General features: G+C 44.0%; 4 protein-coding genes across 9 annotated transcripts; 2 read left to right on the top strand and 2 right to left on the bottom strand.

Moving 5' to 3' along the window:
* Positions 1–7788: 7788 nt before the first annotated feature.
* Positions 7789–20324, top strand: mylk5 (myosin, light chain kinase 5). 2 transcript variants are annotated; one of them, XM_053443457.1, is made up of 17 exons: positions 7789–8270; positions 10685–10834; positions 11140–11292; positions 11422–11604; positions 13049–13084; positions 14470–14597; positions 14728–14881; positions 14967–15278; positions 15369–15471; positions 15866–16069; positions 16643–16860; positions 16959–17082; positions 17499–17651; positions 17742–17871; positions 17955–18045; positions 18158–18298; positions 19772–20324. In XM_053443457.1, the coding sequence occupies exons 1-17, from the start codon at positions 8117–8119 to the stop codon at positions 19975–19977; spliced, it is 2640 nt and encodes an 879-aa protein (XP_053299432.1). In that variant the 5' UTR covers positions 7789–8116; the 3' UTR covers positions 19978–20324. The 2 variants fall into 2 exon arrangements, with proteins under 2 accessions (XP_053299432.1, XP_053299433.1); XM_053443458.1 differs by lacking the exon at positions 7789–8270 and having other exon boundaries at positions 10699–10835; positions 11137–11292.
* Positions 20325–21143: 819 nt separating this feature from the next.
* Positions 21144–24212, bottom strand: si:ch73-141c7.1 (coenzyme Q-binding protein COQ10 homolog, mitochondrial). The gene is made up of 5 exons (XM_053443459.1): positions 23998–24212; positions 23241–23393; positions 22796–22988; positions 22544–22645; positions 21144–21955 (listed from the first exon to the last, which is right to left on the bottom strand). Exons 1-5 carry the CDS (start codon positions 24099–24101, stop codon positions 21803–21805), a joined length of 705 nt encoding a protein of 234 aa, XP_053299434.1. The 5' UTR covers positions 24102–24212; the 3' UTR covers positions 21144–21802.
* Positions 24213–25585: 1373 nt separating this feature from the next.
* On the bottom strand, positions 25586–30233 carry hsd17b1 (hydroxysteroid (17-beta) dehydrogenase 1). Of its 5 annotated transcripts, none has more exons than XM_053443271.1 (7): positions 29322–30233; positions 28183–28343; positions 27281–27442; positions 27020–27199; positions 26773–26866; positions 26487–26670; positions 25586–26015 (listed from the first exon to the last, which is right to left on the bottom strand). In XM_053443271.1, the coding sequence occupies exons 2-7, from the start codon at positions 28277–28279 to the stop codon at positions 25860–25862; spliced, it is 873 nt and encodes a 290-aa protein (XP_053299246.1). In that variant the 5' UTR covers positions 28280–28343; positions 29322–30233; the 3' UTR covers positions 25586–25859. The 5 variants fall into 5 exon arrangements, with proteins under 5 accessions (XP_053299246.1, XP_053299245.1, XP_053299247.1 ...); XM_053443270.1 differs by having other exon boundaries at positions 28183–28322; XM_053443272.1 differs by having other exon boundaries at positions 28183–28306.
* A 21339-nt stretch (positions 30234–51572) lies between these two features.
* stk17al (serine/threonine kinase 17a like) lies at positions 51573–64145 on the top strand. The gene is made up of 7 exons (XM_053443519.1): positions 51573–51952; positions 55528–55740; positions 60035–60179; positions 60929–61055; positions 61148–61196; positions 61507–61686; positions 62363–64145. The coding sequence occupies exons 1-7, from the start codon at positions 51840–51842 to the stop codon at positions 62652–62654; spliced, it is 1119 nt and encodes a 372-aa protein (XP_053299494.1). The 5' UTR covers positions 51573–51839; the 3' UTR covers positions 62655–64145.
* The last annotated feature ends 6457 nt before the right edge of the window (positions 64146–70602 follow it).

The raw sequence follows: 70602 nt of genomic DNA, 5'->3' as shown, positions 1-70602 counted from the left end.
ACAAACCTACTGTATAAAGCTGTGGATATTAATCCCACAAGAGGGGGGGCAGCTTTCTTGAGTAGATTACGTTCACTTTAATGTCGATGCCCAGTTTGTCAGTGGCAGCCGTCTCCCATGTTGCTAATCTCAGATCTTAAATCTTGCATGCAGCCGTTTCCTGCTTGCTTCGGGGCAAGAAGGGACAAGCCAAGGATCGGGGGGGTAAGACAGCAAGAATGCTTTTCGACTTGATATGATGGTGTCGCTCTCGTTGCAAGAGGGCCTCGCATGTCGGAGGAGGATCATGTTTTTAGTGAGAAGCTCCAGTGTTCTCACTGTTACTGTGCGGCCATTGTTCAAGTACATGTATGTGCCAATGTACCGTGAATATATATATATATATTTTTTTAACCATGTAAGTATCAGGCCCCATGAAGGAAAAGAGAAAATGTGAGGAAAGAAAAGAAAAGGAAAAAAAAAACACCCAGACATATAGTAAGTCTGTCTCTAATCAAATCTTGGCACAAAGTCAGGAGGAGCTCATTCTCTCCGAGGGCTAACACTAGATTAGTTGCAGTCGTCCATTATCCTAACCATAGGAGAGCTGCCGAGATTTTCCAGAGAGCACATTGTATGTAGATCTGTCTTGCTGTCCGTTTGAAATCTTTTTAAGTGCAATATGTCCCCTCTGCTCCTATCCTTGCGGTTGGAGGTGTCCACTCTGAGCGGGACGGAAACTGTAAGATTGATTCAGGGCCTCCAGCCATAAATACTGGGCCTGACAGTCTGCATCAGGAGGTGTCCGGCTTTTCTCCATTTATCATGTTAACTCGACGTCTGCCTCACTCTTCCAGAGGTCTGTTGTTCACTGAAAAATACATGACTGCATGTTAAGATGGTTGGCTGCTGTTTAGGTCACAAATCCTGCCTTCTCCATGTTAACGGACGGGACACCGACCAAACTAAAAAGTACACCTCAAATAAATCTGACGTGTCATTAAAGATGTTAAATGTACCTATATCCAAGTGTTTGGTTTAAATTCATTGTTTGATGCTATAAAAACAAAGAGAAACATCCTTATTGACAGCTGAGACAGACTCATAAAAGACCTTGCTGCCGCGGCTGCATTCCCAGATCGCGAGTGTGCAAGATGGCGGCATTCCTATCCAGGCTATTTCAGCTTCATTATACCGAATGGTGGGAGGAGGTGGAGACGAGTCGTCCATCTTTATAAACAGTAAATAAAAAGTACAGTTGTCTTTAGCTGACCAAGAACTACAAGGCAAAACTAACATTAGTGGTTCAAAACTAAAAAGAGGGATTTCATTTGTTTTTAATACGACTATAGTAATTCTTACTTCTGGTTTCTTTTTAGCTGAGGCGATGCCATTAAAGACAAAACCACTAAGCTATAAATGTTCACATCATATTCCTTAAATACCGTTGGCTAATCTAATACAGCAGGAAGTGTGGACAGAACTTTAGGCCTAACTCAACATTCTTGGTGGCTCATTCTCATGCCTCATGCACACCATTTGTCCGGGGATTTTATTGCTCATGAGTGCAGCGACCACTCGGGGAGGGGGGTTTTGACAAGGGAACAAACACAACAGACGGGAAAAAGGCTGAACCACCGATGTTAGGGGAGGTGATTTCGCCTCCCCCGGCCTCTCTGGTGTATATCTTATCAGGGTAGAAAGTGAGCAAGTTCCTCCGAGCCGCTCCAGCTGCTGAGCAGAGAGGTGCCGGCAGCTGCGTGACAGATATTTTGGGAGCCTGCAGCACGCCTTGGGATAATAATGGGCTTGACAGGGAGGGGTGTGTGTGTGTGTGTGTGTGTGTGTGTATGGGAGGGAATAGTTAATGTGCATCCAGACACCACAGTGTATAAACAAGCAGGCCACGCTCATAAACTCTCTGGTGGATGGTGCGAGAAGCAAATGATAACACAGGGAGGGAGGAAGTGTCCGGTGTTATAGGCTGAGACGTTTGTTCCGTTAAGTGGAATTGAGAGGCGAGGCTGAGACTGGTGGATCTGCAGACAGACCGATCTTCCACCTTCCTGCACAGCGTTGTTCTTCTTCGCTGAAATGAGCTGTTGGATGCCGATTTGACCTGGGAACCGAACAGTGGAAGCATGAGTTGGAGTTTCAAACGACAATGGACGCAAAGGAAATGCAGCAGGGGCTAAGAAGTGAAACTAGAAAGTCATAGAATCCCACTGCTGTGGAGTCACACATGAGTTTTTTTTAAATGACCACTCAATTAATCCCCTGTGGATAAATAACAAGGCAGTAAAATTATTCTTACTGCCCCTTAAATGCAACGTTGCACGCCTCCCAGCGCCTGGACCTGCAGGTAAACTATTAAACAGAATGAGGCCGCACTGCGCTAATCCTCTCTCTTACTCTCCCGTGGGCCCCATGTATGGCCTCAGGCTTTGATGATGACTTATGGAGTTGGCTCCTCTCTGGCGAGCGCCGGCTCCCCTCCCTCGTTTAATGGAGGCCCCTCTTAGCAGCTCTTTTTGAGGAATTTACAGCCCAGGTCCCCGTCCCCCCCCCCCCCCCCCCCCCTCTCCAGTCCAGGAGAGGGAGCAAGGCGGGGAGGCGAGCACACTGCGGCCTTGTCCCGACAGAGCCAGCAGTGGAAATGTACAGCTTCAGGCGGGGTGGCAGCGGAGGGCTCCCGTATGAGTGTGTGTGTTCACCTTTATATCTGCGTGTGTGTGTGTGTCCACTCGGCTGTATACGTGCCGCCGAGCTTGTGTTCATGTGTGTAAATCTCAGTGAATGAGTGAGTGGAAGTAGGACGGCTCCACTTCCGCAGGTTCTCTCTGTAATTTCACTCTCTGCACGACATAATCGCTTCCATGTGGGCCCTCGCGATGACAGAGTGGTGGAGGGGCCTCACTGCATAGGTGGAAGTGGAACACAGACACGTACAGGCTCACGAATGCCCGCCTCCGTCTCTCATGGTCGGCCAAGCCTTTTCACGAGACTACCAGACTGCAAGTTTTTCTTCTTTTTTACAATTGGTGAAATTGCAACAGCATCAGACGCTCAGTTTCTCTGGCCACAATATTTTAAAAGCAGAAAAAACTCAACTGTGGGCGTATAAAGCACAAGTGTGCAACGTCCCACTCATGCCTGTAACCCAGATTAGATTGTGATTGAAATCTCTCAGCTTGCGAGATATCCACATTAGTAGTTTCCTCTGGAAATACACAGAAATACCGTGAGTTCCCCTTTTGTGTGAAGTGTTTTTTCAGTTCTGTGTTTTCTTGGTAGTGCTCCCACTGCACATGTTGAGCTGTCGGCTGGAATGCCCCCGAGTCACTGCTGGGCCAGACAGTCACGGTCAATGTGTGAAATCAACCGAGCGTAAAACAACAGGACTTTTTCCACAACAAGGTCAGAGTTTAAAGACGACCTTTGACTCGGGCTCATTTGCTCGTTCAGCCGCACGGGAGGGAAATGATCAGGTGCAAGACATCGACACGTTCTTTTTTCAGAATAAGCATTTGGATTTTTTTAATTTAGGTATTTAATAGATCTGATTAGAACATGCTATGAAATGAGTGAGAAAAAGTAGTTATTTCGTGTTTGTCGTAAATGCGTGTATAAATGGTGGATGAGATTTGGTTTGACAGTCCATTGTCTCTCAGAAGAAGACCCTCTGCAGAAGCACAGGAAGTTGTGTTGTGAGAACAGTGGGTGGTGGTACACTCTGCAGGTCACAGACCGTGAGCAACGTGTGACCATTTGTCCTGCGAGCCTGAGAGCTGCTGTGGGAGAAGTCAGGGGTGACCCGGTCAACTTGAAGTGTTACATTTTTCAAAGCGCCTTGGAAGTGCCGCAAATAGTCCCGCTGAAGAGCTGCATTAAAGTTTTGTTCTCGGATTTATGAAGTGAGCACACAGAGGGAAATGTCAGCTCTCCTGCACCGTGTAAAAACTCACACGTTATTCAAGGAGCAACTTGGGTCAAAGGAATGTACTGTATGGATCACCAGTCCTGTAGATGCCTGAGGAGGCCAATGTTTTAAATTCCAGTGGCAGAGCACTGAGTGAGTTCAAGCTATACCACAAGGGGGTGATATAGTTCTATTTAAGGGCCCCCTCTTGGTGTTCGTCTTGCTTTAGTTGGGAATGCTAGGTCCATAATGTAACAGGCAATGTTTCTCTTGTATTTCAGAGAATAAATAACCCAAGTTATAGATAAGATCACATGAATGGAAAAACCCTCTTAATCTTTATCTAACTCATACTTTGGGTATTGAGTGTATAAAGTGGAGAGAGTGAAATCTTAACACACAGCAAGTAGATGTTTAGCAGAATACACACTTGTATTTTATTTTTATATCTGGTTATCTTACTTATTTTTCTATGCCACCATGTACTGATTTCTGTAGGTAATATGAACAAATTCAAGATTAAAGTTGACTCATAATATGTTTGCACTGCAGAGAAAACTACTGCATTATGTTTTACAGTGTTTTACACAGATCTTATGGTATGTCCATAGATGGCCTCTAGATGGAGCCATTCTCCTTTGAAAACTGCCAACAGCTACACTGAAGAGGTGTAATTAGTATATCATGCAATTTTAGATCATTATTGTCTAGTGCACATTAAGACTCCTGGTTAAACCCTCTGTTTTTCTCATGGTTCAACGTCACCAGCCACTCCCACAGATGTAAATGCATGTTGTTTGTGATTTATGTGCTTTATTCAAATAATACATGAGACTCAATTTTCTCTGACGGGGAAACATTTAATAGTATAATAAAAATATGACATAATTGTCAAATCCTTGTCCATTGACTTATTTCTGTGCCTCCTGTGAGCTTTATAATTGGTTCTTGAAATGACATGTGTTGCAAAAAAACAGACGTAAGCATAAATGAATAGTTCATTTAAAGAAAAAACATTTTGTGAAAGCTGCTTTTACATATTATAAATGACATTGCAGCAGCTTCCTCAGATGGTGCCAACTACAGATTATATGATGTCTTGCTAACTATATCGTATTTGTGATGTTCACGTGTTGAATGTGACAGTTTCCTGTAGTAGCCAAAATGTTAATGCATGGGAAATGTAATCATATTTTTTGACCTGATGCTTTTATTTAGAAAAACACATGAAGTGTTCCTCATGCCCACTCACACTGCCTCCACCTCCAAGTCTGAAGCCCTGCAAAGGTTCCTCGTCAATCTGCCGTGACCATCTTCAGTCTCCATCTGTTCCCACACGCTCAGATCCAGGCGGTGAATCGTTCTGGAAAGACGGGGAAGTTTTAGTTTAATCACTTCAGTCATTCAAGGCCAGACAGCAGACATAACTACCTGCATGCACACCATCGGCTGGTTAACGCTGAAGCATGCACAGGGAGGGAGGTCAGTCAGCATGTCTCCCTCCTCTGCTGGACTCTATTGTGTAGTAAGTGGCCCTGTGCCCAAATTACATTAATTATGCTCCTGCAGACCAAGGCTATGTGGGAAAAAACACATTGTTTCCCCAGAATAATCAGTTCTGCAGCTCCTATCAACGTCCTGTGTGTTTCATATTTTTCTGTCTTATCCAATGTCACTCGTACTTTATCAGATTCTGTTTCTATCCAACATATGAAATGTAGCATTTCACTCTTACGCTCTGCCTGATTTAGACTCCAATACAATAAAAGCTTCATCCAGCATGTGCCGTTTCAGATCTGTTTTACAAGAGATTATCTTGTAGTTTCATCAGACGAAGCTGCCTCTGCAAGTTGGAGCCTGTGGTTCTGTAAAAACCCCAGACAAGACATGGAGGATTTTTTTTTAAATAAAAGGGGGGGGGGGGGGGGGGGGGGAGCTGTAGTAGGCTGTGGAACCTTCAGTTTTATATGATTTTTGGAAATTGCTGTTTGAATTTGGATTGTTTAAATAGTTTAATAGTCTTCCATATGAATTCTAGTGGTTTCTCACCATCTCTCATTCTTCATTTATTTCCTCAGATTTATGATGTGGGTAGAAAAAAGAGGGGGGGGGGGGGGTGTTTTAGTTAGCAGAAATGGCGCTGTAAATGACAGTTCTGCTATTTCAGATCAAGAATAAGCTTCACAGTCGCATATAGATTTATGCAACTCTGTAAAAATCTAAAAAGGAAAATAATTCCTTTCATTAATGTTTTTTTGGTAAATGTTCAAAAAGCTCACAGAGACTAAAAGTAGGGCCTCTCAGTCCTATTCCATTGGAATTCGGGATGTGAGCAGCGGTAACAACATGATATGATCACCTCATTAGGCTTCTGTTGTGTTCACAGACATTCAGGCACCTTTCATGCAGTTTTCTTACCTTTATAGCACTAAACTCAACCACAAAACATTGTGTACAGTCAGGTTACATTGCATTTAGCTAACGCTTTTATCCAAAGCAACCTACAATAAGTGCATTCAACCATTAGGGTACAAACCCAGAACAACGAGAACCAAGTAAGAACATTTTGCTTCAAAAAAGTCAAACTACAAAGTCCTACATGTAAGTGCCATGAGTGCTCCTAAATTTAAACTGAATTATTTTCTTTCATCCAAGGTGTAGGAAGAGATGTGTCTTTAGTCTGCGGTAGAAGATGTATAGACTTTCTGCTGTCCTGATGTTAACAGGGAGCTTGTTCCAACATTGAGGAGCCTGGACAGCAAACAGTCGTGATTTTGTTGAGCTTTTAGTGTCAGGGAGCAACGAGCCGATTGGCAGATGCAGAGCGGAGTGGAGTGGAAGGGCAGGGGTGTAAGGTTTGACCATGTCCAGGATGTAGACTGGACCCAATCCGTTTGCAGGACGGTACGTAAGTACTAGTGTTTTGAAAGGAATGCGGGCAGCCACTGGTAACCAGTGAAGGGAGCGGAGGAGCGGAGTAGTGTGAGTGAACTTAGTTTGGCTGAAAACCAGTCGAGCTGCTGCATTCTGGATGAGCTCCAGCGGTCGGATGGCACTAGCAGGTAGACTTGCCAGGAGGGAGTTGCCGTAGTCTAGGTGTGAGATGACCAGAGCCAAGGGAGAGGTGACTGTTGAGTGTCACACCCAGGTTCCTCAGAGTCTGGGTGGGGGCTAACTCGGAATTTTCAAAGGTAACAGTCAGGTCGTAGTTGGAAGAGCATTTTACCGGGAGGGAATTCATGCTGCTACCTGTGTGTCAGATGATTGTGGTAGTCTGTCCTTTCGTTTTTGTGTTATCTTGCTGACAAACAAACACACAAACACAAACCAACCAACCAACAAATGTATAGGTATGAAAAGGCTATTTTTTTATATACAATAAAATCTGCAGACTGTGTGATACTGTACAGTATGGCCGTGTCTCCTCTACACGTGTTCATCATGAAAACAAGAGCAGGCTCCTCTTGAGACACCCTCATGTCACTATAGCAGTAGGTGGATCTGAAACAGCCTCTCTCTGTGTGTGTGTGTGTTTGGATCTAGTGCACTGTATAGAATTTATGAGCCTATTCTTCAAAGTCACATGTTTACAGTCCACAGGCAAGAATAAGACAAAAGCTGTGCATCGTCAGCGTCACTGGCATCACCAAGTTCTGCTGCAGCATTGATAAGTGAGAAGGCAAACAGGGATTTTGATAAACGGCGGTGCATTCGACAAACACACAATACGACCTTTGGCTGGGAGGGGAGATAAGTCCCACACACCCCTGCCTCCCCGGCTTTCTCTTTCCTTGTACATGTGTGTTGTCTGTTAGCCATGGTAATACAAAAAAGAAGGGTTTGAGTATAGTGGGTGGGTGGGGGGGCAATCTGGCACTGGGCTGACTTTGGAGAGATAAGGAGAGACCTGCCCCTGCAGCCTGCAATGGCCAAAGCAAAAGAGAAAATGATTCTCCTGTAGGTGGAGTTAGTGCAGATCCGTGGAAGGCTGTGGAAAGAATTCACGGACGAGTTCAGAGACGTGTGAGGAGCGAGAGCAGAGCAGCACCGGCTGTGGTGAGAAGGGACGGACAGAGGCGTGTTGGTTTTTGCAGAGCGAGCTGCTGTGGCCCACAGAGCAGTGACACCAAGAGGAAGTGTGATTACCCGCTGGGAAATGACTTTGTAAACAGTTATTGCTGCTGCTCGCCTCAGAGACCGGGCTGATCTCGGACAGACATGAACGGCGATGGCAGCAAACAGCGCTTTGTGTCAACCTTCAGGATGCAGATCAAGCCAACACGTGCATCATCCTCATCATCATCATCTTCTGCAGCAGGGAGTGGGCCAGGAACCGATGACACCAGGATCTCGGACCAATGCACTGATAGAGGTGAGGGCTGCTTGAGAGAGACAGAGAGAGAGAGAAGGAGTGGAGATGAATAATGTGGGTTTGACATTTTCAGTGTTATTAAACAAGCTGCTTGAATAGACACGTCTGAACATGGTGATGCTTCTTTGTAATCCTGTTGGTGCTTCCAAGAACAGAGCACTTTCCTTTTTTCCTTGTGTAAAACCAGTTGATTTGTGTGACTTTACACTCTCCATGTTTGTTTCTTTTTAAATGTTAATATCCGCTGTTGTGTTTTCCCTGGGATTAACTGATTGTTTACTGTATTGGGGACCTTTCATCTCCATGTCAGCTGACACTGAACATCACATTCCTAAATTTAATTCAATTTCTCAGCTTTTTGATTCTCAATTTCATTGGATTTGTGGCTTTTGCTATGAGAAAATGTCTGTGTTGCACTAAGCTCCAGAAATATGATTTGTCTTTAGTTGTGACTTGGAAGAAGCCACAGACGTGCACTGATGCAGGTTAGAAACAAGCTATACTGACAATGGTGTGAATGGTCTGTATTTATATATACAACATGTATTTTCTACTTTTCCACTCAAAGTGCTTTACAGTACAGTTTTGCCATTCACCCATTCATAGAGTGCATCTATGTGCAGCATGTTATGTCACACACAGCCTTCAGAGGGGGTTGGGGTTCAGTATGTTTCTTCAAGGACTCGCAGGATGGGGGAGACATGGGATTAGTGGAGAAACTGCTCCATCAGCCCTAGCAGTATGGTGACATACATAAAAGTGATTAAGATTCTTCTTCTTCTTATTAAAAAGTTAGTTTCACCTGGGATATATACCGACAGAAATGTGGAAAAACCTGCATTGGTGCCTGAGGGTGATTGAAAACCCAGATTGTCTCCCCGTTTCTCTTGGTAACAGGGTGGCTCGTTGTTTACATAGAGCAGGTGAGGTCAATAGTTACTCACACATGTGGTGGTTGTGTTGATAGAGTGAGATAACCGATCTTACTGAGCATCTATTACCATCCCAGTTGTATGGGCCAAAAGTAAAAAGGTGAAAGGGGGTCATGATGTGAGTGACATGTGAAAAGCTGTGATTTTGTGTGCAGAGGAGCAAAGTGTTGACTCACCTGAAGAGCATTCAGTGTCCGTCCTCCAACATCAGGCTGCACAGTAAATAGTTTAGTGTTGTAAAGACTGAAGGTTGAAGGTCGATGGTTAAACACCCGTCTCGTTAAAGCATAACCAGTATACTGTCCATGACGTAACATTACAACACACAATCACACGTAGTCCATTTACAACCACTGTTTGGTTGTTAATGGTTCAGAACAACACCTGATAGGCGTCTGATCTGCTTCTGATTTATGAAACTTTAGATCCAAGCTTCAAGTTTTCAGCAACAGTCATGTGAAAATGAATTACAAAATTTCATATAATGCAAGATACAGTCCTGGAGGGAAAAACATGCACACAAATAATGAAAAACACTGGCACTGTGTCGGGTCTCCTTAAGAAGCCACATTTAAATTCACTACATTCACTAGGATCTGCAAACAACCATCAAACCCCTAAATTTGCTTAATTTTTTTCTATCCAGATCTACAAATTATTCTCAGGTAAATCAAAGAGAGACACCCTATTGATCTCACAAGAAGGTGAAAAAATAATCTGACAACTGATGCATGATTTACATTTTGGATTTAAGCCAAAATGTAAATAAACTTCCTTCTACCAAGTTTCGTGTCTCGTCTTGTAGATTGTGCGTAATCCTTCTGAAAAACAGAAACAAAGCCACAAATGAAAATCGACTTCTTAAATGTAACATCAATTCTCTGGTGCCTCGGTAGCTCACCTGGTTGAGGGGGCACTGTCCTGACCACACTCACCTGGATTTGAATCCAGTCACGCCCCCTTTGCTGCATGTCAGCCCCGATCTGAAGCAAAAAAGAAGAAATGCAGAGAAGGGAACAATCGTCATGGTTGTATATGTATTAGTATTTATTTTTACTAAGGTTCTGCGCTGTCAGTGTTGTTTTTCTCTGGGAAGTTGTGACCTGAAATCATGTGACATATTAAACAAGAGGGAAGAGGAAGAATAAAAAAACAGATGAATTGTGGTTTGAACATTTCATAGATGAGCGGTCGGAACATCACACTTAGAAAATGCTTATTCTCACTTCACCTCAGACTCAGTCTGACAACATAGATCACTGTGTGAATTAAAGTCAACAACACATCAAAACCACAATAATAATATAACTATAATAAAAGGTTGACATTTAAAAGGCCTCTACTGATAACTACGGAACCCTATGGTAAAATTAGGGTTTAATAACAAGACTTATTAAATGCAGTTAAGTGAAGTGAACACTTCTGCTTGGGTCGCTGTGTGACTCTGAAGCTGACTCCTCACCTCCTCTCCTTCACGTTCAGGTTCTCTCCACCTCTCCTCTGCCAAACATCTGGATCCACCCATCTTCATAGAGCCTCTGCAGGACTGCTATGTGGACGAGGGAAGTGACATCACACTGCGCGGGGTTCTCACAGGAAGTCAGCCTCTCAAAGTGTCATGGTTGCACAATGGTGAGTAGAGACAGCATGGGTTGCACACGGCTGCAGCTCGATGAACCCCGAGGCCCAGATACACTCACAGAAAGTAAATACAGCAGAGTAGACACATTCCCATTAAGTGTGTTTGTTGAAGAACAGGATTTTTCACGTACATATTAACAGGATGTAAATAGCATCTTCTGCCTCTTTTTCTGCACATTTCATTTAGTTGCATGAGGGGGGGGAGTGTTAACTGTGTATCCTTTCTCAAATACTTTTTGCATGTTACACTAGTGGGGGAGAGTGTTTCTAGTTTGTTTGTTTGCTCCTATGGGCAGGTGAAGTGGCCCTATTTGGGAAACCCTCTTTCAACGGCAGGCAGGTGAGTTTCGTGGTGACGGAGTGTCTGCCGGAGGATGCCGGAGTCTACACCTGCATGGCTGTAAACGGAGCAGGGAGGACGTCCTGCTGCGCTGCCGTGGGCGTCAGAGGTGAGGGAGAAGTTGAACCATAAGGAAATTCATGCACACTTTTGTCTTTCTCGCTGAATACAAATAAGAACCAACAAGTTTCAGTTCTGACGTGACTTCTCCTTTTCCTCTCTCTAACAACCAATCCAGACTTCGAAACTATCTGTGGTGTGCAGAAATGTGTTTCAAAGATCCCCAGCTCTGCACCCAAGAGCATTAAGCAGAATGGAATGTCATCGTCTTCTCCGATAGATGAGCTGCAGGGGCTCAGAGGATCTATTCGTACCTCTCCTCCAGGGTCTGACAAGCAGAGCACGGTCTCATCTCCGAGAGGTAATCAAATAATGACAAATTTCACAGAGGCCCAAAGTATTTGTGCATTTTTAGGCTGCTGCCTAGTTATACAGTCATGTTTTGAGGGCCGAAATACACAACTGCTCCAAGAAATTAAGGGAACACTTAAATCCCACATCACATCTTGAAGAACAAATTATTCCAGTTGAAAATATTTACTGATGTACATTTTATAATTTGTTGAAAACAAAATTATGTAACAATCGCAATGTAAACCAAAATCATTAACCCATTGAGGGCTGGATTCAAATTTCATGCCGAAAAACTATGAAAGAAACAGAAAATACAGGACGATCCGACTTATAATGGGATAAAACGGGAATAACTCATAATGTTACTCAGTACTGTGTATGGCCCCCACGTTCACTACAGCTTCTCCAGATTCTTTCACGCATGTCACATGTGCCCTATGTGAACCAGCTGTCATCTGTGAAGAGAACCGGGCGCCAATGGCCGACCTGACAATTCTGGTGTTCTCTGGAAAATGCCAATCGAGCAGCACGTGCTGGGCTGTGAACACAGGTTCCACTAGAGGCCGTCAGAAACATACACACCTGTAGCCTGCTGGAGGTCATTTTGTAGGGCTCGGGCAGTGCTCCTTTTGTTTTCGCACAAAGGAGCAGAAACCGGTCCTGCAGCTCGGTTGATGCCCTTCTACCGCCCTGTCCAGTTCGCCTCGTCTAACTGCCAGTCTCCTGATATCTCCTCCATGCTCTTGAGACTGAGCTGGGACAGAGCAAACCTTCTTGTAACCGCATGTATAGATGTGCCCCCCTGGAGGATCTGGACTGCCTGTGCAACCTGATCGGGCTGCAGATACCGCCTCATGCTACCAGTAGGGACAAGGACACTAGCAGAACAAAAAACTGAAGAAGAATCAGTCAGGGAGGATAAAGAGAGAGCAGCGGTCTGTGGCCAGCACATGCAAAACCACTCCCTTTTTTCTAGAATGCCTTAACTTTGCTTCTCCAATGCCCCAGTAGTCACTTTAATATGCACCAAAGCAGGTGAAACTGAATTATAATCACATGTGCTTCCTAAATGGATAGATTGATATCCCCGAAATCGAACTGACTTGCTGTTATACTGTGGCAATTAAGTGTTCCCTTCATTTTTTTTGCAGTTTATATATATATATATACATCTTGAACTCTTTACCATTGTTCTCGCTTCTTCCGGATATCCATATATAAAATGAGGGGAAACGCATCATTCCCAGTCCTTGTGTGATTGGCTGTCAGACGACATGTACACTTAACAGGAAAAGAGCAGGATTTCCACTTCTGATACAGCCACAAAACACAAGTGAGATCCATGTAGGGAAGTGGACAGTAACGCAGTGTCTGGAAACTGATAGCCTTAGACAGAACGGTGCCACACCTCTAAAAGTCTGCAATAAAACCCACCTGCTCCGTTTCTGCAGAAGTTATACCAAAGAAGAGAGCCGACTCCGGGAAAGGTGAGAAACCCACACACTCATGCTTTTTCACCATTTCTTCCACAAACACATTGTTATTTCTACTCCTCTTTTTACACCGTGTGATCCGGCCTCTTCATTGTTTGTTTGTATCCTGTGGTTTTGCCTGGCAGCTACTTCTTTCTTGGCCTTTGGTCTTGTTATATAGTACAAGGGAACTTTACCTTAGTATTTATGCTGCAACAAAACAAACAAATAATAAGTGTCTGTCCTTTTCGTGTCAGTAATTTCCTGTCCTATCAGTGGGTTGCGTCTGTTGAAATGTGTCTATTAGCGATGTTTGTACTGGAATGGCTGTGAAAACTAATTTACCCCAGTGGATAATACAGTGGAAAGTCAGTCTGTTATTGATGCGGAGGATGTGCCATACTCTTGCAGCATGTTTAAGACATTGTTTTTGAATTAAATGAAAACGATGGCTCCACAATTGGCTGCGTGAATTGAATCTTCTAAAGCTGCATCAGATAGTCCAGTCAAATTGACCATCCTGACGCGATTATATTTGAATACTGGCAGCGCGAGACATGATATAGCTTCAGCTCATATATGGACTTCTTTGGTTGAATTCAAAAAGCAGGATGGCGTTACACAGCTACAGCGTAGACTGCCGCGCACGGCTTGAATATACCTGTTCCGTTTGCTTTTCTTATGCATATTTGTTTAAGTAATTAGGTCCAAGTTTGTAAAACATATTAAGGAGATGTCATAAAGGTTGCCTCAGAGAACAGGTGACCTGGTGTAGCAGTGTTAAACACATGACTGCACAGGGACTGGTTGAGCTTGTTGTGTAGGTCAACTGTGTTTTGTCTTTTGTTTCCACTTGGTCCCTGTGTGAGCTACAATAATAGCGGTCTCAGGAGAAGCGAAACACTTTTACAGTAAAGAGAGGAGCGTGGGATGGGGGTGGGGGGGAGGGGGGCACTTTATTCCACCTTTCAAACAATTCTTCTAGTATTGAAATTATGTATAAAGCTCATACTGTGCATCACATAAATAGTAAAGTAGGAAACCTTAGGTGCAAACCTCCACCATCATCATACACATGCTCTAATCTGCAACCAAAGTTCTAAATTAAGCAGAAGGCAGAAGGCACTGGGCCTCGCTGGGTGGTCAATCAATCATGGTGCTCCCACAAAACAGTCGTTGCTGTTGCATGACAAAATTATTTCTAGGGGGGCCCCTCTCAGCCAGGGCCCCAGGTAATGCCTTCTTTGCCAACCCTCTTGCTGCGCCCCTGTCTTTATCTTACCCTCTACACATCACGCTGGATAGTTGCCTTCCTCCAGTGTCATGTTTTAGGAATGAAGACACTGCAACCAAACAGGCAGACTTTCAATCAGAGCACTCACTATGTTTTGGCTTTGCAGGTGCCACACTGCGTTTTGAAAACCCCCCACTGCACCTCAAGGTGAACGCGGGACAGACCGCCCGTCTGTTGTGTCTGTTCACGGGCAGCCCCCCTCTGGTGTCCTGTTGGATCCGGAACAAAGAGCAGGTGTTTTTCCGTTTTTAGAGCTACTTCACAAAATATCCACTGTTTGTCATTCCAACTTTCTCTCCCCTGTTTTTCAGAATTTAACTCTTCCCCCCCCCCCCCTCTTTCCTCATACATTGCCTCCCTGCAGATTGTGGATGGTCCCGAGCTGTGCACAGAAAATACTGATCAGAGCAGCACACTGGTGATAGCAGAGACTAAACCACAGCACACAGGTTGCTACACAATTGTAGTGAGGGACCGAAAGAGCTCGGCGGAGCACACAATCACGCTTTCTGTGATAGGTAAGATGACGCACGCTGCACTTTGAACGCCCGAGATAAGTAGTAAAAAATACCTTTATATTCATCACCCCTCCCTCCCCACCAGAGACGCCACAGCCACCGGCCTCCTCCCCCCTGATCTCCCGTGTCTCTGCCACCAGCCTGGTGCTGTCCTGGTCGGGCCCCTGCTACGACGGTGGAAGCGCCGTCCTGGGTTATGTGGTTGAGGTAAAGAAAAGTGGACGTGCTGAGGCCGGGGACTGGCGCGAACTCACTGCCCAGTGTAGGAGTACTTCATACAGAGTGTGTACTGGGCTGCACCCTGAAGAACAATACTGCTTCAGAGTGAGAGCCTACAACGCAGCGGGAGTCAGCGAGCCTGGACCAGTGTCACTTGTGGTTAAGATGGAGCAGAGAGGTGAGTCATTAGCTAAATGTCAGATAGGAAACTGTTGTCAATCGTACTAAGACATGCATTAAAGCTATTGTGTCTGGGTGCATGATTCAGTCAAACTGCGAGAAGAGGAGGCCCTTCCAGTGTACACCTGTGTCACTATTGACTCTTCCCACAAAGTCACAGACCATTACACCTTGCAGGAGAAACTGGGAATGTGAGTATCTGTCAAGTCAAGCTCCAATTTTCGTGCCAAATTCCACTCTGAAAAAACAAAAGCCTCAAGTTTTATTTTTTATAGTTATCTGGAATATGTTAACTCCGGCCAAGTGAGGCATGGGAAGATTTAAAACAAATACATGTAGGGACAGGGTTCTGGTGAGCAAACAAAAGGTATCAATGGTTGCAGTTAAAGTTAATACCATGAAATCACACTTGATTGGCTGACAAAGACAGGCGAGAGTTACAGATCTCAGATAAATGATTGTTTTCTTGCTTTGTTAATAAACCCTGATCTGTACTTCAGTAAATAGTCCCTGTGGTGGGCTGACTTCATTGCATGACCACATTATTCAAGAATTTGGATGACGCAACATTAATGTCTTCATCAGGGGAAAGTTTGGCTTGGTGTTCAAGGTAACCCACAAAGAGACGGGACGAGTGTGCGCCGGGAAGTTCTACAAAGGCCGGCGCGCCAAGGAGAGGGAGGCCGCTCGCAAAGAGATCGAGTTGATGAACTATCTCCACCACCCCAAACTGGTTCAGTGTCTGGCCGCCTACGACCACAAGCCTGAGATGGTCATGGTCATGGAGCTGTGAGTATCAAGACGAAATCATGTCACAGCTTAAATGTGTAGGATATATCTATAGGCTGAATTGGAAAATAATATTCTCACATTTGTTTTCATTTGCCTGTAACATTGTGTTTTTGTTGGATTAGAACAAGCCTTTTGGATGCTCGTCCATGTTAACATCATGTTGCACTGCCACGTTTCTACTGTAGCCCAAACCAAGACACTGGCTCTACATGGAGCCTTATGTGGTTTTACTTCATGGTTTCTCGTTCAGGCCTAGAAAGAGAGGGGGGACTTCTTTACTCTAGAATGGGCCCTCTATATTTAAATAATATATATAAGGAACGGGTCATGTCTACAGAGACCACCATGTTTCTTTACACTCGTCAAAACAGGACAAACTAAACACCTTATGGGTTTTTATGACAACTGAAGGCTGCCACAGGTTCACTTTAATGTGTGAAAGGGGGGAGGTTAGGCGTATTCAGCTCTAACAAGCCACCTCACCACTAAACTCTACACACTTAACCTTTAAGCACGTACAGCAACTGCAAAAATAACAGTTTGCTGTCACCGTGTTCTGTTTGTGTGCAGGATCGCAGGCGGGGAACTGTTTGAACGTATTGTGGACGACAGCTTTGAACACACGGAGCCAGCCAGTGTACACTACGTGCAGCAGATCCTGGAGGGGATTGCGTATATGCACGAGCAAAACATCATCCACCTGGACCTGAAACCAGAGAACATTGTGTGCGTTGACACCTTCGGAACCAACATAAAGATTATTGACTTCGGATTGGCCGGCAGGCTTGGTATGTGAAATGAAATGAAATTTATGAAAGTAAAGTGTCACAATGTTTGTCTAAGTACATTGTGGTATGTTTCAATATCAAATCATAATGTTTAACAGATCCAAACACGCCTCTGAAGGTATTGCATGGGACTGCAGAGTTCGTGGCACCGGAAGTGATTAACTACGAGCCTGTGTGTTTAGCCACGGATATGTGGAGCATCGGGGTGATCTGCTACATATTGTAAGTCACTCTAATGGTCCTATCTACGTTCAAGTAATAGTTTGACATTGCGGGAGTCATGCTTTGTGGTGGGAGTGAGATGGTAAGATCATGTCTGTGCAAGAAATATAACACCGCAGGGAGGTGCCTGTTATCTTAGCACAAAGAAAAAAATTAAGTGATCAAGCTTTCCAAAGCTCACCAATTTACCAAGTACAAATTTGTGTCATGCACATCCAGTATATTTTCATATATGAACTTGTGAGAACAGAACTCCCAAAAATGACTTAAAAAGATTAGATTTTTAGACTGTTTTGTTGCAAATAGGCATGATGGATTTACATTTTTGAATTTTACACTTGTACTGTCACCTAGTGGATATAGGTTGTAACAGCCATAGTGACGCTGCAGCCTCAATGCCTCTCTCTGGTTTTCAGACTGAGTGGTGAGTCTCCGTTCCAAGGAGCCAGCGATACAGAGACCCTGGCCTTGGTCACAGCTGCCCAGTGGGAATTCGATGAGGAGAGCTTTGAGGAAATAACGGAAGAGGCCCAAAATTTCATCAGTTCCCTGCTCAACAAGGACACCAGGTAAATTTATAAACCTACAGCTAATGAACAGCTGCCACTTACCCAGATAAAATCTTCACTTTACCAGCGATAACCCTCTGTGCTTCTCAGGCGGAGGATGTCCTGTGCAGAGGCCCTGGCCCACCCTTGGATGGCCGCATTCAACTCTGGAGATTGTGCCAACACCAAGAGTCTGTCCAAGGAGAAGATGAAGAGGTTTCTGGCCAGGCAGAAGTGGAAGGTAACCCCTCTCATTACTTTACTTACATGGGAGTGTTTTGAGTTTTACGTCTTGGCTTTGCTTTCACAATCGTTGTCTCATAGAAAGCAGGTAAGGCCATGCTGGCCCTGAAGAGAATGGCTTTACTATCCAAAGGCGAAAGCAACCCTGGATCTCCAACCAGCGCTGGGGAAAGTAAGAGACACATTTTATTACCTCACCGTTTACAGTACTATTTCTGTGTCTTGTTCTAACCTGGATAAGTGGTCCAAGTGTCTCAACCCCTCTTCTACCCTCTTCGTCCAAGACTCCCCCCTGAGCCCAGAAGCAGAACATGCCCTGGTGTCTCTGGAGCAGAAGATGCAGGGGCCGCCACACTTCACCCAGTGCCTGAAGGACCAGACAGTGGCTCCGGGATCGAGTGCCTGTCTGTCATGTCACCTCACAGGTAGACACTTACCCTCAAGAGCTCCAAAAGTACCCCGTGTTCTTCATGACATGTAACAGGGATGGGCACACAACCGTGGGAAGCTTTTTAAGAGATAAGAAAAGTCGTAGCATCTAAGACAGAAAGTGACATCTGCATCTAATAAATTTGAATTTGATTACATATGACGATTGTTGGCAACGTTTTGCTACTAAATTTCTTAATTAGCCTCTTCAATGTCAGACCCTTTGTAGTGTTTCAGTGATATGCGACTTGACATCAGTCGTGTGGAAATAGCAATTTGTTAAAAGCAGTTTCAAACCAGTTTGCTTTGTAAAAGTGAGACGAGCATTGGTGCCTCTGTCTAACTTTCCACCACTATATCATGAGGTACTTTGTTCACCACGCAGGGACTTTGCCTGACTCCCATAAGACTTTGAAAGTTTGGTGGGGCCATAAACAGAATGAGGTGCGAACAACCACCTGTGCAATTGCACCCCAGGGGCTACTGTCTCAAGGTCCTTTGGACACAGATAAAATCCACAAAACAGGCAGAGAAACGTTTTGTCAGCTACAAAGATTTTATTCAATCCAAAACTGTAAACGGGCTGGCTTATTTTATTACATTACAAAAAACTACAATCCTTAAAAATGAGAATCGCCCAACTTAAACCAAATATCAGTGGCATGTGAGCTGAGGTCAGGCAGACTGAGGAGAGCCCAGGAGTTTGACCAGTCACTCACATCAGGTGCAGCACAGCAAACCACAGCAATAACAATGCACACATCATTAATGTCCTCGTGGTCTCACATGCATACAATGTGGGGACCTAACCAGGAGTGCCTCTCCTCTCAGCAATGTGGCACTGAAAACAAAAATACTTAAATTACCAAAAAATATAACCCAAACTAAAGATAAGCCAAGTTTGTCAAATTAAACAATGAGGCAAGACTCACCAATAATAACATAACAGCAGCAGAGGATTCCAATACTAGAAAAACCTCAGGATTATCCAGGCTGATCGTGCTGTGTTGAAACACATTGATAATGTGACAGAAACTGACTCAAACAGGGTCAATGTGTCACTTTAGCTACATATAACCGTGTCACCAACACCATCAGCTACAACCAAGGCAGGACAAGGAAGGAAGAAGGAAGGAAGAAGAACTAGCCATGTAGCCTGATTGAGGGCTTGGCTGGAGGAGTCAAGGCTTGGGGCTGCATTCAAAACTCCCACTAGACACCCTGTTCACCCACAATGAGGAAACTTCCTCCCCACAAATTTATTGAATGAGTAAAATAATGTGATTTTTTAAATCTGTCACACTCCTTGCATAAACCATTATTAGGCATTGCATTTTGAAAGCGTAGAAATCAACATTCAAATCTTGCACTTAACTTACAATTAGCTTTTTACAACCTTTTGACTGGGATGTGAATTTTGGCCCTCTGTCTCTGGCCCCTGTCCTCACTCATCCAATCTATGTTGGCAGGATACCCCGACCCGGAGGTGGTGTGGCTGTGTGGAGAGGAGCCCATGGAGGAGTCCCCCGCAGTGCAGATAGAGTATGACGAAGACGGCCGCTGTAACCTGGTCCTTGCCAAAGTTGAGGCCACGGATGCCAATGTTTACACCTGCAGAGCCACCAATGAGCACGGGGAGACATGCTGCTCAGCCAACCTCATTGTTAGAGAGTAGATTCATTTCATCAGTGTCGACTTACTGTACAAGACAGAGATATAAAGATGATACTGATGTTCTTGAGTGCCTCGAACACTTGTATTGTACATTCTTGCTTTAATACAAACTGGGACCACTCTGTTAATCCTCTACTTTATCTGGGAATATATAATCCATGTATTGGTTAGTGTATGAACAGATGAATATTGTTACAGAGCCACACATATATAAAATGTTATTTTACATTTGAGCATTACACTTCAATAATATGTTGTTTCAGCTGTGAATCATTTTGAGATTGCCTTTCAAAACTACCACCTGACCTGAATATGAATAAACTGGGATTCTTCACTATCAAAAAGAAAGCAGGCCTGAAATTATGATGTTTGAACCGAGCAGGGAAGATCCTACTTTTGATTTCTAATATGATTTGTACCTTTTGGGGGATAAAAAAGGAAACAAATTGCTATAGTCTGCAAGACAAGCGTGCTCTATTTGAGAGCTCTTACAGCAATACACATAAAGTACATCAATACTCAATATCTTCATCTGCTTAGATAATATTTTCCTTTATCTAAAGCTATCTTGATAATTATTCTCTATAGTCATTAAAATACAATTTGCATTTTCTGGGCATTACTCTGAACGATGTCTGTGCTCTGTGAAAGTGCACTTGTTTATATATGTAGAAGTAATTGAAGCCATTAAGATTGAATTTGCAGACCTTCCACATGAAAAATAAGAAACCACTTTGACTGTTGGTGACTCAGCCTCAAATAATCCATTTACTGTTTCAACACCAACAGAACTGATTCCTGTCCATCTCGTTTATTCAGATTCCAGGTTTGAGGAATGCTTCTGCTCCTCACCTCATTTTTACCTGCGTGTTGGCAAAACCGCTCAAAAATGGGAATTGTTTTCATCCATAAGAAAAAGCTCAGCAACATATGGACACAATACTTAGGAGGCCATTGTTAAAAAAAGTTATCTCACATATAGGAGTATAGACACAACTTAAACTTATTTAGATTAAAAAATAATGACATAATATAGAGTAGTAATTATAACTTTTTAGCAACAGATGAGATATAGATGCAATCTAATAAGTATGAAACAGTATATAAAAAGTTAAAGTTGGACAAATTCATCTTGAGATTTGAAATAATGAAATTCTCAGACTGGAGTTGCTTTTGATTCTTTATAATAATAAGCTCGGCTGCTCAAAATGGAGCAACTGGCCGCAAGTGAATAAAAGAAGACATGAAAGACATGAGATCATCCTCTGTCTTATCTGCTGTGTCCGTCCGTCCGCAGTACCAGTTGGAAGAAAAGCATCACCAAATAAGGGTTCCATCCTGTCAGGTAGACAGTATCACAGCAGTGAGACACCGATTCAGGGGATTTCCACGACCTTAGACAATGGTCAGTGGAATTTTCCTCCACATACTACTGACAGAAAAATGACTGAACAAGAAAACGCTCTTAACCCCCTTAGATGTTTCAGCACTGAGCAGGAATCAGGTGTCTGTCGTTATCCCACAATTTAACAAAGAAAACATTTGTGTTGAAACAATTTGAAACAATTCATTTATTCCTAGCTGTAAAATAAATATTAAAATACATACAAGAAAGTTAATAAGTTAGCTTGTGGCTTATAAAAATATTTTTAAGTATATTTCTTGTGCATGTCAACTCAAGAGAGATATGAGTGAGTGCAAAAAGAAGATCCAGTCTCCTGTGTGGGACAAGTGTTGGAACTAGGTGAGTGCAGCCGGCTGGCAGGGGTTGGGTTAAAGGTCCATGTGGATGTGGATGGATGGAGGGGAGGTCAATGCAGGTTTTCTTATGTCGACCGCCTCCTCTGTGACGCCTCCTGCTGGTTCTTATAAAGCGATGCCGCCCGGCGCTCGAAGGCGCCGACCATCTTCTTCGCCACCTCGTCAAAGAACACGCTGGCCAGCTGAGAGTGCAGAAGGGACTTGAACTCAAATGACACCTACAGACAAAACAGGAAGCGGACAAATATTAGGCAGGATGGAAATGCATTATAGATTATAGGCCCACAACTGTCAGTTCTGTGGTTGCTTTCATAACAAAACAAAAACATATTTCAGAAACACCAAAATTTAAAAACCCAAGACTTAGCTTTTATTCAAGCATTCACTATAATTATTCCTCCTGAGTCCTGTATTTGGATATTTTAACTGTCATCTAACCACTTCCTGGCTGAGCCTGAGGTTACACGTGGCAACATTAAGGTTAAACTCCTGTCAGCAGCTTTTTAATACGGTTCCCTAACCTGACAGATAATTCAGGCCTCCGGGGACAGCAGCATGCTATTCAAGGCTAACTTTACAGCATAATGAGATGTTACACAACACTTCCCGCACAGAGGCGGAGGCTTTTAATTGGTCTCTCTTTACACACGCCATCTTATCTCTCATTCTTTTTTTTAATTAATTTTTATTATCAGCTGGTTTGTTAATTTCATGGATTCACTGTCACCTCTGGGTTATTCCCATCATTGTTGGCATTATAATATTTTATTGCATATTAAAAAATGTATTTGATCTTATACACTTACATAGAAATCCACTTTGCAGGAGTCTGGTAGGTCTTTGGGACCGGGGGCAAACCTCCATATTGTTTCAAGATGGCTGAAGAGGGACCCATCAGTGCACACAGCCTGTTTCAAAACAAACAAGCCTTTACTGTCACTGATCGCTAACATTAGATGCACTGTGTGGTCGAAGGGACTTTGCAAAAGAAACAAGCAACAGTGTTGAGACGTATGTGTAATGGTGATTATTCTGGATCTACCAAGGCAAAGACTTACTCGGACTTGGTGGTTTGGGACGACCGTGACCTCAGAGGTGTAGCGATCCACGATGGGGGGGAAACCGATTTCGAGCTCCGCCCGCACATCTCCGCTTCGTCCCTTCATGACCCGAGACTTCTTGCACCAGGGAACAAAGTACTGGTACTGATCCACTCTGGCCACCACGTTGAACATCTGCTCTGGAGTGTACCTGAGCACATGGGGACAATAAGGTGATACTGCCATTTGAAAATGTTTGTTCAGGTTTCTGTACTCTTTTTTTCACGTGACATTAATATATAACAACAATTATTTCATAGTACAGTGAAAAATACAATTTACAATTTCTGTAATCCCAAGGTGATGCCTTCCGATTTCTAAGTTCACAGTCCCAAACCTAAAATAGTCAAATTATGACTGTTTCTTTAGAGCTATATCTTATTCCAGATTTCAGGACACTCACGCTAATGTCCGGCACTCGGCGTACTCCATCCTGCTGGTGCTGATAGGAAGAGTCAGGTTGATGAAGCTGCGGCTGGGTATGCTGATGGAGGCGGCGTGGCAGAGGGGCCGGCTGGTCCTCCTCGCTGCCAGGGCCCCACAGGAGCCCAGGTTTCTGAGGGGGGGAATTATGTATGTATGTAATGAATCAAGCTCATGTTTTTGTCTGCGTTCGTCTGTCTGTCTGATATTTAGCAGCATTACGCAAAAACTTGTGATTATAACAAAACTTAGAGGAAGTTTGGAAGATGTGGTATGGATCAGGGAAGGATGTAGATTCATATCAGTGTCAGATTCAGACTTAACATTGCAAGATGTATATATATATACACACAGATACACAAATATACAGATATCTTAGTGAGGACATTTTTAGTCTAGACATTTTGGCTGGTCCTCACTTTCAATAGGACTTTTTTTTAGTTTTTTTGTTAAAATTGGGTAAGGGTTAGAGTTTGGCATTTAGATGTAATGGTTATGGTTATGGTAAGGAGCTAGGGAATGCATTATGCACATGAGTGTCCTCACCAGAGGTATAGGACTGTGCGTATGTGTGTGTGAAACATTACATAGCCAGTAATGACCCTGCACTTTTTGAATAATAAAACAACTAAATAATATTCAGATCTAAATCATACCCTGGGCTACAGTTTAATAACTAATACACTTTAATCCAGACAAGTCCCCTTCAGCTCCACCCACCTGTGGAGAAGTCTCACCTGAAGTTTGCTCTTCTCGTGTTTCCTCGCACAGCTTTGGTAGAATGGGCTTCGCACAGCTCCATTAGCGGCTTCAACAGCAGAGCACTGGTTTTGTTGGTCATGGTGAAGTTTTAAACTCAGATCTAATGGAGCTTCTCTGCTGAGACGACGGTGGTGGTGTGTGTGTCTGTGCGGCGGCAGCAGCAGCACCGCTCAGCCCGGCTTCATACACAATGACGTATCACTGCGCCCCCACCTGACAGGTCGGGACACTGAGGTTACAGGAGGCGCTGCTCTGGCCAATCAGAGGGACAGGTCGATACGTTCAAAGGCGATTGGTCTATCAGATGTGTGGTGAAATGGAAGTTTGTGATTTATAAACCGATTAAATGTCAGAAAACATTTCATTTGGAATAAACATGAGCTGTCTTACATTCTGATATTCATATGTGCATTAGGGCTGGATGACACCATCAAATATTGTATCAAGATAAACATTTTCATTATTAGTTGATATCGATAATCATCACAATAAATGTCACATTAACATTTCTTTTAGGTTTATGACAGATTTTTTTCTCTGGAGTGGAGGTTGTGGTTTTCTCGCTTTTACAAAAGATAGATTTTGTGTTATATATCATTGTTGTACTTACGGAATGGATAGTATATGGATATATACTGTTATATTTCTATTGATGCAATAATTCAATTCTTATTTCCCATCCCTAAATGGTATATATTCCTTCCTTTCATTTTTCTCCTTTATACTAATATGTCTAGTTTTTTTTTAACACTAATATATAACCTGCATCTGTGACTCTGTATGTTATATATGTTAATTTCTCTGTACATCATCCCACAATTACTTATACAACTAATTTATGTATTTTGTATTTGAATGGTGTGAATTACACTATACATGGACTAAATTAAAATGTTGAAATGACGGTATGAATTTTTTTTTTTACAACTGCCTTAACCTAACCCTCATTACACTGATTTACATAATACCAAGGGCTCTAAGAGGCTGACACCTCTAAGTGCTGCTGGACTACGTGGCAGAGCTAGTGCTGGATCCATTTCAGGATCTTCTGACTGGATTTAGGATTTTCACTGAACTTTATACAGTTAGGTGACTCAAAATGCCAACTGAGGCTGGTTACCCTCCTCTGTACAACTTACTTTTAGCACTTCAGATCAACCCATAGATTGTATGTGGCCTTGTTTGTGTGTTCATGCATACTCAATTCACACCAGGCTGATGGCATGAAGTCGTTCAACAATCAGTGTCCTTCATGACTGTGGAAAGTTTCCTTGAACCTGTTTTAATTATTTTATTCTTTGGTGTCAGGAAGTTCTCTTTGTTTTCTCAGAATAGCAAACCAAAACTGAAATAAGACTCTCGGGGTGTTTTCTCTTTCACAATGTGTCCAGAAACTCCCAAGTGAAAACACACCTAGCTGTGTGTGTGTGTGTGTGTGTGTGTGTGTGTGTGTGTGTGTGTGTGTGTGTGTGTGTGAGTGAATAAGAACACTTCCTCATGTCTGGAGGGTTGTTATATCATAACACAAAATCCTTATCAAGTATCACTTCAACAACCACAGCAGATTTTCTATGTTTGTATTTTTTTTTTGTGATAAGAAATGTGAGCGCGATAAGTTACACACGAAAATAGAAGCATGGAATCCTCCCCTTGTGTGAACTCTTTCCAGAGAATACTTAATCTACTGCCCTTTCCAGTTGAGCGACAAGAGTGAGTCAGAGAGTATCAACTTTATTCCAGGAAACCTAATGAAAACAAAATATCTTCCTCTTTATCTAAAGTAAAGGGAGGCAGAGTCTGCATATGAAGCAGAGGCCTGCATTTGCTAGAGTGGAAGTTAGTTCTCCTCGGCTGAGAAAATGATTTTGCTCATAGCACGGATGCACTGGGAGCCGTCTGGTTCGGTGATCTTCAGCTGGGTAAGAGGTGGAACGACACCGCTGGTGAAGTATCTGAAGGCAGGGCTGGGGGACTGGATGGCTTCTAGAAATACCTTGGAGAGAAAAACAAACACATCACAACAGTAAGATGTCAAGCTGCCCTCATAGTGACAAATAATCTATAAATACATCTTCTGAATTTTCTTATCCTCTCAGGCAAGTGGCAAAACAATGCAAACTGCCTTTATTAAAAAGTTTCACAGACAGTATTTGCAGAGAAATATATTTATATAATGTACATATATCATCTTATTGATTAGTACAATTTTAAAATGTATGACATAGCATGAAAAAGCAAGTATAGAGAATAAAGTTTAATTACTGCCTGAAAAAAATCTACTTTGTTGCATCATTGTACCACAGCCCTGTGAGACAGAGGCAGATGGTGTGATTTGATTCGATTTAGAAGTATTATTTGAAGTATCTCATCGGGAAAATAATAAATACCACAATAAATGATCAGTCTTTAAACTCCCTCATTAGTTAAACATGCAGTCATGATGTCATCTGAAGGTGCAACACACCTTGACAATGTCCTCTGTGTCCTGTGCTGCGTTTTGGAAAACAGAGTCGCAGTGCTGCAGGTATTTTTCATACAGGCCGAGTGTGTGGGTATCGATCAGTTGGAGAGATGCATCCCCGAGCTCTGCCTTCTGCAGGTTGACCAGGAAGTCCGTGTTGACTGGACCACACTCAATGAGACTCACGCTGCAGGACCAAGCATCCAGTCAAAAGTCTCTCCTGATCGATTGTTTGCTAATAAACTTTTCAAGGCCATTAGTCTCTAAACACAGGAAGCAAATGACTCACTGGATATTGAAGTGTTGCAGGAGAACAGCCAAACTCTCACATGCTCCCTCTATTGCAAATTTACTGGCACAGTACAGCTCATTGAAAGGGAGACCTAGAGAGATGATTAAGTTCCAAGACAGGTTATTTTGGCAATTTCATGCATGGCAGCAAGTCTTGACATGATTTGCTAACGTGACCTCCATCCAATCATTACAGAAACTGCACGTGTGGAACTTAGCTGACATTCGGTGACTCCTCAACTCACCGTGAAGCCCTCCGGTGCTCCCGGTTACCAGAATGCGGCCCTGACCTTGCGCCTTCATCTCCGGTAGGAAGGCCTGGATGGTCTGGATGGTGCCCAAGAGGTTGACCTCAAGAATCTGCCTCATCGAGTCCAAGGACTGCAGCTCCAGAGGCCCCATCAGACCCACGCCAGCATTACACACTGTAAGCAGCGAGGACAAGCCCATTGGCACACAAAAAAAGTCAACCCCGATCAGAACAGACGGTCACGAGGAGACCATACCCAGAATGTCCACCCGCTTCTCCACAACCCTGTCCCTCGCATCCAGAATGGACTGACGCTCCGTCACGTCCATTTGGAGGATGTCCAACGTGTCCTGGTGCAGGCCCTTCACGCTCTCTAACAGGCGCTCCTTCTTAGCCAGGTTCCTCATCGTGGCATAGACTAAACAGAAAGCAGCACTCAGGGACACATGAAAAGAAATGCACTCATCGGACTAAATCACCTTTACAAATAAAGGCTTTACAAATAGAATAGTAAATTGACTGTTAAAGCACCTCTACAATACAAATCACATTCCCACAGCACTTCCATACGCAGCGTTTTCCCTTTGTTTTGTTTTTGGATCACACATCATTCCCACATTGCTGACACAGCCGTCAGGATCTATTTAGGATTCAGTATCTTTGACATGGAGAAGCCGGGGATGGAACCACCGACCTTCTGGTTATCAAACAACCAGCTTTATACAAAGATATTTATTTAGTCAATTAGCACGAAAAAGCACTCAGCTATTCATGCAGTTATCCAAGCAGCCACTCATAGTGCCGCAGTTAATAAAACCGAGCAGATACAAGATGTAAGCTTCAGTTATATTTCACGTCTAACATCAGAGAGGTCACTGTGGGTTCCACTCATGTCGGATGAGAACAGAAATCTCTCTGACCCATGAATCCATTGAGCCAATATGCCTCGTGTCAGCATGACTAGGCTGTGGAGGCTGTGTTTTCTTTGCACATCACTGACCCCTTTAAACCTAACTCCTCATTTTCTGAATGCCACAGCCTGTATTAGTATTGTTGCCTCCATCCATGGCCACACTCGTCTTCTAATGGCTTCCTCCAGCTTTATAATGCACCATGTCCCAAAGCAAAAGTCGTCTCAAACCCTAAACCCGTTGTTACCTTTGAACTTTTTGTCAGGGTCAGAGGCCAGCCGAACTGCCAGGCTGAGTCCGATCCCCGAGGAGCAGCCCGTGATCAGCACCACCCTCTTGTCCATGGAGCCCGGCTCACCAACGTCCTCCTGCTTCAATGGAGAGCGGCTGAGCCAAGTGAGGACGACACTTTTGAGAGGAGTGAGTCAGCAGGATGGAGGGCATGTGAAAACTCTGATTGTCAGTGTTGTCAGGCCATCACAAGGCCAGTTACTCCTAAACATCATTCTGTTATCAGCCACCTGCAGTCCTCCCGTTTTATCTCACGTCCTTGTTCATATAGTTTGATTTTTTTAGTCAGACGTGGGAAACATTCCCTTCTTTTTCTGTGGCGGCTCTGAGATTTCACCCCCTGAGAATGGTGACAAAGCCGAGGAAGGCCAGGTACATGATGTACTCTACCTGTTTGTGCTTTGAATTGCACAACTGACATGAGCAGCAGGTAGCAGCAAAACGCCAAAAGATCACTCCTGCACTGTACGTGTCAACAGAATGAGGCTGACAACAAAAGTGTAGATTTTGAAGGAGTGAGGGGGGAAATCGTCATTTTGCTCAAACAATATTTCAGACTCTCATCTTTTTCCAATAATTGATGTTGAGTCAATTGCGGCAATTCAGTTATGGTAGTTTTAAAAAGCACCAACAGTCAGTAGGTCATCCAGCTGTGCCCCTTTCAGCTCTCGGAATGTGTGACAAAATAATCTCAATCATCAATTTTTCGGCTTCTGAAGAACATTCAACTGAAGGTCTCAGTCTTTATGGGCTGGTGAAAAGCTGATCATAATTTTTAACACATACTGTTCCTGAGGTTAAGAATGAGTAACTATGATATGTTTAAAAGTCTAAATGATCATTTTGTCATTTGTGATCACATGGTTTTAGGATTTGGACATTTCAAGCATTAGACACCGTTACAACCCTGCAAATCAAATATGGTTCATGTGAGCTAAGAGGAAACCTATATGGTCTAGAATTGTCTTTTACACAGTTCAAGTAACAATTGCAGGGGACCATCATGTGCATGTCCGTGAACCACTAGGTGGCAACACAACCTCAGGGAGAGATTACTTTGCTCCTGGTCCTTGGTGCTCTCCTACATATGCGTACCTTATTCCAAAGTTTGTAAAGTTGTAATTCTTCTTTGCTCCAGTGTTAATTTCGTTGACGAAGACGATGTCGAAATATATTCGTTAACGACCTTTTTTCCATGACGAAGACGAGACGAAGACGTAACGAAAACGAATCTTTGAAAATAAAAACTATGACGAAATCTATTTTAATTTTCGTTGACGAGACGAGACGAGACGAAAATGTTGGTGGTTGACTAAGTCACAATAATTTTTAAAACATCATCGTATCAGGCCGTCATGAAGTATCAGGAGCGGGCGAGTGAATCTGTGTGTGTGTGTGTGTGTGCCTGTGCGCTCCCAGATAGCGCTCCGGTCCGTAGCTCCGCCCCCCGCCTCGCGCACTCGCTCAGAGAGACACAGTGAAAGCAGAGCGCGTTCTCGTGGAGCAGCCTCTCAGTGACCGACTGCTTCTTAACTATGGAAACAGTGAAAACCAGAGTTTCTATGGTCTCAGCTGCTCAGAGATCAGCGCAGCAGCTTCTTCATCAGAGCAGAAGCTGCAGTTGGTTTGTACCGATGTTCAGTTTCTGTGTTCGCCTCCAGTCTGACCTGCTCTCCCTTTTTGTTTTCACATTTAAAATTAAATATATATTTTTAAGCTATAAGGCTGCAGCTATATGTTTTTATAGAAAAGGAGTTTAATGTGGCTATTAAATGTGACTAAAACTAGACTAAAATGGAATTAGTTTTCGTCGACTAAAACTAGACTAAAATGGAATTTGTTTTCGTCGACTAAAACTAGACTAAAATGGAATTTGTTTTCGTCGACTAAAACTAGACTAAAACTAAGAAGGATTAAAATGACTAAAAGGTGACTAAAACTAATATGCATTTTCGTCAAAAGACTAAGACTAAGACTAAATCAAAAATAGCTGCCAAAATTAACACTGCTTTGCTCCAAATGGGTATTTGACACTGTGCTGGGTTTGGATGACCTATGTTATTCATCTCTCGGGAATTCCCATGTAGATTGTAGAACAAGCAATATGAGATTAGATTTTTGGTGAGGGTTAGGGTTTCATTCTTGCATGAAAGTTGTTTTGCTGTTTCATTTTGTGGTTGTAAACAAACCTTGCACTGAATTTGTGTCAGGCCCATCGTTTGGGGCAGTTCTCTTGTGCTATATTGCCACCTTGTTTCTGCATTTAACTGGTTTCCAGCTCATGTGCATTACAGCCAAAAACAGGCCGTAGGGTCAAAAAAGAATGACAAAATAAATAAACGTTATACAACATTTCAGCAGCATGATTTGAAAAAAGATTGGGAGAAAACCAAGTTGGAATTTCCTGCCATTTTGTTGAATTCCTCCCCTTGAGATGGCATCAGCTTGGCCGTGGTCCCAGAGTCTGTGGGACAGATATCACCAGGAACTGAATCCCTTTCAAATATCTGCAGCTCCCGAGCATCATTAAAAAATCTTGCACTGCTTGACCTCAGATTTATGAGATTTTAAGCACTTTACTGTATTCGTCAGGGTGTTTATTTTCTTTTAATCGTATCTTGCTCAGGGTGATGTGGCTTTAATACACTGTACTTTGCAGCATGCATACATGCATATTGTGTTGTGACTGTAAAAGGTGATGAGGCACAGCCAAGTTTCTGTTGCTACTCTATGTAAATTGCGTTAACTTGTGTGAAAAAGCAGAAGCTCTCAGCTTCCTTTCCTGTCTCTCTCTCTATCTCTCTCTCTCAGGCATCACTCAGAAGTATGGGCAACACTTGCCCAAACATATATAAATTTTCTCTGAGTCTGCCCTGGCAGCATGGTGTGGTCCAGTGTAGTGCACTCAGGGGCTTCCTTCTTCACTTAACCTTCAGTCTCCTTGTAGCCCCGTAATTAGCCACAGGAAGTTGAGGGGAGGGACAGAGTTGTCTGGGGAAGCCGTCAAAACACCTCCTGGACAAGTTTGGCCCACCGTGCTGAGGGTAAACAAACCTCTGAAGACATAACAGTTGTTCAGGGAGAGAGAGAGGATGTCCTACATGCACAGATGTGTGTCTTAGCGGCATTGGGAGAAAAGTGAAGCATTTTTTTGGAGCCGGCGGAGGCAGCAGGCCGGCCTCGTGCTTATGGGTGATATGCATGAGATGGAGTATTCATGAATTCTGCACTGTGACTGCAGAGAAAGACATATCTGCTCATGCTGCAGGAGGAAAGAGCATAACAGCTCCTTGGTAGTGGGTCCATTCATGTGGATGACCACGACGAGCCAGTCACACTGTGCTATTCCAGGACTGACACTGTGTAATAAGGTCACGGTGTAGACACAGTACGAGGTTTGTGATGCAGAAGCAGATGGGCTGCACGAGCAGATGTACGCGGCAGGATGTCCCATGTGAGATTGATGAGCAGAAGTGAAACATCAGAAACCAGACGTGGTGGATGCGGTGAAGCTGAGTCTCACGCTATACCTGGCAGCACAACTGAACGCAGATACATTTCTCAGAGATGTTTGCCTGAACCTGTTTAGAAAGCTTTTGAAGCTGATTTATTAAAATTGTTGATCATCTTAAAAATGCTGCCAAGACAATTTACGTGACAGATTCCCAACCAGGGGTTACTTGAGGTTATTTCTGCAGATGAATGGGTGTGGCTGGATACTTGTTATATGTCAAAGGCTATACACTGGGTTGAAACTAAGAATGCATGACAAATAGATAGCATGCGAGCTAACAGTAATGGTTAAAATACAATGGATAGCTAAATGTATATCGCATTTTGCTTGAAGTAAAACTGAAGGAGCTTAATGCAATAGTAAAAGTTAGAAATAGCTTGATGGGAATAAGTCGAGGAATTGATGGTTCAAGCTCAAAGTAAAATATTGAAATATAGCTAATGCTAAAAGTACTGGATGGTTGAAAGAGCTTAAAACAATTAGATGAAGAAGTTTAAATACATAACAACACATGTCTTTGATTGATGGTGGAAAAGTAAAGGTTGAATGTCTGAAATAGATTTAATTAGTTAATTAGTTAATGAACTGATGGTTGACATAACTAAAAATAAAGGATGCATGGCTAAAACAGGAAACTAAAGGAACGAGTAAATCGTTGATACTTTTATCCCGAGTGGTTGAACATATTAAACTTCAGCCAAACAAACCTAGACATTGAAAGTTAAATTCGCATAATTGTAACATCCTATAGCCGACCTCATAACACTGACACATAATGGCACCTTTTTTAATGCTCTCATGTGGAGCAGGTCATGTTGGTGGACTGGTATTTGATTGACAGGGCTGTGGGGAGACGTTTGGCAAATGTTTGCGAACCACATGAGCTCTGACATTATGAAACAGGAAAGACTTTTTTCACATATCTATTAGAAGAGTGACGTTTTTGTGACAACCTGAGAGGCAGGTCAGATTATCCTTCATCATTCGGTTTAGTAAAATCACACTAAATGTTTAAGGTCGATAAAAAATGTGGCAAACAACTTTGACAACAACAACGCTTGTGACGGAGATGAGAATGAGGCAGAGTCGTCTCCTATCGTGGTTCCTTACTGCTGTTTTTGACTTGTCGCCATGCCAACCGGTTCATGTTTCAGCAGAATTCCCATCTGATTTCAATTTGATTCCTCCCCACCTGCCTGGGAGAGTTTTGTTTCACTTTATGAAGCCACCGTTTGACTGCTGCGGTCTGGACTTGATGGATTTCATGATTAGAGCCCCGCGTCTGCATGTGATGAGGTCGAGTTACCGTCTGTGACCTTTCGCTGCCTCTCCTTTCAACAAACAGCAGATGCATTGAATCCATATCTTGTTCTTCCTCCGAGGCTCCAGTAATTCATCAAAGTCTGCAGCCCCTCTCAACTCTTTCACCCAGGACGAGTTTGACCTGGAACGCTGATATTTCTCATGTGCTTCCAGAGTTTCTTCTCTTCCGTTCACATGTATGCATGAAGTGCATGTAGCCCAGTGCTGTAGAGGTTTCCAAAGTCAGCTGCCAACGATTGAGAGAGGTCTCGAGCCCTTGTGTGCTACACATGCAGGGACATGTGGCTAAATAGAAAGTATCCTCCTGTTCTGTGAAACCCATCCTGCGCACAGGACAACTGACACTGGAGTGTGAGATGGAAAAGAATTCCCTCCTCTGAGAATATCTAATCCAGGACGATAAAAAACCCAAACTAAAGGAGCTATATATCTTTAAATTCCTGCTTATGAACCACAACCGCTGAGAGACACGGCCCCAGCAAATCGCTCTGTTGTGACGACCACGGAGATTCAGCAGGTTTACTTCAATAAAGGGAGACGAGAGAGAACCTGAGAGGCGCAGAGTGTGTTTTTCTCAAGGTAATACAGAGGCAGCAGGGCCTCGCTCCTCTCTGCTAAAATCATCATGGTTGAAACGGGAGAAGACGTGTGGAAAGTATGAATGGTTCTGAACACCCAGACTGTACACAGAGGCAGAGTCAGCACATTTTCAGTTTATGATGTACAAAGTGTAGTTGCATTATGGCTGCAGGATTTATTCCTACCTAATCCATTTAGAAGCATGCAAGTTGCGCCGTTTGCAATGAAAGAGCTGCAAGTCTGTAATTCATTGTGCTCAGCAGAGGCACGACAGAGGGAACGAATACACAGACGTTAATATTTCAATTTGTTACGATTAGGATCATGATCCGGGCCCAAGGGAAGAGTTTCGCCATGCTTCCATTTGCAGAGGTCAAAGGTCGAGGGTACAAGGCTGTCATATGTGTATATTTTCCCAGCGTTTTTGATACACAGTGTGAGGTCGTGTGGGTTTATGGCGATCCGCTGGACGTCAGCTGTAACCCCGAGGGCCGCTGCCTGACGCTCGTGGAACTGGTCGCTCTGGCATTCCACAGGTCCTGCTTGTACACAGAACTTCAGAGCTCCAGGAAACGGCAGGGGATTGTGTCATGGGAAATGTCCCCTCTGTCTTGAATGGAACGCTCAAGGCATTCTTTCTCGCTGTTATATTGGGGACATCCTGTTCCTGCTCCTTTCTGGGCCTTAAGGCCACAGGACTAGACCTGACCTGTATTTTGCTCAGAGCACTGATAGCGGTTTCCATGTACGCATAGCTGCCGCAGCTGCACCACCATGGAGACCTGTGTTTGTTGGAAAGGTACAAACGTATCTGAACTCTCTATCGGAGGTTGTTCCGTTGCGAGATCCAATTCGTTAGATAACGTACAAGAGAAATCTCTGACTGTGCAGATCTCATCAGCAGAGGTTTGCTGGTGTAGCTAGGAAAATACCGGAGGAGAAAGCAGCGTCAAAACGCATTAATGCATCAGGAATAACAAGAAAATACCTCAAGTGTATTTATACAGTGTTTTATCTTTTCTGACTTGGCTCCCTGTCTCTGCGCTCCAGGTGCAGCATGCAGAGAATGCCAGGCACTCCATGCATCACTACCTCACCTGTGATGTGGGGAAATCAGGTGATGGCTGGTGTGTCGGGACAGAACAAGTGACTCAGTCGCGCTGGTATGCGCCTAAAATTGTTGTCGAGTGCGGTTCTCACGCCGAATGGCTTCGTCTTGCCCTCACAGCTGGCACTGCCTCTTTCTTCTTCTTCTCCTTCGGGGCGGTCGCACTCTATTGTTGTCTGAATCACATCTAAATAACACTGCCCCATGTGCATTCTTTCCCTTCCCACACACACCGATGGAATCAGAGGCGCACTCCACCCACCACCTGGTTACCTGGAGACACTCTGTTTACATCGGGGCCTGAAAACACTGAAACTAAGTGTAGACATCAGGGGCGGGGGGGGGGGGGGGGGGGGGGGGGGGAGTCCTCAAACCTTGTTCTCAAGTACAAATAAATGGACAAAAATGTACTCAAGTAAAAGTAAAAGTATCAAAATAAGTTTTCTACTTGAGTAAAAGTAAGTGAGTAGCTTTGAAAGTATTAAAAGTAAAAGTATACTTGTCAAGTATAGCCTATTCTGGTCTACTACGACATGAACTGTATATTTTGTGTAATACAAGGATAATACTGACTCTTATAAATAAAGAATGGTGCAGAAGATGCTACTGAAATAAAAATGAATTCATTTTTGAATATTGCTGCACCAGGAGGCGGGGTCTAATGTTACCTTTGCAATCTGATAAATGGACCAATTCCCCTCTAACTAATGACTACTTTTAAAACACACACGCAAAAAACAGTGTGAGCCGACATGACAGGTGGTGGGAAGACTTCTCTAACACATGCACACACATCTCACATCAGAAACGACAACATTCTAACATGCATTTCATATTTTCTCCCTTTGAAGCTCTTTCCTCTGTCCTCAGGTGCAGAGACGTAACGAACCCATCTCACCTTGACTCTCCGATGCAAACAATTCACTGAAATAAGATTTGCACGCCCTGCACTTACGCAACATGTCCAGTCCTTACAAAGCTGAATAGTGTTATGATGTTTGTCTTGGAGACGGCCTTGTTGCTGTTCCCTTTTGTTTCCTCCAGGTCAAGGATACCCCACCTATTTTTGCATAAGCTTGCTGATAGAGGGACGCTGCAGTGAAACCTTGGCAGACAGTCTATGACAGTGACCGCTGCCCTAGAAATCTATGGGTACGTATCCCCCCCCCCCGCCCCCGCCCAGACCACAGCTATGTAACCTCGACTTGACAAGAACACGTTGACACTGAGTCCTGCACTCGGGCGTGCGAACCTGCTAAATGCCAATCGAAAGTTTCCTCCCCGCCTTCTAACTGAAGCGTTAAGATGGATCGTATTTCCTTATCGCTCTTTGTCATCTGTTCTGTGCACAGGCCCAGTATGTCCCACAGAGCTAATCCTTGTTATTACCGTCGAGAAATAGTTCTGAATAAAGAGAAATGTCGGCCGTCTTCATTTCTGACATACCTGCTGAGGTTTTGCTTTGTTCTGACACTGTGGTGTTCTCATTGGTTGACCCTCAGAGCGTCGACCTGAGTAACTTGTTTGCTCTGATGGTTGTTGTTTTCCCCTCTGTTTCACTTCCTGCTGAGTTTCCTGTCAATGTCACTTTACAACAGGTGATGTCAGAAAACTCACAGTCAGTGCAGAGAAAACGTGAGTAGTCCAATTAGAGGTTGTTAAAACGCCTCGATATTTTTCAAGTGATCGCACGATACAATAGCTGGTTTAATGTTTGTTTGTTTTTATGCATAAATACCCTGTCAGTGATTAAAACAACAAATAGGGCTGTCAATTTCTAAACAGAAGAAATGTCACATCACAGGCTAAACTCTCACACCTCGGCCAAGGCCCCACAGTCCAAACTGCACACAGGTATAGATCAGTCCCCTAAATAAGACAGATTTTTGCCTTTTTTCACGCTCACAACAAACAAACATAAGGACTGTGGCAACATCATCTCTTCCTTTGAGGAGGTAATTGTTGCTTCATGAGATCTCTTCTTTTTTCTCTTCTCGTTTACACATACAGGAGCCGGAGGAGATTTAGTGTCCTGCTCAAATCTCTGCTGACAGGCCTGTTGTGATTGTATCACCCTTGCATGGCGTGGCAGATATGATTCATTTATGATAATGTTGTGCCACATGCAGCAGCGGATAAAAGCTAAGGTCAAAAAGGATACTGGCTCATAAAAATAGCAATCAATGAGAGAAAAGTATATTCTCTTCTTAAGATATTAAGATATTACTTTTTGGCCACCTTTGCACCTGAAAAAGTTATTCTTTACTGCAGATCAAGTAACTTCTTCTGCAGTCTTGTATGAGCCTATATGATGCATTTTAATATTTTTTTTGCAAAGAGCATCTGGGTCTTATCACGTCTCAACATCATTTCCTTCACATTAAATGACCGCGATCAGGAGCCAAGTCCCTCAAGTGTGGGAATGGATGGTAAATGGTTCCAATGAGCTACGTGCTTATCACAGATCCCTCCCTGTTGTGTCACGGGAGCTTCTCCTATCTTCCTTTTCTTGTATCAACGGGCCTAATGCTGTTGTCTGTTAAAGTGATAAGAGGGCGAGTTAGAGGCTAAGGTACAGTTCGGCCGAGATAGAACGCGGTCACTGTGACATGCTGGAAATGTTCTCAGACATCCCTCTGGTCGACAGCCTTTGAATCCATCTTGCAGTTATGAGACGACAGAGCAAAGGGCAAAAGGAAAGCTCTGGGAAACGTGCCGCGTTGCACGATCCTCCGGGATCAGCAGAGGTCCTTCAACATAAGCGAAGCATTCAGCCATATCTGGGGCAAACATTTCTGCTGACAGTTTATCATACTTGGCAATTATTACGTAAGAACTTTTTGGCCTATAATTTGGGCTTTGGAGAGGAGACGTCTTGTGGAGGCAGCAGATAACGCAGTCAGGAGGAGGAGATGAGCCCAAAACACATGATTATTAGCTGCTGGTTATACAAGACAACCTTTTTCCGTGACTTGGCCAACCCGAGAAATTAAGTTGAATTCTGGGAGTGACAGGCATGTCGGGAAGGCCATGGCATTAACAGCCTAATAAGGTCATTAAACCGAGCTGATGGGCCAGTTTGACTCTCCCTCACATTCCAGCAGCTCTCAGTTTCTGTCAGTCGTGCTGCCGTGAACTCACCTTCGCATTCCTTCCTTGTTTATGGCTCATTTGGACGGTCACAGGATTAGTGTGTCTGAATGTTTGGGCGGTGCTCATTGCCCTTCACGCCCTTATTTACAGTTAGAACAGCACCTATGTAGCTACAGTACATAGCTCCGCTAAAGCCAAACAATCCGACGTATGTTCACATCATGGGCTGTACATTATTTCTTGAGAAATTACAAAAATCCTGCAATATTTAAATTCCTGGATCCATCAACATGACTGGATTTGCACTTCACATTTATGGCCTCTTCCCTGACTCATGGCCCATCCCTCCACCATGTTGGGTGCAAAATGGTTCAGGAGTGTTTGTGTAAGCCAGCTGGGAAACAAATGTATAATTTCCCTGACAGAAGCAATAAACGATAGCAGTTGTTCTTTAGTCTGACTTATGAAGTGCCCTTGTCTTTGTAGGAATCAGAAGGATCATATCATTTCTAACAATGTATATTTTACAATATTTGAATTGTAACAAAGGGCTTCATCAATGCTCACAGATCATTGTAATGCTTCATAGATAAATAATTAGACAAATACTTCGGGTGGGAGTCAAACCCTTGCTTGATTTAAGTAAAAATCGGATCACAATAAATCTGAGAGGTCATGAGATTGTTGGACGAAGAAGAAAGAAATGGACAAATAAGAAAAAAACTGTTTAGAACCTTCCTTTCATCTTTTCTTTTATTGTGACACATTGGTGGATTTAAACCTTTTGTAATGATTTAAATGAAATCATGTGAGAAGTTTTGAGGGGAGCTGATAACAAGTCAGACGTCCAAAACCAAAACATCTGACCCCAACCACAGGTCCCATGCCAAGAGGCTGGGAGGCACTGGTTTATCCTGCAACACAGTTTTATTAAGACTATGTTTGCTATGTAAAAGCACCCAATTACTGAATTTGTGTGAAATTATCCAAAGTGAAATATTTCCCACTGAAATGATGTGGGATCGAAAGTATGAAGTTGCAGAAATATCTTCAGTAAGGATCTGATTCTTCATCGAGTTTGTAACAACATACATAATTAGTTTTTATCAGCTGAATAAAATGCCAGGCAAAGGAGGTTATGGTGGAGGCCTGATCATGTGTGCGCTTCTTCTGATGACATCATGACACTGGCTGTGTTCTTCTGAGAAAATCATTTCAGAAGAGAAAAGCCTTTTTCCCTGGGAGTTTCAGTGCATAAAAGCACAGAGGAAACGCTCCTCGGAGCCTCGTCCATGTGAGCTTTGACTCGGTTTAATTCGTGACCGTCATGGCTGTCTGAGTCTTTCAGTAAACTGGGCCGGATCTTACGACGGAGCTGTCTCTGAGGTCTTTGATCAGCGCTTCACATCACATACTGCAACGGACATGCGCTGCTCTCCTCATTAAGGTTACTGCCCAGTCAAAAGTGAAGTTACATCAAAGGTGCTGGAAGAGTTTCAGAGGAGAAAGACGTCAAAGTAGGTTAAGAGAAAGTCATACTTTCATCAAACTTAAAATAATACTAACAATCTATTCTTCCATCTATTATTATAATTTAGTTTAACAGATTTTTTTATTTTATGTATTTTTTATCTTTTTGTGTGTGTGTGTGTATGTATAGACAGACTTATCTATGTTTAGTTGCAATTTTTGAAGCACACTTTTCATTATTTAAAACTCTAATCTGTTAATGTTGCATTTTGTGTTGACCTTTTAATTTAGTATGTTTTATTTTGACTATAGAAAGCGATTTGTACTGATTTGAAAAGCGCACTGTAAATACAATACTTATTATTAATAACCTCTGCCAAGGAGGTTATGTGTTCACCCCTGTTCATGTTTGTATATGTTTATCAGCAGGATTGAACCAAAAGCTTCTGAATAAATTATATGGCAGAAGAATGAGACACGGGCCCAGAAATAAACCATTAAAGGGTAGATCTAGGATTATTATTTTGTAACAGTGCGAGATAGGATAGGTTTCTTTTCACCAATTTCTCAGGGAACAATTCCTGGATCTTAGTGCATGAATATTTGTATTTCTAATATATAGAGCAGTGGTCTTCAACAGGGGGTCCGCGACCCCTAGGGGGTCCGCGGGGGTACTGCAGGGGGTCGCAACATTTTTGGAGGATAAGACAATTTTTTTTTTTTTTTTTCCACATTTTTTCCCCCCCACATAATTCATGTCTTCAGAACCAGAATTGTATATATTGTCTTTAGATACACATTGACATGAATCCAACATATTGTAGCGAACGGATAAATTGAGGCAGAAGAGGTTATCTTTCAGTCAGCAATGCACACATTCAGCTACACACAGGAGCTCTCTCAAGCTGGGCACCGGTTCACAGCACAGGCACTAGCCAAACAGATCGCGTTTATGCTCACGTCTAAAGAGCGCGAAAATCAAAAATAAAAGATGGCGGACCAAACTCCGTAGATGGTCGTATTTGTACCTAAAAGTTGTTTGATTGACCTTTTTTGCTTAGTTTTTTTTTTTATTTACTGAGAAATAGACGCTGTACAATGTAAAAAAAAACATTACTGTAACTGAAAAATAAGTCTGAGAGGATTTGCCAGGTGTCTGAGCCACCTTTCTAATGTTAGCATGCTACTACCCACAAGGGTAGTATTGAATGCACAATAACAGGGTAGCTATGTTTATACATGGCACTAGGCCCAGAATAATATAAACACTATTTTATGCAATTTATATAGTAGGGGGTCCCTGCTCCATCTCGCCATCAGTTTGGGGGACCTTGGCCTGAAAGGCCATGGCGGAGGTATATGTTTAATTATTTTTCACGAGATTTATATTCTGAAATGTTTATTTCCTTTATGTGATTTGCTGGAAAAGGCTCCATCCTAAAATATAAACAATATATAAAATCGTTGATCAAAGAACTTCCCTATTTAAAGTTTGTTTTTGTAAAGATTCCCTGTGATATGTCACATAAGGTGTCTGCTCACAATCAAGATTGCTCATGTTTAAAAAAAATAAAGTAAATGAGGTCCTGAGGTTGTTTTTCATTAAACCAATAATCACGATATACAGTTACCAAAGTACTTCCAGTCCTGCCACTGGTTTCACGCAGATGTGGCAGCAGATTCCGCCGGCCGGGGCTTGCGTCAGCAGGGAGATTCCATGAGATTCAGCATCTGGGTGCTGCATTCTTCCCGACCCTACGCATACACATCGCAACGCTCACGAGACGCAGACGGACAGAGACGTTTCCTGTCCCCTCTGGCGAGAGTGAGGGGTGTGAGAAACATGGTCACTGAGCTCAGAGTTATGTCCAGGGAGGCGAGTGGTGGCAAAGAATACCAAATAACATCCATCCCACAGTGACGATGGTCCCCTCTCCAGCACACACTTCACTCAACGGGCGACGAAGAGACAAAGGAGCAATTCAGTGTCTGTTAACACAAGAGGCCCTGTCTATGATAAATGCAAAGCTATGAATGAAGATGCGTAAGATTTGTGACCAAACTCCGCTTTCAACTTCAGAAAAGTCACATAATTTGGACATTAATGTGGACGTATCTTAAACCCAACACACCAAATACAAGAATACAAGACACCATTTGGATTCCCAGACAAATCACTTGAGCTAACAAGGAAGATTATGCTGAAAACCAACAGATGGCTCTAACCAGTGCCTTTATTTGTGGGGTTTCAGGGTTTTGGAATTAGAGGAGGGCCAGTCAGGGGCGGGTGTCCCGTCAAAGCGGGGACACGCCCTCGGCGAGGCCACAGACATCGTCCTGGAGGGCGTCTAACTCGGAGTCTGAATCCCTGCCAGAGTGTTTTATGTTCCCATTCAGCGTGAGGAAGGAGCTGCAGACCACCGAAAGCTGGAAACTTTCCAACCCTTTAAATATTATTTAAAGGGCAATTTATCTTACATTTAGAATTTCCGCTGCTGGTTGGGATGTGCTTCTAAAATCCTTCACAAGATTATGAAACAGAACGGAAGGTAAAATGTTCACTTCTGTTAAAAAAGCCAGAATAAATTCCTTCCTGGGGGAAATGAGCATGTTTAGAAAAGTGTGATTGATTGGTGGCTTTTGGTCACTTGTCTGATTTGTGATGCGATCAGCTGAAAAGAGTGGGGGGAGTAAAGAAAGCAGTTTTAACATAGAGACCTGGGGGGAAGCATGAATAAGTGGCTGTCAGCGTGAGCTATAAGTCAGAGCTGGGATTGCTAAGCTGGCGAAAACACAGACACACACATGTACGGGCATTGGCTCTTAGGTTTAGGTGTCTCTCTGGGAGGTCTCGTAGAGGGCAAAGAACGAGAGGAAGTGGGAACAGAAAACAAAATTATGAGAAGGAAGGAGACGCCAGACTCAGGTTCATGGGGGACTCAGGCTGCCCGCTGGACTCAGGATGGAGAAGTATTTGTTTGTATGAGTGAGATACAAAACACAAGAAAACAGTGGTAGCTCACTGGGGCACAGCCAGTACAACCAATTGAGATGAAAGATAACTGGGGAAGGGAAGGCCCTGAGCCTCCTCATCATCACTTCACCTCTCTGAAACTCTGCAGGAAATTGAGAAAATAGGTTTATGAGGTATTGTTTTATTTCTCTCCTTCATTGAAGTTGGTTGGGTTTCCTGGTCCCCAGGGGATGATACCTAAAGATTCTGGTCCCCATAACCTTCTCCCACCACTGCCCCAGTTAGGCTATGACCAACACTTTGATCCATGTCAATGTGTATCCAAACTTTTTGGTTGGATTTCCATAAAACTTGCTGTGGACCCCTGCTGCTACCATGAGGCTGAAGTTCTCCACATAAACAGAAGAACTACAATCATTTCATGAGCTGAGAGCAATGAAATCCACACAATAAATCAGGTTGAACCATTTACATTGAGACACTTGACCTAGATGTCCTTATACTCATAAATCCTTTTGACCTCTATAACCCCCCATAGGCCAATAAATGTGAAATCTTCAGCCAGACTTTTAAACCCAAATTGTACATATGTGTTTCGTCTAGTCTGACTTTTTCATATTGTGGAATGTGATAAAAAATTATTTATAAGTTTGGGTGAACTACTTTGAAATAAGTTGACTTCTTAACAGATCGTTGTCAGCTATAGAAAATAGAAAGGACCAAATTAATCTCATATATAAAAGCACAAACTAAGCTAACTCGCTACTCTTCCTGTAAGCACATGACTAATTATATTGATTGCTTTTTTTTTTCTTGCATTACACAGAGCATCTGTTCACAATATGAATAAAGGAGGTGTGAAGTTTGCATCAAAGAAGGAGCAAATCGATTTTGTTTGACCTTTGACCCTCACCTCCCTCCTCATGCAAGTCACAAAAGGCAACCGAGCTGATCACATAAAGACAAAAAAACACACATCATGCATATGTATAGACACACGCACACTCACACACACACACAAAACTCTTGGTGCAAACTGGCCGGACGAGCATTTTGAATGAATTCCCAGTGGCGCGCTCGGCTGTTACGCCCAAAGCTGCGGCCCCTGAGCTCATGGAACCGGACCGTGTACGGTTTTCACCTCACATCATCTTGACCGTCGCGTCTTTTATGAGGTGACTTGTGATTTTTCTCTGTCTCTCACCTCATTTGAAGTCGAGACCTTCCCATAAACCAAAACCACAGAGCCTCCCCCGATGGCCTTGAGGTGGGATGGAAAAAAGGACGAGGCCGATTTTGACGCAGCAACACTTTCGAGTCGTCTGTGTGTTTTATTTGATTATAACTTTATAATGTATTTTCCCTGTTTCTGGGCTCATGGTCAGAGGATGGTAGAAGTTGGCATGGTGATGACGGGGAGTGTGTGCGCGTCCCTAATGCAGCAGCTTGTTGCGCTGTTACCGCGGCGACGCAAACAAACAGGGATAGCTGAAGCAGCGCGGCTCAGCAGGTAATCATTAGCGGCGAGCCGACCTTTGACCCCTGTCGTGCCTCATATGACATATGGTTGCATCTTCCTGCTGTTGCTGGAGTAACTGGTCCGTGACTGTGTTTGGTGACCAGTCAGGTTTGCTTTATTCAGGCTGGACACTCACGAGTAGCTTTTAGGCAGAAGAAGCACATTTTTTTATTTGTCAATATTTCCCCAAAAGTATCACGTGTCAATCTGTCATGTCCAATAACTGTGTGGGGGAAATATTTCCTATTCGACAAACCCCCATGTTTAAAAAATAATCAGGAAATTCCCCTTGGCCATGAAAAATATAGAAATGTAAGTAAATGATTGTTGCAGATTTTCCTCAAAGACATTCATCATGAGTCAAATTCTTGTTTACCGTTCTTACTTTCGAGGTGTTGGCTTTACTCAGGGATTTTCTGCAAAGCCCCACAAGTTATTTCATTGACTTAAGTCTCCTTTTCAATTAGTCTTTGTTTCTAGACTTGTTTTTTTCTGCCGCTGGCATTTCTGCAAGATTAACACCACCCCATTTCTTAATACTCACCACCCCACCTCTCCCCGCTTCCTATGTTCGCTCGCCAATCCAAATACATTTCTTCCATTACTTTCCTGAGTCAGACATTCCAATTGGATTTCTCCGCTTCCCCATTTCCTCTGTTTCCTTCTCTCGTCTTTCTTCTGCACCCGCTGGCACGTCTTCTTTCGCTCTCCCTTCATATTCTTCCAGCCCTCGCCGACTGGTTTAAAGTTTATCTGAGCATCTCAGAGAGAAGTGAAAAGCCAAATTCACTCCTCCATTTTCCTTATCTTGAGTTGCTGGGAATTTCAGCTAATTATGGCCAGACTGCAGTGGGCTTTTTCTCTTTTTTTTACAACTTTATTTTACCGTGTCATCAAGCCCCAACTGACATAACAGTAGTTTGTTTTGGCAACCGACGCACACACAGATAAGCGTTTGACGGATGGCGACGGGTGTTAGGCAGAATTTCTCATCCGGTCCAAGAAGGTGTCTGGTATTTAAATTCCCCCAAAGTTGTATTTAATCCCCTTTGATGTTATCTGAATAATGCAAGTGTTGTTCAGCACAAAGCCTGTACAGTGAATTGAGCTGTGAAAGGGTTTATGTGTCTGTTGCTGGATTAATGAGACAATGATGGGGCTGTGAGGGGGGGGGTAGAGACCGGAGACAGAAGCAACAGCTGAGAAAGCCCTCAGCCTTTCGGTTTCTAAGTTGGTCCGTCTGTGCTGGGTGTCTGTCCGTGGTTAAGCCTGGCTGCATCTGTTGATGCCCACACCCCAACGGCCTTTAGTGCGGTGTAATACCTAAGTATGCATGGAGCTATTTAAGCCAATCTAGATTTCTTGCGTGTGACTAATGCTTTTTGGCTCATGTGAATGCATCTGCTGTATTTTGTTTTCGTCTGACAACAAGTCTTGTCTGTTTGTTGTTCACGTTTATGCAGTTGTTTGTTTCTGCCGCCTGAAGGAAGAGATCACTTTACCGCAATTACTGCCTTCACGTGCAAAGAGCGTCTCGCAGACGTGTGCAGAGCTGTAGTTATGAATTCCTCCGGGTTCTGGGAGGTCACATTGCCAGAGAGTGAGGCAGGATGTGGCAGAACGTCAGCTCAGCTGCCTCTACCTGCAGTTCAGCTTTCATCTACTCTCAGGTCTCATCCCTCTCTTCCTGTGCTGCTGTTCTGCACCAGCCCACACAGTGCGGGCTGACAGACGACAAATCAGCCGCTGCAACCGAGAGGGGAAAAAACAGTCTGCAAAGGCCAAATTCATATTTGTGGCCCAAAAAACTAAAAAAAAAACGTATACTTCACACTCAAGCTTTCCACTGCAATCAGTGGGTCTGCCTTTTAAACACAAGCATTCCCAGTGCCCTACTTTGTCTTTCCTCAGGGTTTCTCATCTGGCGCATTCATCCAGAGCATCATGTCAGCTTTTCCCATCGGTTTTCTGGTCAGGAAATATGAACCAAAACCAGCTGTTTGAATATAATTAACATCCAGAAGTGTCGTCCCATTTGAAAAAATTAGGCCTCTGAAGAGGAGGCTGAGGTTGCTCCTCCTGACTGCAGCACCGGGGCTGTCAAAGAGGGGCTGTTGTTTCTGGATGATTTGTGGCAGAGATGCAAACAGAGGGGAACCGTGTCTTTGTGTGTGTGTGTGTGTGTGTGTGTGTGTGTGTGAGCCTGGAGGGACACATTTGACGAATGAAGCTCCACCGAGACTGAGAGGAGTCGAGAAACATGTCCGCTCACTCACCTGAGACGACCTCTTGCAACACACAGTTCACAGCAACAACAGTGTGCTGCGAGTTTTGAGAAACCTGCAGAGTAATTATTAGGTACAGAAATATTGACTGTTTCTCAGAGACACTGTTATTAACTTAACACTGGTATGTTCTGCAAATGTCCTACTTAGTTGAAGAGGTCAAGAGAAAGTCAAACTACAGGAGGTCTGTTCTAGTCAATCCACTTAGGGTTAGACTTTTTCTCCCTTTTATTAAATATTTTTTCCCCTAAATGTTCTTAACATACTGTCAATCATTTTACCAGTAGACTATTTTAATAAACTGAAATTCTAGATTTTTTCAGTAAAAAAGTTTATCCAGAATTTGGAGTGCATACCTTCACAACGCCCAACAGTCCCCTTATGAAACCACATTTAGATTCACTAGATCCAGATTTGTATTTGGATCTGCACCACATTGCACAACTCATAGAATAGATATAGGTCCCTTAAACATGCCTGATTTTCCTCATCAAGATGCATGTTATTATTCTCTGAGAAATTAAGTATAAGTTATGGAGTGTGAAAAAAATATTCCTGGATCCGCCCCCTAATCTGGATCCACACCAAAGTTGTATTGGTTCACTCCTGACCCGTGCTGCATCCTGCCCCCTGGTTTTGTGAGTAATCCGTTCAGAAGTTTTTAAGTAATCTTGCATAAAAACAAAACCAGTAAACAAAGGGACAGGGGTGTAATCATCACCTCTTGGTGGAGATAAATGTGACTCTTTAAGTGGGCAACTGAAAAAAGCAAACACATGATAATGTTATTCACAAACAGTATCAACAGCCATTCACTGGGGCCCTTTGAAAAGCTCTTACTCAATTGATGACATCACGTTGTAGAACAGTGTGATAAATCAGCGAGGCCACACACCACTTCCCCTCCATTCATCGCATTTAGATCACAATCACGGCAATTAGATCTTGAGCCCATTCTGATGCGTATTTTTATCCCTCCTTCGATGTTTTTCTCAGTTGCCAAAAGGATTAGGAACTTATCTCATAATAGCGTTCCGACGTCAGCCCTGCACGTCATCCCGGTGTCTCGCGCTGGTGCGACTTCCAGCGCCAGTGTTTGGGAACTCGGTCGGGCCGCAGAGGAAGAAGTTTGTCCTTCTTGTTCCCCGCTGTTGTTGATGTGGCAGAAATACCAGCAGTGGGTAGCGGGTGTGTGGGGGGGGGGGGGGGGGGGGGGGGGGGGGGGGGAGAGAAGGCTTTGAGACGTGGGTGGCGTGTTGAGCATTTAAATCAACCCGGGCTATTGGACTGTTTGGTTTTATGAGGTGTGGGACCTTTGCCGCTGCATTCAGACACTTTACTCTGAGGTCACCGCAAACACATTAGAGATCACACCAGTGTGCGACCTGGGCTCGCCGCTGTCCCACCAGCACACCGGTGATTTATAGAGTTAATGAAAGCATGACATCATGCATTAAATTAGCCTGCTGTTAGCCTCCCCTAACCCTGTAAGTGGTGACATGCACGCTATCTACCTAAGCAAATTAGCGTTTGCCGGTGGTGCAGAAACACAGAGTCGAGCTTTTTCGCCGGAACATCAGTCGATTGTTAATTACAAATTGCACAACACGTGACACATGTGTTTTGTACTGAAGCCCTGTGTAAGCAGCTGAAGAAGACAGGGAACACTTATGGACAAAGGTGAGATTACCGTGTAGCCCTCCTAGGCCTGAACCCATTCATTAGACCGAATCTTCTTACTGCGTAAACAATGGTTTATGACTAAGAAGCATAAACAGAGACTTAAGACAGCCAGCAATCACGCTCTGTAAGGATTCAGCATTTTGAAATATTGCAGATGTAGTCTTTAAGGCCTTGTTAACATGACACATTTCCTTAGAAAGATTGTGGGTCTTTTTTTCATTCTCCCGAAATTATCGCTTGCACGAAAGCGGCTGTCACGGTGTCCTCGCTCAGAGTCGGAGCAAAACGAGGTAAACGAGAGATGGGAGGCAACGAAGGAGACTCACAAACATTTTGGGACACCTCATCATTCCTACCTCTGTGTTATGAGCAGCATTGGGGGGGGGGGGGGGGGGGGGGGGGGGGGGGGGGAACAGGTCAGTGTGGTCAGGTGAACGGGAAGGAAAAGTCTGGGATGTTATCAAAGTCATAGATCTTGACATACCGGCACAGGCCTCGGCAGCCTCATATATGGACGGCAGCAAACATTTAGCAGCACGGTGTCACATAGTCAAAGAGGCAAAACACTTCCATAATGAGAACCCACCAATCCTCCTCTTCTTTTTTTTTACACTCCCCTGGGCGACATAAAGGAGAGGAAGGACATCTTTGAAACGGTGGACAAGAGACTGTGTGTCTCTCTAACACATTTACCTAAGGGAGTCATACGAGTGCTTAACAGTGCACTTCTACTCAGAACCTGCAGTGGTCGATTCTTTAACGGATTGCCTCTGCCTGGCTGCTCATAAAAACCCTTTTGACCTCCTCTTGCCGTCTCCGGCAACTCCTGTGATTAACCGACCCGCGTGTGGACGAGATGATGGGTTTGCTGGACCGGAACCAACGTCTTCTAATTCCGTTACCGGAGAACAAAGCCATTCTGTGTTACGGTCATATCGTAAATACAAACTCAGGCATGAGTTGAAACGACGTCACGTACACTTCCACGCTGTAAAAAACATCTCAAACAAGACCCTGAGCGCTTGTTAAAACACAGAGCCGTGTTTTCGGACCCACTCATGACTGGGCCTATTTGTTCCAGTGGCTCAGAACGCATTGGTGCTCCCCCAGGTCACGGCCAAACTTCTCATATTTATGTTAGCTAAACTGTAGGCTGGCAGGCTAATTCGCCGGTATGTGTTTTCATTAAGTCTCTGGGGGCCCTGGGTAGCGCTCCCTCACTAACGCAGCTCCACTGAACTCCGACCCCTGCTTTAATGGGAGGGCTGGCAGAGAGAGAGAGGGTCAAGGCTTCGGAGTGGGCTCACTTAGACTTGAGGTAACAATTTGAGGAGGCATAACAGGTTATGTAACCTCCTTGGTGGACACTAATGACTCGGCAGCGCCTGAGGAATGTCCACTCTCAATAGGTCCCTTCTACATTGGTTGCTGTTCGTGGCACCAAAATTGGCTTTGGTATGGTGAGACCGGACAACTCCTGCTCTGTGTGATACATAAGAGCTATTCTGGGGCATGTGACCAACCACCGGCGATGTGCTCAGCTATGGGACATAAAACCAACTCGGAGGAACGCGTCCCTGTGTCATCTCCTCTTTCTGTTCACGCCTTCCCTTCCCATTTCTTCCATCACGTCAGCACAAATACTCATCTGCCCATTTAGGGGAAAATGAAAACGACAGGCTGGTATGAGTCTCGCCCTTCTTCAGGGGAAGTATGAGCCTGTAAGTATGATACCTAGTGTGCCGAGCAGAATGAGTCATTAACCCCCAGATATTTGTCAATCATTTACTACCTCTGCCAGGGAGGTCCTGTTTTCACCCAAGTCTGTTTGTTTGTTGGTTGATTGGTTTGCTCCTAATCAGGATTACGCAATAACAACTGAGTAGATCACCATCACATTTTGTGGTGGGGAGGGACTTGACCCAAGGAAGAGCCAAATGTTGGTGCAGATCTGGGACTGTTGGGCCTTGTCGGAGGTATGCGCGCTACTGAGTGTCATTCTTGTTTGTTTGTCTGGGGATTACACAAAAATTACCGGACAGATTGCCACAACATTTGGTGGAAGAGTGTGAAATGGGTCAGGAAAGCCCGTTTGATTTGGTGCACATCCGGATCACATGGTGAATCCAGGAACTTTTGTATCACTTTCTTTAACATTGCGTAAAGGACGCTTCTTTGACATTTCATTGTTTTTCCTGCAGGGAATAATTAACAGACCCTGATAAAAAAATGTAAATAGTTATTTACTGTTACCCTCAATGCCAATGCCTTCCTGTAGGAGTACTGGGTTTATTTGCCTGTTGCTTCATGTTACGACAATGTTTTTAGGAAGGCAAATATCTCATATGTCCTCCCCTGTACACAAGGGGTAAACTGAGGCCAAAACCACAGCCTCCACCACCGGTTCCTTTATTGTCTGGAAATGACTCTCAGCTGTGTGTGTATGTGTGAGTGTGTATGTGTGTGTGTGTGTGTGTGGTAGACGAAAAGGGCCGTTCTGTTTACTTAAGGTCAGCACAGGCCCTGGTCTCCTAACAGCTTCACAGTTTTAGCTTGAACATGCCCCTGGAGCTTAGGTGACACATTTCCCATGGCATCCAGGCCTTTCTTCACCACACTGGTCCCCTCCGCAGGCTGTAAATACCAACACTAATGTCTCCACACCGGCCTAGTCTTTGTATCCAACTATCCACAGTACCGGCTATCTAGTGGTAGCATGTTTTATATTTCTAATTCACAGTAAATATTGCAAGGAGAGACGCTGAAGCACCTGTGCATCAACATCACATTGTCGAGTGATGAATTGTGTAATGGGATGCTTTGAATTCCTCTTTAATGGAACGGGGATTAAATGGTTAGTCCAACAACTCTCCCACACATTAAGAAAGAAGAAAGCATGTGCAGAATGCTCTCACAGCCCAAGGGCAGATTCACATTCATGACACTGAGTATTGTGTGGGAAAAAGACAAGTCAAGGCTCACCTGCAGCCACAGCCACCGAGCCCGAAGCAAGGAGCAGGAAAAACCCACCAACAGTCCTGCATCAGAGATGTTCAAAATGCTAGTGTGTAGCTTCTTTATGTCAATATGAAGAATCTGGGTTTGGTTGATGCTTTTTAGTCGGGGAAAAGGAGTAAGACAGTAAAAGGGTTGAAAAGTCAAATTTTAGACTTGGTTAACATTAGCATCTTATTAATTTGCATTCAAACCCCATTTTAACTCTTCCTTATAAAGATAATAATATATACTTATTTGTACCGTAAATGTATGAGAAATACCAAACTCTAAACTATTAATTATCAGTTTTATTTGTAATTAATAAGTATTTCATAGGGAACGATTATTAAAATAACGATAATAATAATAATGGGTGTACCGAAGGACAAAGATGGATAGATAGATAGAAACATTTAAATAGATAGATAGATAGATAGATAGATGGATAGATAGATAGATAGATAGATAGATAGATAGATAGATAGATAGATAGATAGATAGATAGATAGATAGATAGATAGATAGATAGATAGATAGATAGATATGTGGGAGGGAAGTTCATGTTTAATCATCTACTCAGTTTCAATTAATTCATTTCATAAGTCATCTTGCTAACTCTCAAACTGAAACTAATGATGCGTTTAAATGTTTGTTTATATTAGTGTACCTGTCCTCATATGTGCCCTGAACGCATCACTCACCAGCTGGCTCCGTCCTCCTCTGAAGATCCATTGGTCCTCCGCAGCAGCGCGTCATCGCAGGGGGGGCGGGTCCTCGGGTCCTGGACGAGGAGTTTATTGTTAGGAATTTGTAGTAGCGCTCAGACTTTACCGCACCGACTCCGACTGTGCGTGTTTGTGTGTGTCACTCCCGCAGCGCTGCATCCTCTCGTTTGGAGACGCGCTCCGCCTGGATTACCTCCCGGTGCCTTCACACAGCCGCCGTCCGCCCGGTTTCCTCCTTAACATGCAAGTGTGTACCTGGTTATAGAAAGAGAACGTCGACTTTGTTGCCATTTTTTATTGTTGTTGGCGGATGAGGATTGTTTGACTCCAAGACGCGACTTCGATGCCAGGTCCAGCCAAGATGAGCAAAAACGGAATGGTGACCAAGATCCACACGCGGATAAGATGTGACCCGTTCACGGCCAGTTACGACCTGGTGGGCAAAGAGCTTGGCAGGTGAGTTTGAGTGAAATGCATGGATTATTAAAAGAAAAAACGTATCTTTGTAAACCGGGTTTGTTCGTGCGCTCCCTGGCTGACTGACTGACTGACTGACTGGATTTTGGCACATTGTCTTGATGGTGTTATCTGCTAATCGCGTCAGGTTTTGTTCTGTGCACGTGTTGGTGGGAACAGTGTTAATTGAACATTTCCAGTCCCGCATTCCAGTCCCGAGGGCAGGGAAAGAAGCTGGTGGAGCCATGCACCCGGAATGCGTAATGATGGTAATGCGCTCCAGCGTGTGCGTCCCGGCTGAGAGTGGCCGGGACTCTGTGATCTCGTGATTGTAAAGAAAGAGGTAGACAGTTTATGTGGTTCGCTTTTCTCCACACACTATTCTTAAGTCTGACATCTATGTACAAATTGTGATCCTTGTAGTTTGAAACTGCAAAACCTGTTCCACGGTTTGTGTTGCCACCAAGCTCCACTTCAATATTATTTCTGAGTCATAGTTTGAATTTATCTCTGCACAAGGGCGGTGTTGTGTTCCGAAAAATATACAACACTAAGAGAAAGCAATACGTGGAAACACACTTTGTCCCTTGTGGCTTTTGGAGACATTTAAAATGTTAAAGTTATTACACATATAGTCCTTAGTTTTATGTGGCTGTCATCTAGGGTATGCAGAATCAAATGTACCATGCACCATCATCCAATTTGTCACTGTCAAAGTGTGATGTTAGGTCACAAAATATAAAATAACATTATGAGAGATCACTATGAAAACACATAGTGACCCTTATGGCTTTGGGAGATATTTTTGATGCAAGTTGTGACACTTATGGTCTCTAGTTTGATGTGCCTGTCATCAGGGATATGCAGGAACTAATGTACCATGAACCATCAGCCACTTTCCTCCATCTCTCGCTTTAGTCAAATGCATTATAGGTGCGACACTGACTGACTGACTGACTGACTGACTGCCGTGTGCATCCGACACATTGAAGCTCACATTCCAGTGCCACTTATCTGGGCTGCATGCCAGGCAGTGATGACTTTCACCCAGAAAGCATTTTTAGAATCGAGACGAGAAACCGCACTGGGTTCCGCTTAATGCAACAGCTGTTTGATCCCCACTCCAGCCAGTACTGCATCCCGACCCAGCAACAACTCCACTTTCCATTAGTTTGCTGTGGCTCCATGCTGTGAGGGGACAGGCACCCTAGGACATCCCGGGACAGCAGCCAGAACCAATGGAGGGGGCGGATTGACTGAGGTTCAGGCCCCCCTCTCCCTCCCCTCACCCCCAGACCTCGACCCTTCATCCGTCTTCCCTCCTCTTCTCATGACTCCCAAGCCAACAACATCCTAAGATCAGGCCTCATAATCGCATTAATTGGAGGAATGTACGTAGCGCTGCGTGCCAGGAGCTCAGCTGTGTAGTCTGTACATTAGGGCGGATGTTGATCATGGTGGAACCAGTCGGTGGCTGAGTTGAATTCTTCCGCCTGTTGCTGCTTTCATCTCTCTTGAGTAACAATACAGCTCTTCAGCATTAGTTTCATCTCCTCATCGAGCTTTGCATGATGAGCTGTCCTCCCCTGCAGACCTGTTTACAGTGAAAATGCTGCGGTCGACTCGAGCAGCAGGAAGGGAACTAGTGCTGTGTGTCAGTCTGTCTGTGAAACGAGAGCTGTCATTTCTCACTGCACTACAGACGCGAGTCACTGCCCCGCAGAGGGAGAAGAAAAAACGCAGACACCACAGGAAATGGGGTTTCTCAAACTACTTATCACCATCTCAACTGCCGGAGAGGAGTTTGCTTTGTGTGCAGCAGCGAAGTTGATGGCTGATGACGACCCTGCAAATGAGCCGCTTGATGCACATCACTGTATTTATGGCTCTAGACGGGACGTTTGAGAAAGTGTTCATTAGAGTTTGGCTACAACTGTGAGCTTTAAAGGCAATGAACGTCACGCATGAGATATTGCATCAAAGCCCCGTGATGTTTTGTATGATCAGGAGGTTCTGTGCATCAGCCTAGAAACAGTGTGAACACAGACAGCCATGTTTAGTAACCTCTGACCTGTTGCCAGCCCCTGAATGGCCTCCCGTCGCTCCTTTCCGTGGCCAGCGGTCATTCCCTTTCACTCCATATGTAGTTCCCAGCCCACAGTGAGCTGCTCTGAACTTGGCTAATTACGGATGAAAAGGCTCTGACGGGTTTTCGCCTTTTCATTCCGAACAATGAGACGTCACCATTCCCAAGACGGGGAAAAGGCAGAAGGAGAGGAGCAGGCCCCCACAGCGTGCAGGCAGGGGCAGCAGCCAAAACAGGGCAAAGGCCCCCGGCCAGAACAGTTGCTGTTTTTGGTCTGTGAAGCGCTGTGAGCTCAGAGTAACACTTTGTGGGAAAATGAGTGGCCCCATGCTGACTGGACCCTTCAACCGCTTCATTTACATTCTGCAGGGTTCAAAGACATCTTTTCACACCCAGTGTTCATCTGCATCCGTATTGTATAGCTTATTAAAACAATTGAGATGTTGCTCGGATATAGATGTTGAGGCTGCAGTATCCCTCCTGGCAGGCTGCTCAGGCTCCAACCTGACTGTAACAGCAGTGACCCCCTGCCGGGCCTACCCCAGCCGCGGTCAGGTGGGTGGTCCTGCTGTCCGAGCGGCTGTGTTAACTGACTGGTCGGCTTTTGTACGACTGTCAAAAGGAGAGGCCGGCTCTGGCCAAGGGTCTGGGTGGAGGCGTTGACACAATTCCATTTGTCCGTGCTGCTGTCAGCTGTAAAGAAAAGGGGAAACGGACAAGGCCTCATTATCTGCCAGGGGGGGGGGGGGGGCGGCTGGTGATAGTGGTCGGCAATTCTGCATACATCGGACATCCTGCCCCCCCGCCCCCGGCTGACCTTTAACACCTCCCGTGAATCCATCAGTGTACATGCCGAAAAATGAATAGCGGCGAGGAGGTTGTTGAATTGGATTGTCCTGTTTATTTTATATTTATTTATTTTCTCTTCTAGTAACAAGATCCAGCAAATCAAACTGTGACATCTCTTTGTTTTTGCTCGACCTGTAAAGTGGCATTAGCCTTATCCAGTCCCTGCCCAGGGTTCAGCAGCTCCTGCCAAAGCTGTCAACCTTATCTTCCTGCTGTCAGACCCTCCTGAGGACTAAAGGAAAAGGAGGAGAGCGGGGGGGGTAATCTTTAACCGAATGCCCCGTGCCGCCTCCTCAGCTGAGCGTATCAGCGGTCAATATAGCAGCGTCTGCGTTTTTCAAACGATGCCGCTAAAACGTCTTATCTCTGAACTGTTGATCTCGCCTACACCCATTGCTCTGTGGGAATTTCCAAATGTCCTCCACTGTAATCTAGGTTTCGCCTCACAGCAGTTTAAACTGCGACGAGTGTGCAGTTTAAACGGCCCGAATGCGATCCAGTGGTCCCGTCGGCCACTTGGACGCAGAACAGAACCTTTGCTGACCAAATCTATTTGAAAAGCCAGTGGAGTGGTTGTAATTATTTTTGGTCTCCTCACTAATCACTCTCTCGCTCTCTCCCCCTCTTTGTTGTTCCCCAGGGGAAAGTTTGCGGTGGTGAAGAAGTGCATCGAGAAGGCAACGGGGAAGCAGTACGCTGCCAAGTTCCTGCGAAAGCGACGGAAGGGTGAGGACTGCCGCATGGACGTCTTGAACGAGATCTCCGTGCTGGAGTCGGCCAAGGCCAACCCGTATGTGGTGGCGCTGCATGAGGTCTACGAAACCAACACTGAAATCATCCTCGTCCTCGAGTGGTAAGCCAGTAGGCATTGGTGAAAAAATAAAACATGCCCTGCCACACATAAAGAGAGAACTAGATTGGCCCCTTATAGTAGAGTGCATAACTCGGACAAGGCCCAACTGTTCCCTTATGAAACCACATTTTAATTCACTATCTGCACCACATTGCACCAAGTTCAAGAAATATGTGTCTCCTAAACATGCCAGATATTTTGTTACTCATTTAATCTCTGAGAATTCAACAAAAGAATTGACCTATTTTGAAATCTTAAAGAAAGTGGAAAAAAAAAGATCCCTTGATCCAGATCTGCACCAAAGTTTAATTGGTTCTTTCCAGAACCAAACGTAATCCTGCCAAGTTTTGTAGTTGTCTGTTTTTGCATAATCTTGCAAAATAACACACAAACAAACCCAGACCAAAACATAACCTCCTTGGTGGAGGCAATGATGCTGATAATTTAATGTCCTTTTAAACCCACCAGAAAGAATCCTTGAATTACAGAGTATCAACTTTCCAACACTGGAGTTTTTCTAATGCAGAATATCTGAGGCAATCGAAAACGTAATCACTCATTTCTAATTCATAGGAAAAGTTTATTTTTTTCTCTGTGATTGGGGGAAACTCCTCAGATCAAGTAACGACAACATGACGTCAGTGCTCATGTGGTTTTCTGTGAAAATCATCAGCTTGTGTCTGATCTTAGGGGAAAAGAAGAAACTTCCTGGCGTAGCGTTTCATGCCAGTTACCGAGAACACAGCTCACTTCTCACTTATGTCTTATCACCTCAAAGAAAGTAAAAAAAAAACACACGTGTGAAAATGCACTGCCGTGACAGCGACTCTGCCTTTTAAATGGAAACTGTCTCTCTGCGGTTCGCTGCTCATCTCGATGCAGCCTCGACACCTCGGTCTCTTGTTGCACCGAATGTTCTCAGCAACTTTAAATACCGACGTGCTATAAGCTCACTGTGAGAAAAATAACGACAAAGGGCGATAAATGAGTCATTCAAGCTCTGCTGTGAGAACCGATCCCTCAGTTGTCCGGACGGTTTGTTGTCTTTTGACGTGCAGGTGATCTGGCTGAGAGAATCCGCTCGTTCACTGACCCCAGCAGAGGTCGTCCCGGCTGTCTGCTGCCGCTCTGTTGTGGTTCGGTGTTTAAATGCAACGATGTATCCAATCACGGCCTTTTAATTAGGATTTTGAAAGGACACTTGGGCGTCTTAATTACCTCGCTTGCCTCATTAGTAGAGAGATAACACCGGACAATTCCACTTGAACCGTGGTACCCTGGCCCTGTTTCTGAACTGGTCGCTGTACCCGGGCAGGAAGCAGCCTCCTGCCCGGGCCTTGATGGCCGTCCTCATCCCAGACATGGAGTGCCTCTGTAGAACAAAAGCCTTTTCTGCGGGGCTGTGTTTGACCTCTGACTGAAGTGTGAAAGGGGAAGTAGCACCACAGTTCACCCCTGCATGCCTGCAGAGAAAACACAGCAGGAGGTTGCTCGGCACTAGTGCGTAGTTCCCCTCCAGCTGCCAAACGGAGCTGCGGCCTGAATATTACACGTGAAATATTTTAGAAGTTTTAAGAGCCTCGTTCGTAAATGGTGGTCATAATCTTTTATAGTGTCATTTGTCCTTTTTTATAAAGCTGCAGTAGCCCTCTCAGCGAGAGCCACTGGCCACCGAGAGGCTGCATCTCCAAAAACTGTCTGACCTCAGCATGAGTTTTTCGAGAATCGCAAACCATTTTCCATTTCCTGTGGGTTTAAATGTGAGCAGCAAGCAAAGCTCCCCAAAGTAGCACAGCGCGGTGAGGCGCTTCTTTAAAGTGTTTCACACACGTACAGACACACAAACACACACGCACTCGTCATTACCACAGCCACATCCTTAGTGAAGCGGAGGCGTGAAGTTGGATTTTAATCATCTCTAGATTAAGTGTAACTTTGGCGTGTGTCAGTACCAGAGAAAACCCCAGGGTTTGGGGTTTTGTGCACAGTAGCCAAAAGAAGTGACTAACAGTGATTAGTTTTTGATCTTGTGTAAAACTGGTGAAACTGCAGATCGCACGAGTTCAACCCCCTAAATGCTGAGTGTTCTGTAAATCTAAACAGTTTCACATTCAAAAGGTATCGTTTATCATTGATTCAAAATCCTGTCTGCAGTTTTCATTACATATGCACCGCGGGGCATCTCTGCACAACTCTCCATAATATCTCATAACTTGAATTTCATTAGAAATGTCTGTTTCCTCCTTTTTAGATTTGCTTTCTCTTCTTTTCTTTTTTTTAGAGGGCCATGTTTCATGTAAATTCTGATTTCAATATCCCTCCCCGCGTATAATGTAACCCGGGGCACTAATGTTCTCACCGTCGGGGCTATAATTGGAATATAAAAGGAGGGCCGTCCAGGACTTTCAGCCAACAGACAGGTTACGCTTGTGGGAACTGGCTGCCAGGCTGCTGTGAGGGTGACGTCAATGAGCACCCAGCCTGGTGGTCAGCCAAGAATAGCTTTGAACTAACGAAAACACAAAAACCAAAAGGAGGTTGACTTGGTTTACGGCCATAAGATAGAAAAATATATCCGTTTCTTCTTTTTATTCAACGATTGAACTCTACCTTTTTAGCTTTTTTTTATTCCTGCTCTCATGTTGGTGGGTATTATTGCGTTCTGGTGGGAGGATTCCGGCCTTCACACTGAGGGAGTGAGTGCATTAACTCTCCTAGAGGGATGGAAGGATGGAGGGATGGAGCGAGGGAGGGAGAACGCAGAGACGATATTTGGAGTTCAGGGAAGTATCGGATCCTTCTTAAGTGCTCGTTCAGAATGCGTGAAACCCGTTGAACTTAAACAAGATGGTCTTTTATCAAGATTTGAAATCCTCTCAGGCACTCTGCTAAAAGCTCGAAACACTTTGCCTTGACCAGTTTGTCAAAGCCGCGTAACGTTGACAGATTCAAGGTTATTCTCGATTAACCCTCGTCTCGGTGAGGGGCACAGGTTTTTAGTTTTCCCCCCCAAATTCCATTTTTCAACAATACATACATCTTTCATTTCCTCTCCCAAATGAAAACGCTAACACCGGGCTTGCTCGCATTGGGATTTCAGAGCAGATCAATATAAGCAGATTAAGTGCAACGTTTTATTGTGCATCTCCGCGGCTCTTAAACTCTCAGGGGGGATCGCTCGGTGGGTTTCAGCCTGTTTGCAGCAAGCGGGGTAGGTGGCAGGTCGAGTGTTTTGCTGCTGGGAGCAAATGGAAAGATTATACGCACCAATGACGGATATCCTCGAAATCCAACAAAAAAACACGTGCGCTATTTTCACAGCTGATGCTGGTGAGGAGCTCAGGGTGGGCGGTTATGTAACGAGACATGCCCAGGGCCCCATCTCAAACGTTCTCCTCTGAAGATACAAAGCATGTGTGCCCTCTAAATCCCCCACACATGGTTCTTGTAGTTTGGGCGCACTGTCAGCTTCAGGCACTGATCTGACTGATGGAGCTCCCAGCGTAAATCCGGCATGTCTCCACTTCTTTCCCCCTTAATGTTATTTCACAACTGCAGCAAGACCGGGCAGGACTCTGACTCTTTCTTGTGCAGAAAATGTGAGACGTCCGTCGGGTTGTATAATTACTGAATTCCTAAAAAGGATAATCCCTTTTTATACCGCGTGTGAGTTGTTTAGAGCAAATACGCAGAAAACCATTCAGGCTGGGGCTCATTCAGACTAGTATCCAGTTACCAAACATTTTTCTTCTCTGGCTGCAAATCTGTTCTTCTTTTATACTTAAATATTGCTGCTTTCCCTTGTTTTGATTTATTAAGTTACCTTGCAATATATCAGTCCCGTCTAAGTCCTTATCTACCTGCTATAAGCTGATATGACCTCTCCTATCTCCAGTAATATTCCTCGGTAGGGGAAAGTACACGCAGCGGTTGTGTGTCTAAAATTGTATTAATTTGTGTAGATGTGGATGTACTTTGTTCCTCCAAGCCAAAGTACACCAATGAGGAGACGGGCTGTTATGTAATCTAAAAGAAAAGTGGAAGTAATTTTGGCCTGAAATCATTCTAATGGGATGGGTTGGAATTTGCCATTCGTCAACTTTCAAACTCGGAGGAAGGGCCCATTTGTACGGATTAAGGTGCAATTTATTATGACAAGTTAAGATGAATAATCACAAAATGAACGCGAGCCAAACCAAACTCCACCGGGCGGCTGTCCGTGTACGTCTCTTTACTCCATGTCTTATCCTCGTTTATGTTTTCTCAGTTTTCCTTCCTGTGCTTTCCCCTCCAGCGCCGCCGGCGGTGAAATCTTCAACCAGTGCGTGGCCGATAACGACGAGGCCTTCACAGAGAAAGATGTGATCCGGCTGGCCAAGCAGATCCTGAACGGGGTGGCCTTCCTCCATCGAAACAATGTGGTGCATCTGGATCTGAAAGTAAGCGCACTGACACGTGATACGACGATGCAGGACAGTGTATTACCCCCAGAGCCGCAGACTGGGGGAGATATGATTTCTGTTATGCAAGCACAGCTCATTCAGTGTATTGTGACCTTGTTCCCACGAGGACTGAGGCTGTGAAGGGACCTCGCTGCCCTATCATGTTTTCTTTAATGGGCCCTGAGGCAACGAGGTCGTCCTCAGTGACGTTTTCTGTCTCGCTAAATTAACCTGGTTTCTCATTACCCGTTATACAATTCTTTGTGCCTCAAGATTAAATGTTCAGTTCAAGCATTCCAAGCCAATGGTTTAGCAGCACTGACGCTTTAAAACACTTTGGTGTTTAATAACACAGTGTGAGGCTCCTGTGGTCTGATAGACTCTGTGGCTCAGGCCTGATTGTTAGCTTGTCTTATCTCATATGTTCCAACCGACTGAGGCTTCAGGCCAGTTTGACCCAGATTAAAGTACACCACAGTATTTGCACACAAAAATGCATCAGGCACTGACTTGGCAGGAACAGCGTACTGTTTCTCAGTCTCGTCTGATGTGCTTAGCGGCTGATCTGAGCCCTGAGGAGCAGCTAGAACGCTGACTGACCAAACAGACCCCAGATCCTCTTGAGACCAGTTACCTCAAGCGCTGTGATGACCTCACATGTCAGACCTCGGGCTTCTTGAATTATCATCAGTCACATTAGGTTACTAGCCTCTGTCTAACGTGTGCGTGTGTTTCCACCTCTCCAGCCTCAGAATGTCCTGCTGACCAGTGCCATTCCTCTCGGGGACATTCGTATTGTGGACTTTGGCTTGTCCAGACGCATGGACAACATCACAGAAGTCAGGGAGATCCTGGGAACGCCAGAGTATGTGGGTGAGTCCCGCTTAATGCCCGGTGTCACCTGTGTCATTTCTCATTGAGTGTTGTTCATCATGACTAATGGGAGCCATGTGTTTTTGTTGCAGCACCAGAGATCCTGAACTATGAACCCATTAGCACCGCGACAGACATGTGGTAAGTGTACTGGCGCAGTTAATGAGACTATTTCCACTCATTTAAATGGATGCAATGCAGAAATCCTTTAGTTTGTGCTTTACATCCCGGAATAAAGACTTATTCAGGACAGTGACATCATCCCTCTAACACGCAGGCAACTGCTTTTCTGTCTTAACCTCTGACTACAAGCTCATCTTTGCTTCATGACAAACCGCAGCATAGTGGAAGTCCGACACATCTGTTGTGCCACAAAGTGTCGCAATTCCCAGTCTCCAACCATCAAAAAAGACAAATTGCCTCATTCCGTTTCCTCCTGTCTCTCTATCAGGAGTATCGGGGTCCTGACCTACGTCATGCTGACGGGCGAGTCTCCTTTCCTCGGTGACGAGAAGCAGGAGACATTCCTCAACATCTCCCAAGTCAACGTGGACTACTCGCAAGACACGTTTGAAGAAATCTCCTCCCTGGCTGTCGACTTCATCAAGTCCCTGTTGGTTAAGAACCCCAGGTGAGGCTCTTTGTTAAATGAACAGTGGAGATGATGAGGTGCTCTGATCACAGATAAAACTGAACACTGAGGATGTGAGTCAGACTCACATCAGCACGGAAGTACATCCGCATACGTCTGGGTGAGCATGTGTGGTAACAAGATTTACGTCACTTGGGCGATGAAACGTTTCCCTTCTTGCAAAAGGTGGTTGCAAGCTCATCTCATTTTGAAAAGTACGCCATTATCATATTTTCTGACATTTCCCCAAACACTGACACATCAACTTTAAGTGTCACCATGTAAACTAAGCTGATTTCCAAAGGAAGCTATGCAACCATACTTCATTCTAACCCTAATTCTCCAACACTGAGCTTTTAATTTGTCACCACAATTTGTTGATGAAGAGTAGCAGCCGCCTCTGTCTCCAGTCAGTATCATTTAAATGCTGCAGATTAGTGGTGTCACTGGAAAAAGATTGAAGATTCCCCAGTGTCTGAGTAATCGCTGAGAAACTGAGGGGGGGGAATCTTGGGAGCGAGAAAGTGATTTTATTATTTGTGGTTTTCGAAACCAAATGTTGAAAAGTTATATGGCTGACGTCTGAGTGAATCAAGGGATCCAGGCGAACCGTCGGTTATGTAAACTCCTCGGGAAATTCCACTCATCCACACTGTTATTTTGTTTGTGTGTGCAGGAAGAGAGCCACGGCAGAAGAATGCCTCAAACACCCCTGGCTGAACCCACTCCCCCATCCCCACTCCCACCCGCACCTCCACACCAGGACGGCCTCGTCTCTGGACGAGCCGGAGACCAGCCAGTCCGAGTCGGAGCCCGAGAGCCCGGCCCCCTCCCCGGAGCTGGACCTGATCGGCTCGTACCTGGGGCGCCCGGGCCCGGGGGGGCTGAAGGCGGGCCGCAGCGCCTTCTCCTTCGGCGAGACCCCGTTCCTCACGCTGCCTGAAATACAGCAGGAGCTGATCTGCTGAGTGACGCTCCACGGGATGGAGGGAGAGAGAAAGAGAGAGAGAGACTGAACATATTCGATCTCGACGGATGCTGAGAGCGAGTCAGCCTGCAGCTGCTCGGACTGGATGTGACACAGCGCCGCGCTGTGTGGATGCTGTACGCCTGCTGCTGCTGGCTGCTTCCACTGCTGTGACGTCTGTGAGCTGGGCTGTTTGATACCTCTGTGTGTGTGTCTGTGTGTGAATAATACCTGCTACTGCGCGCTGAGATGTCATTGCACGGCAGGGATGTGAGAGGAATGAAGACGTGGGAGAAAGACTCATTAAGGATTGTGTCGCAGGAATGCACTGCTGCCTTAAAAGTGACAGAACTGTTCCCAGCTTCCCACTGAGGCTGGTTCACCCCCTGCACGCACACTGGTTTTCTCCTTTTCCTTTTGAAGGAGGAGAGGCAGCCTCCTGCCTCGTTGGGAAATGACTTCACTCACCGTGCACTCTCATCAAAACATGTTATGCTTCAGCTGACCCAGACATACCTTCTGCGATGAGTTGTCTTGAAGGAAGTGAAGGGGTTTTGACAGATGGTTCGTCTTAACAAAGGAATTAAAAGCAACGCTGAAGCCAGCACACACGTTAACTTTTTCCACTGTTTGATATGTTTATTTATAATGATTTTCCGATACCACTTCAGCCCCTTGACTATACAACCGCCCCGTCAATGCAACAGTTTTAGGTGGAGATGGAAGCATTCGTGTTTTTTAAGGACAATCAAGCACTTTTTCATTTAGTTATTGGTGTGTGTGTGTATGTATTTGTGTAATCATAAGAAACCAAAGGCTCATCAAGCACAGTCAGCTGTCACAATGTACTGTACATATTCATTTGTATCCACCATCCACTGTTTTTGTCACAAAACCTTCTTTTCTCACAAAGTGCCACGGTGTCAACCTCAAGTTTGAGTTAATATAGTTTTACTTACATTTTGTTATATTTTGTTTGCTATTGCACATGTTGCACAAGTTTTTTTTTTTTTTGTACTTAACTGCGATGTTGCCACGTGATTTCCTGCTCTTTAATAATTATTGTAAAAACATCAGTCAGGAATGGCAGGAAAGCAACAGTTCAGTTTTATGTTTAGGATTGCAATAAATAAGCAATGACATGGTCAACTGAAGGGCACAGATTTGAATAATTATGTGATATGAGATATGTGATGCTCGGGAGCAGAGAAATACTTCTCAAAAGTACTGAAATGTATATTGTGAGTTAGTATTAAAATTCATTTGTAAGGATAATTGCTGTTTTTTTTTGTTTTTACCAGTGTATGAATGTTAACATCATTATATAAAGTCTTATTCTGTACGTTGACTTTTACTTATTATTGTCTGCTCATGAATTTCAGGCAGGTTTGCACTTGTCCTTGTGGACGTTATGTTAAAATGAATAAATGTTGATGGAATGCATTGCAAAATGTAACGAAGAAAATCAAATACATGTGCATTTTGTATCAAACTAACGTATGTGTGTGACTCTTTTCAAAGCACCAATAGCAATGAAATCTAACCTTTGGGACCATTAATCATTTTTTTTTCCTAACCGTTAAATTGATCCACACTTCTTCATATAAAGTCTAAGAAAATGACATAAAAGAAAAATCACAACAACTTTGTTGATTCCCTTGCTTTTACTCTCTTAGAAGCACCATTGGGACAACTTTGAATAAACACTTTAATATGTGCAGAGTTTATGATTTTCCCATCAGCCTCAGCTACATTTAGTGCTAATTAGGGATTGCTAGCATTCTAAAATGCTAAGCTAAGCTATACACTCTTAGTTCCATTATGTAAGCATGTCGACTTTATTGTTAAGCTAAAATCACAGTTGAAAAACTTCTTGGATGTGTCAGGTTCACTCACTGATTACAAATGAAACTACAACCGGAATCATTCGAGTTCTGACTAAATTTATTGCTGACAAATAAGCTTCCTTACAGACTTCATTCAAAACTCCCAATAGAGTATAACAGTAAGCGTACTTATTAACATTTCATAAACCTTTATTTAATAGAAGAAACTAATCTTATATGAGATTATCCTAATCACAAAAATGAGTACAAACGCTGAACTTGAAGTGAGTACTTATGTCAACCACAAAAAAACATTTGAAAAAGTTTAGATAACATTTTCAGATTTTCTACTTTAGACTCTGGACTATATCAATAGCACATGAATAAAAACCCTTTGGAGTGTCCCGGCCCCCAGATTGGAGACCATTACTCACAAATCATCATAAACCCCCCCCCTCATGATCCCCCAAAAAAAGCAGGTCTCATAACAAAACAGATTACCCAAGTTTGGATAATTTTCCTGGTGGAGCATCTGCTTTTCCTCTCAGTGAGTCTATTTACAGAAACCGAGTGTCATAAAGAAAAGTAAAGCATTTTCTTGAGCCGGTCGCCCATAAATATTCAGGAGCCCCCCCGAGCAGGAACTGCCAGCATCCTGTGAGGAGGAACACAAATGTTTTCCACCGTCGTAAAGTGTCTTATCTCTCTCGTGATCACACTCTTGGACGTGTTTACTTGTGTCAGGTCAAACAATATCCCTGCCTTTCAATATCCTGAATTCTTGCCTTAATGTGCTCTTCCGCTTGTTGTCGGCAGCGAGCCAGTTCAGCTGTGCCGTGGCCAGCCAGGAGAAAGCGGGGCTCCCTGCAGGGTCCCGCTCTGGTGGCTCTTGGCCGGAGCGGCTGTTTCCCCTAAAGAAAATCTTGCTGCTGCATGGAGCAAAGGAATGCCAGAAATGTCTATAACTGGCCTCCTTCCTTTTTTCCAAACCTTGTCCTTTATGCTTCTCTTCCCTTCATTCCTGCTTATGGGTTTTCTCTGCAGGGGGTGGTTTTGTTTCCAATCTGCAGCACAAACACACACAAACACACACACACACCCACACACACACAGACATGAACATAAATGTTCGTTGACGTGGATGATTAAGTGGCCGTGTCTCAGAGGGATTCTCGGAATCAGTACATTTGACTTTGATATTTAAGGTGACCATTAACGGATGATTCAAGACAGATGTGGACTTAGTTCATGTCGTCTGCTGACCCACAGTGCACTGCAAAATCTGGCTTTGTAACAAAAGAGCACTCGCCTCCCACAGATCCAAACAACACAAGGACCGACCAAAGCTTGTCGTGACGTCCAGATAACCTGCTCTCCACATGCATGTGGATTAAAACTATGAGGTCTGGCTTAATGGTTTTTTGAAGCTAACAAATATCCCTGTTAAGCTCAACAATGAGGCGCATTTTGTTAAAAAATCAATTTGTCTCTCTTGAGTTTGTGTCAACAAAGACTGGTTTTTCTTGCAATATCTAAAATGAGGCTGATGTTTGCTACAGGCACTTGTTTCATCTCACGCTGACCCACCGCACATCCTAAAGAAGACTTCTGGTTCCAGCTGCCGTACACTTTGATCGCCTGAAGTTTGTTTGAATCCTGAACTGGGTTTTTTTGGGAATGTAAACCGCTTTGGTGGCTGGAAAAGCTGTAATCTTCACTGCAAAGGTCAAAACTATCAGAACATAACCGCAGATTGTTTGACAGCAGGGAAACATTTCGACCGTGGCTTTTCCATCTATTGTAAGGGCCACTAAAAGTTCAGGAACATGCAGTAAATTGCTATATTGACTGATAGTGAATTTCTGTTTATGTAAAGAACTTAAATTACTTAAATGTTCTAAAATAGAATTGAAAATGGAAGATCATGACTGGGCTTTAGATCTCATAAAGCACCACACAGAGCCAGATAGATAACAATGGCAGATAGAACTACAAATGAGATTTTTGCAAATACCTGATGCCTGTGTTCAACCATTTCTCTTATGGTAACTTCTTCAAATATGACAATGTGTGTGCATTTCACAGACAGACACGCAGGCTAGAACATGACCATTTGTTCTAATTATGGTACTTTGAGGTGCTCTCGGATACTTTGTCTTTTGACCTTTTTGTGATAAATGAACTGGAATTCAACCCATTTATGTTCCACTGCATAGACACTACGGTTAAGCAGTTTGACGGTCTGATGCCTTGCTCAAAAGCACTTCTTTGAAGCAAACACTGATGGATTTCTATTAGAAGCTGATCGTCGAGGCCGGACCGCTGCCTCCATGAACGGCCGACTTTAATCACTAGAAAAACTTAAAGGGAGCATTCCCAGCTCCTCACAGATGCTCCCCTGTCTCTCTCTCCCCGTCTGCCTGACCTCCTGCCATGGTTGTCCCTCTCCTTCTTCTCTCACTGTCGTGTTCTCCGCTCTTCCTGTCTCTCTCAATCACACTATCTCTATTTCTCCCAGTGAACCGGTTTTCTCAGAACCATAGTTCCCCTCACACCTTGCATAATGGAGGAAATTCCTTTACGCTTGTGTTTCTGATTATACCGAGAGAGTTCACAGAACTCAAGAAAGCGTCCGAAGAACACGATCTGTCCTCATGGGGTCGGAAACCCTGCAACCTGTAGCAGTCACATCTTTTAAACATTCATCGTATACTGTTGATTCTTTCATAAACATGACCTCAGTTCACTTCCACGTATGGCTAATGGAATGATTTTCATCTCATCCTGTTAGGAATGTGCTCAATTGGCGTCCACAACACTGACCTCTCAGTCTCTTCTGCCAAATGAGCTCACTCTTGCTACATTCCAGGGTAGTGGTTTGAACCCAAACCTTCACATAGATGTTTTACATTTCCACACTTCCACAATAAGGCCGATGGTTTGAACACTGACTCCTTGGTTTGTCTAAGTGTCCTTGGAAAACGGTATGTGTGAGTGTGTGTGTGTGTGTGTATATGTGTGTGGGTTTGTGTTTGTGTTTGTGTGTGTGTCTGCACCATGCAGGTGAGTCTCCCTCCCTATATTCGCTTGTTGGTGAGAAAAGAGAGAGAGATGGAGGAAGAAGTTAAACTGATCCTGCGTTGTGGTCTTTTGAGCTTCAGGTACATCATCTAAGGTGAAGTTCAAAATGGAGAAGGTTAAAATGGAGAGAAAGGATGGAGAGGAAAGAACTGAAGAAGAAAGAGAAGAAGGAGAGGATGAAGATGTTCCCCAGTTTTCTCTTTAAATGACGGATCTTGTCCTAATCCCCTCTCTCATCCTGACTCCCCCCACTCCCAAGCCCCAACAATAACTATCCATCCCCTAAACCTCTGATTTGTTTCCCCTCAAGATTCATTCATTATTATCTGAGAAATCAGTGAAGCACATCCTATCTCACAATGTTAAAGATGGTAAAGGATAATTCCTGGATCCATCTCCAGATCTGGATCGGCAGCAAAGTTTAATGCTTCTTCCTTGACCCATCATCTTTGTTATCCCGCAAACTAAGGCTACGTTCTGACTGCAAAAACTGATAGTCGGAGGCATGTGACCTTGACGTTACTCTAGAGCGACATTGGTCACAATACTATGTGTCTTTCAGTCACATAGGAAGCTGGTTGCTGAGAACGATGCTCTGAAAAAGATGGCTGCAAAGTTTGAAGAGAGAGCTGGAGTATACAGTATTCTGAGGAGGAAGGTGGAGGATCACAATGCAGCTCTGATTGAACAGAACAGAGCTCTGAAGAAGGAGGCAGCACAAAACACCGCTCTGGCTGCAGAGAACACTGCACTGAAGAGGCAGCTAAAGGATGAAAACGTTGCTCTGAAGCAGCACATGGACTCTACTGCCTCACAGCTTTGTCAGGCCAGAGTGGACTTGGACAACATGAGGATTCTGTGGACACAGCCAGGGCCAGAGAGGAAGAGTTGGAGCTTGAAGATCTGAATACGGCGATGAAGGTGAAGGAGTAAGTAATCTTCGAACTGGAGCGCTGTGAGGAGGAGCTGAGGTAGAGCGTCCTGGAACAGGAGGCCAACTTCATGCAGATAGAGGATCTGAAAAAACAGATCATGATGATAGAGGAGACGTTGTCTGCTAAGCAGGAGGACATAGAGAGAGAAATAAATAAATAACAATGTCTTTTATTCCAGTTTTCTCTTTTATTCAAGATGCTGGTCAGTAATCATTTATCTCAATGATGAAAACTAAACATGTACATAAATAATTACATATAACAAATGTTATTACATCTGAATGTTGAATGCTGTGATGTTATGATGCACTGCCTAATATCTTAAACCAGAGTGTCACTCAGTAGAGCTCATACCTCCACCAAGGCCCGACAGTCTCCTTATGAAACCACATTTACATTCACTAGATCCAAAGGTTTATTTTGAGTTGTTGCTTTGATAATCTAATGAGGAGCTGTTGTCTGTTATCTGAGTATTTGAGGTATGTGGTTGTGGATGAGGGGCTTGGACAGTCATTGGAGTAGAAATTACGTCGCCATCTTTGGACATGACGCGTCCAACTTGCCCTACACCACCAAGATGGCGACTGTTGAGAGTGAGAGATTTGAGTGCAGGTTTTTATAGTGTCCTGCTTGTTGCTCTACATTTAAGCAAACATAAGTATAAAAAATAGATGCATGGAAACATGGTGCTGGCTGAGAGTATTTAGGTTGACATGAGTTTAAATCACATTAGGATTGGTTTGTATGAATATATGTACACGTTATAATGAGATTTCATCTGTGTGTTTGTGTGTGTGTGTGGGTGTGTGTGTGTGCGTGTGTGTGTGTGTGTGTGTGTGTGTGTGTGTGTGTGACTGTTTGTGTGAAAGAGGGAATTGATAACATGGAACCTAGAGGAATGGCATTAGAGTAAAACACATTGAGTCATCCATTAGACTAGTACATATTGTTTTCAAGTGAATCTTACAAGGATGAAAACACACATCTATGCTCACTGTTGTGTCTGGCTGAACTTCTCGATATTGCATGCTTACAAAGTTGACTGAGACACCAATGAAAAACAAAAAACTTTTTCCAGAAAGGATAAACAAAAAGCAAGAGAGGATTTCCAGAAGAGGCAGAACACTCGTAACCACAGGTAATATGTTTCTCATGCTGTGGCGTTCAGCGAGAGAGGAAAATGCCTTTGGTCAAGCCGAGCTATTTATTCTGTGCCTGGAAACGCTTGAAGAACAACATACGCATTCTCAACAAAGGGTAGCACGACCTGATGCTGCTGCCTGTTCTCCTCTGTCTGTGGCGACCATATCCTCCCTCAACGTGGGGGCACAACTGGAGCTCAGAGAGCCACACAATAGGCACTGTGAGCCCAGGGAGAACTTTTCAACTCAAAAGCTATATAAGAAATCCAACCCAAACAAGGGACACGGCTAAGTTAATCCTTAAAAGTTTCAATTTCACTGCGGGTTAGCTCATGGAAAGAAACAAAAACACTGCCAGCCCTGTTGTTTTGATTTGCAGAACGCAGTGCACACGAGTGCCCACTCACATGTACTTAAACTGGAGTTTATACACACTCCCACTTGCCAGAGTACCCACAGTGAACTCTGTCCGCTGACTCGCTTCAAGCTCGGGAGGAGGTCCAGGTTTTCGGACCGACAGGGAACAGATTCTGGTGGTCTGGATCTTTTTGACCGCTTGATTTTCAAACCACAGCACTCTCCTTGTTTACTATGGTACTGGATTAGAGGGGTATAACTGAGCACACAGACACACACACGCACACACAGATTCACACGTGTACCTACATGGATTCAAACATGTGCTCAATTGTAGGGATAAGCTAGGCCTAATTAATTTGTTCCCCTCTACCATGATTACCTCTCTCTCTTTCTCCAAATTAATAAAATACTTTTATGAAATGACAGACTTTTCTTAAAACCCAATCAGTTTGCTGAAATCAACTCTGGCAGACAACACCCTTAGTTTGACAAAAAGTTCAGGATTCACCACAACAACAAGGGAAAGAGTCCATAGCTGTATTTAGCACTGTTTAGCTTGCTAGCATTCAAATATTTGATAATCAGTAGTGAACGAGTGCAGCCAA

The sequence above is a fragment of the Pleuronectes platessa genome, chromosome 16, assembly GCF_947347685.1.
Source record: "Pleuronectes platessa chromosome 16, fPlePla1.1, whole genome shotgun sequence".
NCBI lineage: Eukaryota > Metazoa > Chordata > Actinopteri > Pleuronectiformes > Pleuronectidae > Pleuronectes > Pleuronectes platessa.
This window is presented reverse-complemented; position numbering and strand designations above follow the sequence as displayed.

Coding starts and splice junctions, on each gene's coding strand:
- mylk5 (XM_053443457.1), top strand. CDS start 8,117: ATGAACGGCGATGGCAGCAAACAGCGCTTTGTGTCAACCTTCAGGATG. Junction 14,882..14,966: donor AATCACGCTTTCTGTGATAG/GTAAGATGACGC, acceptor CCTCCCCACCAG/AGACGCCACAGCCACCGGCC. Junction 17,652..17,741: donor CTGCTCAACAAGGACACCAG/GTAAATTTATAA, acceptor TGTGCTTCTCAG/GCGGAGGATGTCCTGTGCAG.
- si:ch73-141c7.1 (XM_053443459.1), bottom strand. CDS start 24,101: ATGACCAACAAAACCAGTGCTCTGCTGTTGAAGCCGCTAATGGAGCTG. Junction 23,394..23,997: donor ACGAGAAGAGCAAACTTCAG/GTGAGACTTCTC, acceptor TCCCCCCCTCAG/AAACCTGGGCTCCTGTGGGG. Junction 22,646..22,795: donor TCCCAAACCACCAAGTCCGA/GTAAGTCTTTGC, acceptor GTTTTGAAACAG/GCTGTGTGCACTGATGGGTC.
- hsd17b1 (XM_053443271.1), bottom strand. CDS start 28,279: ATGGACAAGAGGGTGGTGCTGATCACGGGCTGCTCCTCGGGGATCGGA. Junction 27,443..28,182: donor CCCTGACAAAAAGTTCAAAG/GTAACAACGGGT, acceptor CTTTCTGTTTAG/TCTATGCCACGATGAGGAAC. Junction 27,200..27,280: donor GAAGCGGGTGGACATTCTGG/GTATGGTCTCCT, acceptor CGCTGCTTACAG/TGTGTAATGCTGGCGTGGGT.
- stk17al (XM_053443519.1), top strand. CDS start 51,840: ATGCCAGGTCCAGCCAAGATGAGCAAAAACGGAATGGTGACCAAGATC. Junction 61,197..61,506: donor AGCACCGCGACAGACATGTG/GTAAGTGTACTG, acceptor TCTCTCTATCAG/GAGTATCGGGGTCCTGACCT. Junction 61,687..62,362: donor CTGTTGGTTAAGAACCCCAG/GTGAGGCTCTTT, acceptor TTGTGTGTGCAG/GAAGAGAGCCACGGCAGAAG.